Here is a 71,621-nt window from a genome sequence, read left to right on the forward strand (position 1 = left end):
TGATGCAACCAGAAGGTTTTGTCAATCCTAAATGTGCTAACAAAATGTGCAAGCTCCAGCGATCCATCCATGGACTGGTGCAAAGCATCTCAGAGTTGGAATATACGCTTTGGTGAGTTGATCAAAGCATATAGTTTTATACAGACTTGCGATGAAGCCTGTATTTACAAGAAAGTGAGTGGGAGCACTACAACCTTTCTGATAAGTATATGTGAATGACATATTGTTGATCGGAAATGATGTAGAATTTTCTGGAAAGCATAAAAGGAGTGTTTGAAAGGAGTTTTTCAAAGAAAGACCTCAATGAAGATGCTTACATATTGAGCATCAAGATCTATAGAGATAGATCAAGACGCTTGATAAGTTTTTTCAATGAGTACATACCTTGACAAATTTTTGAAGTAGTTCAAAATGGAACAGTCAAAGGAGTTCTTGCCTGTATTGCAAGGTGTGAAATTGAGTAAGACTCAAAGCCCGACCACGGCAGAAGATAGAAAGAGAATGAAAGTCATTCGCTATGCCTCAGCCATAGGTTCTATAAAGTATGCCATGTTGTGTACCAGATCTATTGTATACCCTACACTGAGTTTGGCAAGGGAGTACAATAGTGATCTAGGACTAGATCACTGGACAACGGTCAAAATTATCCTTAGTGGAATAAGGATATGTTTCTCGATTATGGAGGTGACAAAAGGTTCGTCGTCAAGGGTTACGTCGATGCAAGTTTTGACACTGATCCAGATGACCCTAAGTCTCAATCTGGATACATATTGTAAGTGGGAGCAATTAGCTAGAGTAGCTCCGTGCAGAGCATTGTTGACATAGAAATTTGCAAAATACATACGGATCTGAATATGGCAGACCCGTTGACTAAACTTCTCTCACAAGCAACACATGATCACACCTTAGTACTCATTGGGTGTTAATCACATGGCGATCTGAACTAAGATTACTGACTCTAGTAAACCCTTTGAGTGTTGGTCACATGGCGATGTGAACTATGGGTGTTAATCACATGCTGATGTGAACTATTGGTGTTAAATCACATGGCGATGTGAACTAGATTATTGACTCTAGTGCAAGTGGGAGACTGAAGGAAATATGCCCTAGAGGAAATAATAAAGTTATTATTTATTTCCTTATTTCATGATAAATGTTTATTATTCATGCTAGAATTGCATTAACCGGAAACTTAGTACATGTGTGAATACATTGACAAAACAAAGTGTCCCTAGTATGCCTCTACTTGATGATAACCCACAAGTATAGGGGATCAATTGTAGCCTCTTTCCATAATTAAGAGTGTCGAACCCAACGAGGAGCTAAAGGTAGAACAAATATTCCCTCAAGTTCTATCGACCACCGATACAACTCTACGCACGCTTAACGTTCGCTTTACCTAGAACAAGTATGAAACTAGAAGTACTTTGTAGGTGTTGTTGGATAGGTTTGCAAGATAATAAAGAGCGCGTAAATAAAAACTAGGGGCTGTTTAGATAAAGAAATAACTAAGTTAGTTTTAGTAGAGAGCTTTTTGTCACTAGAAAGTTATTTGTCCCTAGGCAATCGATAACTAGACCGGTAATCATTATTGCAATTTTATTTGAGGGAGAGGCATAAGCTAACATACTTTCTCTTCTTGGATCATATGCACTTATGATTGGAACTCTAGCAAGCATCCGCAACTACTAAAGATCATTAAGGTAAAACCCAACCATAGCATTAAAGCATCAAGTCCTCTTTATCCCATACGCAACAACCCCCTTACTCGGGTTTATGCTTCTGTCACTCAAGCAACCCACTATAAGCGAATCATGAACGTATTGCAACACCCTACAGCGGGAATCCCTCATGCTTGCGCGACACGGAGAGCACCATAAGATAGCCATACATCATTGGGAAATAATATATAGCGTTTAGCACCATGTTTAAGTAGAGATTACGGCGGGTAAAAGAGGGGTTACACCGCTACATAGAGGGGGAAGAGTTGGTGATGAGGGCGGTGAAGTTGTTGGTGTAGATTGCGGTGATGATGATGGCCTCGGTGGCGTTCCGGCGCCACCAGAAGAGAGGGGGAGAGGGCCCCCCTTCTTCTTCATCTTCTTCTTTGACCTTCTCCCTAGATGGGAGAAGGGTTTCCCCTCTGGTCCTTGGTCTTCATGGCATGGGAGGGGCGAGAGCCCCTCCGACATTGGATCTGTCTCTCTGTCTCTCTCTGTTTCTACGTTCTCAGATCTGGCCTTTCACTGTTTCTTATATTCCCGGAGATCCGTAACTCCGATTGGTTTGAAATTTGAACACGATTTTTATCCAGGTATTAGCTTTCTTGCGGTGAAAGAAGGGCAGCAACCGCCTTACGGGGTGTCCACGAGGGTCAGGGGGGGCCTGCCCCCCTGGGGCACGCCCCTGCCTCGTGGCCCCCTCGGGCATCGTCTCGCGTTGATTCCACTTCCCAAAATTCACATATATTCCAAAAAAATCTCCGTCAGTTTTTATCTCATTTGGACTCTGTTTGATATGGATTTTCTGTGAAACAAAAAAACATGCAACAAACAGGAACTGGCACGGGGCACTGGATTAATATGTTAGTCCCAAAATAGTATAAAAAGTTGCCAAAAGTATATGAAAGTTGTATAATATTGGCATGGAACAATAAAAAATTATAGATACGACGGAGACGTATCAGCATCCCCAAGCTTAATTCCTGCTCGTCCTCGAGTAGGTAAATGATAAAAAAGATAATTTTTGATGTGGAATGCTACCTAGCATAATCTTGATCATGTAATCTAATCATGGCATGAATATTAAGAAACGAGTGATTCAAAGCAATAGTCTGTCATTTGACATTAAGACAATAATACTTCAAGCATACTAATGAAGCAATCATGTCTTTTTAAAATAACATGGCCAAAGAAAGTTATCCATACAAAATCATATGGTCTGGCTATACTCCATCTTCACCACATAAAATATTCAAATCATGCACAACCCCGATGACAAGCCAAGCAATTGTTTCATACTTTTTACGTTCTCAAACCTTTTCAACTTTTACGCAATACATGAGCGTGAGCCATGGACATAGCACTACGGGTGGAATAGAATATGATGGTGGAGGTTGTGTAGAGAAGACAAAAAGGAGAAAGTCTCACATCGACACGGCTAATCAACGGGCTATGGATATGCCCATCAATTGATGTCAATGTGAGGAGTAGGGATTGCCATGCAACGGATGCACTAAGAGGTATAAGTGTATGAAAGCTCAAACTAAAAACTAAGTGGGTGTGCATCCAACTTGCTTGCTCATGAAGACCTAGGGCATTTGAGGAAGCCCATCGTTGGAATATACAAGCCAAGTTTTATAATGAAAATTCCCACTAGTATATGAAAGTGATAACTCAAGATACTCTCTATATGAAGAACATGGTGCTACTCTGAAGCACAAGTGTGGTAAAAGGATAGTAACATTGTCCCTTCTCTCTTTTCTCTCATTTTTATATTGTTTTTTTTCTCTTTTTTTGGTGGGATCCTTTGGCCTCTTTTTTATTTGGGCTTCTTTGGCCTCTTTCATTTTGATAACCTCACCTGGGACAATTTTCTAATAATGATGATCATCACACTTTTATTTACTTACAACTCAATACTAGAACAAAGATATGACTCTATATGAATGCCTCCGGCGGTGTACCGGTATGTGCAATGATTTAGCGTAGCAAAGATATCAAAAAATGGACAAGCCATGAAAATATCATGCTAGCTATCTTACGATCATGCAAAGCAATATGACAATGAATGCTCAAGTCATGTATATGATGATGATGGAAGTTGCATGGCAATATATCTCGGAATGGCTATGGAAATGTCATGATAGGTAGGTATGGTGGCTGTTTTGAGGAAGATATAAGGAGGCTTATGTGTGACAGAGCGTATCATATCACGGGGTTTGGATGCACCAGCGAAGTTTGCACCAACTCTCGAGGTGAGAAAGGGAAATGCACGGTACCGAAGAGGCTAGCAATGATGGAGGGGTGAGAGTGCGTATAATCCATGGACTCAACATTAGTCATAAAGAACTCACATACTTATTGCAAAAATCTATTAGTCATCGAAACAAAGTACTACGCGCATTCTCCTAGGGGAATAGATTGGTAGGAAAAGACCATCGCTCGTCCCCGACCGCCACTCATAAGGAAGACAATCAATAAATAAATCATGCTCCGACTTCATCATATAACGGTTCACCATACGTGCATGCTACGGGAATCACAAACTTCAACACAAGTATTTCTACAATCCACAACTACCCACTAGCATGACTCTAATATCACCATCTTTATATCGCAAAACTATTGCAAGGAATCAAACATATCATATTCAGTGGTCTACAAGTTTTCTGTAGGATTTTATGACTAACCATGTGAATGACCAGTTCATGTCATCTCTCTAAATAGATATAAGTGAAGAAAGAGAGTTTAATTCTTTCTAAAAAGATATGAACACGCTCTAAAAAATATAAGTGAAGCAAAAGAGCATTCTACAAATGGCAGTTTTGTATGTGAAGAGAAACAGACAATCCAAACTTCAAATGATATAAGTGAAGCACATGAAGCATTCTATAAAGCCATACTCAAAAAATATAAGTGAAGTGCAATGAGCATTCTATAAATCAAGCAAGGACTATATCATACCAGCACAGTGCATCAAAGAAAAAATGAAAACTAAATGCAAAAGACGCTCCAAGATTTGCACATATCGCATGAACGAGACAAATCCGAAAAAATACCGATACTTGTTGAAGAAAGATGGGATGCCTTCCGGGGCATCCCCAAGCTTAGACGCTTGAGTCTCGTTGAATATTTACTTGGGGTGCCTTGGGCATCCCCAAGCTTGAGCTCTTTCCTCTCCTCCTTATCCTCATATCGATACATCCTCGATCTTCGAACACTTCATCCACACAAAACTCAACAGAAAGCTCGGTAAGATCCATTAGTATAATAAAGCAAATCGCTACTCTAAGTACTGTTGCAAACCAATTCATATTTTTTTTTTGAATTATAGCTACTGTAATATAACTTTTCCATGGTTTAATCCACTGATAGAAATCGATAGTTTCATCAAAACAAGCAAACTATGCATCAAAAACAGAATCTGTCTTAAACAGGACAGTCTGTAGTAATCTGAACATTCACCATACTTCTGGTACTCCAAAAATTCTGAAACAATTAGGAAAATTAAAAAATTTGTATAGAAAGACAGTGCAAAAAGTTTCAGAACCGTTTGACGTTCCAGTAAAAAATGTAAAATCGCGCACTTGCACCGCACAAACCAACAAGCAATGTAAACATCCTAAAGGAAAATCTTGGCACATTATTTTTATAATACAATGGAATTGTATAAGGGAATAATTATTTTTGTTGAAAAGTTTCTGTAATCAAGATTCACAAAGTTTCCGTGAGCATGAACAAAGTTCAAGGAGCTCCCCACTTCAACAATGCTTGTCTCTCTTACTTTCACTTTCCTTTTTTGAAAAGTTTTGGGTTCCCCTCTTTATTTTTTTGTTTTTAAACTATATAAAAGCACTCAACAGAAATAAATGACTCTCTAAAACTTCCGGGTTGTCTCCCTGGCAGCGCTTTCTTTAAAGCCATTAAGCTAGGCATATAGTGCTCAAGTAATGAATCCACCTGGATCCCAAGGTATATCAAAGCCAATTTTAATTAACAATGATTTGTGATTTAGTAGTGAGCACAAAGTAACATATATCATGCAACAATGAAGTCTAACTCTCTTCCTATGCATCGGCATGTCATAAAAGAACAATTCATGCACACATAGTAAAGGCCAATGCATAGTATAAGCAGTTTCTTGCAATTTTATCGTGTGGGAGACATAGAAAGGAGGAGATATAGTTCCTCTCTCATAATAATTGCAAGTAGGAGCAGCAAGCACATGCATATTATATCTATCAAAATCATCATGTGCAGTAGTAAAACGCAACCCATCAATATAATCCTTAATAAGGGCAAACTTCTCCGATATAGTGTAGTCGGGAGAATTCAAAAAGATAATAGGACTATCATGAGTGGGTGAAATAACAAAAATTTCATGTTTAACATAAGGAACTATAGCAAGTTCATCTCCTAAGCATAATTCATATTAGCATCTTGGCCACAAGCATAGCAAGCATCATCAAAAAGGGATATTTCAAAAGAATCAACGGGATCATAACAATCATCATAGCATTCGTCCTTCGGTAAGCACGAAGGGAAATTAAACAATGTATGAGTTGAAGAATTACTCTCATTAGAAGGTGGGCACGGGTGATCAATCCGCTCTTCCTCCTTTTGTTCTTCGCTCTCCTCCTCATCTTTTTCATCCAATGAGCTCACAATGTCATTAATTTCTTCTTCCATAGACTCCTGCAAAATATTATTCTCTTCTTGGACAGCGGAGACTCTCTCAATAAAATCATCAATATCGGAATTGAATTCATAATTCTCATAGCAATATTTAAGTATAGCAAAAAATTTAGGTCTGTAAACTGAATCATCAAAATCTTCAAACTCTTTAAACAAAGATTCAATTTCATAAGCACCCATAAAAGCAACGAATTCTTCTATTTGTTCCACATCATAGTAATCATATATACCATTAGCATAAGAAGCCAAGGTTTTTCATCATTAAATTTGCATGAAAAGGGAAGGTGTGGAGCCTTCATCCTAGAGCAACAAGTATAATCATATCTCAAGCATAGTTGCCGAGCATACCAATACAACATATAAATTTGATCCCATAATAGTTCCCCTTTTTGAGTCAAGCGATAATCCCTAAAGTATTCATGTTGATCCAACCTGTCTCCCATAACATAATTGAATGGGGTTTTCTCAGGATTATCAAAGTAGTACATAATATCTTTCACATAATGAGCATCGAGGGATTTAGGAGGTTTCCCATCTCCATGAGTAGCAAGTACCACTAATTTTTTTGGTGTTTCGTGTTCCATATCCATAACTAAAGATAGAGAACAACTTAGAACAGGAAATAAAAACTACCTAGTGATAAAGCAAACAAGCACACACGAGAATATTCACCCCACGCTATGACTACTCGGCAACAGCGCCAGAAAAAGGTCTTGATAACCCACAAGTATAGGGGATCAATTGTAGCCTCTTTCAATAAATAAGTGTGTCGAACCCAACGAGGAGCTAAAGGTAGAAAAAATATTCCCTCAAGCTCTATCGACCACCGATACAACTCTACGCACGCTGTTCGCTTTACCTAGAACAAGTATGAAACTAGAAGTACTTTGTAGGTGTTGTTGGATAGGTTTGCAAGATAATAAAGAGCGCGTAAATAAAAACTAGGGGCTGTTTAGATAAAGAAATAACTAAGTTAGTTTTAGTAGAGAGCTTTTTGTCACGAGAAAGTTATTTGTCCCTAGGCAATCGATAACTAGACCGGTAATCATTATTGCAATTTTATTTGAGGGAGAGGCATAAGCTAACATACTTTCTCTTCTTGGATCATATGCACTTATGATTGGAACTCTAGCAAGCATCCGCAACTACTAAAGATCATTAAGGTAAAACCCAACCATAGCATTAAAGCATCAAGTCCTCTTTATCCCATACGCAACAACCCCCTTACTCGGGTTTATGCTTCTGTCACTCAAGCAACCCACTATAAGCGAATCATGAACGTATTGCAACACCCTACAGCAGGAATCCCTCACGCTTGCGCGACACGGAGAGCACCATAAGATAGCACCAATAATAAAACATGCAACTCAAACCAATCACGATCATCAATTAACCCATAGGACAAAACAGATCTACTCAAACATCATAGGATAGCCATACATCATTGGGAAATAATATATAGCGTTTAGCACCATGTTTAAGTAGAGATTACGGCGGGTAAAAGAGGGGTTACACCGCTGCATAGAGGGGGAAGAGTTGGTGATGAGGGCAGTGAAGTTGTTGGTGTAGATTGCGGTGATGATGATGGCCCCGGCGGCGTTCCGGCGCCACCGGAAGAGAGGGGGAGAGGGCCCCCTTCTTCTTCTTCTTCCTTGACCTTATCCCTAGATGGGAGAAGGGTTTCCCCTCTGGTCCTTGGTCTCCATGGCATGGGAGGGGCGAGAGCCCCTCCGAGATTGGATCTGTCTCTCTGTCTCTCTCTGTTTCTGCGCTCTCAGATCTGGCCTTTCACCGTTTCTTATATTCCCGGAGATCCGTAACTCCGATTGGATTGAAATTTGAACATGATTTTCATCCGGATATTAGATTCCTTGCGGCGAAAGAAGGGCAGCAACCGCCTTACGGGGTGTCCATGAGGGTCAGGGGCGCACCTGCCCCCCTAGGGCGCACCCCCTGCCTCGTGGCCCCCTCGGGCATCGTCTCGCGTTGATTACACTTCCCAAAATTCAAATATATTCCAAAAAAAATCTCCGTCAGTTTTTATCCCGTTTGGACTCCGTTTGATATGGATTTTCTACGAAACAAAAAACATGCAACAAACAGGAACTGGCACTGGGTACTGGATTAATATGTTAGTCCCAAAAATAGTATAAAAAGTTGCCAAAAGTATATGAAAGTTGTATAATATTGGCATGGAACAATCAAAAATTATAGATACGACGGAGACGTGTCACTTAACTAGCTCGTTTATCAAAGATGGTTATGTTTCCTAACCATAGACATGTGTTGTCATTTGATGAATGGGATCACATCATTAGGAGAATGATGTGATGGACAAGACCCATTCGTTAGCTTAGCATTATGATTGTTACTGTTTCATTGCTACTGCTTTCTTCATGACTTATACATGTTCCTCAGACTCTGAGATTATGCAACTCCCGAATACCCGAGGAATACCTTGTGTGCTATCAAACGTCACAACGTAACTGGGTGATTATAAAGATGCTCTACAGGTGTCTCCGATGGTGTTTGATGAATTGGCATAGATCGAGATTAGGATTTGTCACTCCGTGTATTAGAGAGGTATCTCTGGGCCCTCTCGGTAATGCACATCACTATAAGCCTTGCAAGCATTGTGACTAATAAGTTAGTTGCGGGATGATGCATTATAGAATGAGTAAAGAGACTTGCCGGTAACGAGATTGAACTAGGTATGAGGATACCGACGATCGAATCTCAAGCAAGTAACGTACGGATGACAAAGGGAACAACGTATGTGGTTATGCGGTTTGACCGATAAAGATCTTCATAGAATATGTAGGAGCCAATATGAGCATCCAGGTTCCGCTATTGGTTATTGACCGGAGATGTGTCTCGGTCATGTCTACATAGTTCTTGAACCCGTAGGGTCTGCACGCTTCGTTCGATGATGATTTGTATTATGAGCTATGTGATTTGATGACCGAAGTTTGTTCGGAGTCCCGGATGAGATCGGAGACATGACGAGGAGTCTCTAAATGGTCGAGAAGTAAAGATCGATATATTGGAAGGCTATATTCGGACATCAGAAAGGTTCCGAGTGATTCGGGTATTTTTCGGAGTACTGGAGAGTTACGGGAATTCGCCGGGAGAAGTATTGGGCCTTATTGGGCCATACGGGAATAGAGGAGGCATGCCAAAGGGAAGGAGGCGCCCCCCCCCCCCCGTGGGTCCGAATTGGACTAGGGGAAAGGGGGCGGCGCCCCCCCCCCCCTGCCCTTTCCTACTCCCTCTCTCTTTCCCTCTTTCTTCTCTCCTACTCCGAAAAGGAAAAGGGGAATCCTCCTAGGACTCGGGAGTCCTAGTAGGACTCCCCACACTTGGCGTGCACCCTCTAGGGCCGGCCTCCTCCTCCTCCCTCCTTTATATACGTGGGCAGGAGACACCCCAAAGGCACAGCAGACAATCTCTTAGCCGTGTGCGGTGCCCCCCTCCACAGTTACACACCTCGGTCATATCGTCGCAGTGCTTAGGCGAAGCCCTGCGCCGGTAACTTCATCATCACCGTGGCCACACCGTCGTGCTGACAGAACTCTCCCTCGGCTTCAACTGAATCAAGAGTACGAGGGACGTCATCGAGCTGAACGTGTGCTGAACACGGAGGTGCCGTACGTTCGGTGCTAGGATCGGTCGGATCGTGAAGACGTACGACTACATCAACTGTGTTGATAAAACGCTTCCGCTTTCGGTCTACGAGGGTACGTGGACACACTCTCCCGCTCGTTGCTATGCATCACCATGATAGATCTTGCGTGTGCGTAGGAATTTTTTTGAAATTACTGTGTTCCCCAACAACAGCAAGCTTATTGAAAGCCCAAGACCCGGAGGTGACTTGAGGCCCATGGGTATGAACCGCCCTATTGTGTAACTTGTATTGTAAGGCAAGCTTAGTTAGTCATTGAGCCAGACACGTTGTGTATGAGTCAGCCAGGACTCTGTAAGCCACCGGGCATCAACCTGTGTATATAAAGGGGTGACCCGGCGGCGGGTTGGGGCGAGAAAACAAGAGATTGAAAACTAGGTCAAGCGTATTCGATCCCTGGTAATCGAAAACCCAAGAAATACAACCCCAAACTGGAGTAGGCCTTTACCTCGTGGCGAGCGGACGAACCAGTATAAACTCTCTGTGTCCTTTGTCCCGATTAACCCCTTCAAGCTAACTATGTCGCGATGGCTCCACATCTAAGTCCTTTTGCTAGGGCATCTACCGTGTTAAGTCCACGACAGTGAGCGAGGCAGATTGGCGGTTAGACATTTGAGTGAGTTGTTTCCATCCGAGTGGATGAACCATATCCGAGTGGATATCCAGAAGTGGGCATCCGAATGCATTAAGGTTCAGGAACCTTACAATGATGGTGTGGGGATCCTAGGTGGGCCTAGGATGTCATGTCCTTGACCCTACCCTCAGTAGGTGATACATCTCCAACGTATCTATAATTTTTTATTGTTCCATGCTATATTATATTCTGTTTTGGACATTAATGGGCTTTATTATGCACTTTTATATTATTTTTGGGACTAACCTATTAACCGAAGGCCATCCCAGAATTGCTGTTTTTTGCCTATTTCAGAGTTTCGCAGAAAAAGAATATCAAACGGAGTCCAAACGGAATGAAACCTTCGGGAACGTGATTTTCGGAACGAACATGATCTAGAGGACTTGGACCCTACGTCAAGAAATCAACCAGGAAGGCACGAGGTAGGGGGCGCGCCTACCCCCTGGGCGCGCCATCCACCCTCGTGGGCCCCACGTTGCTCCACCAACGTACTTCTTCCTCCTATATATACCTACGTACCCCCAAACTACCAGATACGGAGCCAAAAACTTAATTCCCCGCCGCAACCTTCTGTACCCATGAGATCCCATCTTGGGGCCTTTTCCGGAGCTCCGCCGGAGGGGGCATCGATCACGTAGGGCTTCTACATCAACACCATAGCCTCTCCGATGATGTGTGAGTAGTTTACCTCAGACCTTCGGGTCCATAGTTATTAGCTAGATGGATTCTTCTCTCTTTTTGGATCTCAACACAATGTTCTCCCCCTCTCTTGTGGAGATCTATTCGATGTAATCTTCTTTTGCGGTGTGTTTGTTGAGACCGATGAATTGTGGGTTTATGATCAAGTTTATCTATGAACAATATTTGAATCTTCTCTAAATTCTTTTATGTATGATTGGTTATCTTTGCGAGTCTCTTCGAATTATCAGTTTGATTTGGCCTACTAGATTGATCTTTCTTACAATGGGAGAAGTGCTTAGCTTTGGGTTCAATCTTGCGGTGTCCTTTCCCAGTGACAGTAGGGGCAGCAAGGCACGTATTGTATTGTTGCCATCGAGGATAACAAGATGGGGTTTATATCATATTGCATGAGTTTATCCCTCCACATCATGTCATCTTACTTAAAGCGTTACTCAGTTCTTATGAACTTAATACTCTAGATGCATGCTGGATAGCGGTCGATGTGTGGAGTAATAGTAGTAGATGTTCGAATTATCAGTTTGATTTGGCCTACTAGATTGATCTTTCTTACAATGGGAGAAGTGCTTAGCTTTGGGTTCAATCTTGCGGTGTCCTTTCCCAGTGACAGTAGGGGCAGCAAGGCACGTATTGTATTGTTGCCATCGAGGATAACAAGATGGGGTTTATATCATATTGCATGAGTTTATCCCTCCACATCATGTCATCTTACTTAAAGCGTTACTCAGTTCTTATGAACTTAATACTCTAGATGCATGCTGGATAGCGGTCGATGTGTGGAGTAATAGTAGTAGATGCAGGCAGGAGTCGGTCTACTTGTCTCGGACGTGATGCCTATATACATGATCATACCTAGATATTCTCATAACTATACTCAGTTCTGTCAATTGCTCAACAGTAATTTGTTCACCCACCGTAATACTTATGCTCTTGAGAGAAGCCACTAGTGAAACCTATGGCCCCCGGGTCTATCTTCCATCATATTAATCTTCCAACACTTAGCTATTTTATTGCCTTTTATTTTACTTTGCATCTTTATCATAAAAATACCAAAAATATAATCTTATCATATCTATCAGATCTCACTATCGTAAGTGACCATGAAGGGATTGACAACCCCTTTATTGTGTTGGTTGCGAGGATTTATTTGTTTGTGTAGGTGCGAGGGACTCGTGCGTGGCCTCCTACTGGATTGATACCTTGGTTCTCAAAAACTGAGGGAAATACTTACGCTACTTTGCTGCATCACCCTTTCCTCTTCAAGGGAAAACCAACGCAGTGCTCAAGAGGTAGCAAGAAGAATTTCTGGCGCCGTTGCCAGGGAGGCTCACACCAAGTCAAGTCAAGATTTGATTTCCCGTCAACGAGCCATTTCTGGCGCCGTTGCCGGGAAGCCTACGCAAAAGTCAACATACCAAGTACCCATCACAAACCCTTATATCCCGCATTACATTATTTGCCATTTGCCTCTCGTTTTCCTCTCCCCCACTTCACCCTTGCCGTTTTATTCGCCCTCTCTTTTTCGTTTGCCTCTTTTTTTCGTTTGTTTGTCGTTATGGCTAGTCCCCTTTCTTCTCCGTTGTCTCCCGAGAATGAAGTTCTTAATTTTAAGCAAAGGGAGGGAGAAAATCTAAAAGACGCTTGGTATAGAATTTGCAATGCTCAAAATAGATCTACCAGGAAGCAATCTACTTCCGTTCTTCTCCGCAATTTTTATGTAGGCGCTACTCCTTGGTACAGATATATCCTTGATACCATTACGGGAGGGAATTTCTTGGGAAGCCATACTTTTGATTCTTATAATGCTATGATAGATTTGTTTGGCTCACCACCTCTTTTGGTTAATGGAACTATGTTAACTTTGGAGCATGTAATGCAAAGACTTGAAATTATTGAAAATAAAGTTGCTACCATAGAGTTAATTGAAAATTTGGATAAAAAGATTCACAACCAAATTACCCAATATGGATCTAAAGTAGGAGTCACTTTGAAAAATATTAAGGAGAAGGAACCCATAGTTAATGAAAGAATAAATCAAGATTCCACTAGAATCGATAAACTTGAGGGTATCATTACCAACTTGGGAACCGCTTTTTCTTCCGTAAAGAATACTCCAAGTCCTCCAAATAAAATCGCTAAGCTTATGTATGTTCCTAAAAATAAGGGTGAATCCTCTAGTAAGGAAACTGCGGATCTCAAATCTATAAGTATTCATCCCAAACTTTTTGCTATCATTAAGGAACCATTTGCTACAAATGAATTTTTCGGTTGTGTGCCTAGAAGTTTGATAATTAATAAAAGAAAGAAACTCCTAAGGATGATAGATGTCTCATTGAAGAATTGCCTACCAAAGATGGCAATACCTAGATCTATCCTTGCTATTATGCCTAGCTAGGGGCGTTAAACGATAGCGCTTGTTGGGAGGCAACCCAATTTTATTTTTATTTTTTTTCTTTTTGCTTATGTTTAGGAATAAATATTTGATCTAGCCTCTGGTTATATTTGTTTTTATGTTTTAATTAGTGTTCGTGCCAAGTTAAACCTATAGGATCTTCTTGGATGATAGTTATTTGATCTTGCTGAAAATTCCAGAAACTTTCTGTTCACGAAAATAATTGTTAAAAATCATCAGAACATGATAAGATATTGATTCAAATTGCTGCTGATCAATAAACAAATTGTCTAGGTCGTCCTATTTTGGCTAAATTTTTGGAGTTCCAGAAGTTTGCGTTAGTTACAGATTACTACAGACTGTTCTGTTTTTGACAGATTCTGTTTTTGTGTGTTGTTTGCTTATTTTGATGAATCTATGGCTAGTAAAATAGTTTATAAACCATAGAGAAGTTGGAATACAGTAGGTTTAACACCAATATAAATAAAGAATGAGTTCATTACAGTACCTTGAAGTGGTGTTTTGTTTTCTTTCGCTAACGGAGCTCACGAGATTTTCTGTTAAGTTTTGTGTTGTGAAGTTTTCAAGTTTTGGGTAAAAGATTTGATGGATTATGGAACAAGGAGTGGAAAGAGCCTAAGCTTGGGGATTCCCATGGCACCCCAAGATAATCTAAGGACACCAAAAAGCCAAAGCTTGGGGATGCCCCGGAAGGCATCCCCTCTTTCGTCTACTTCCATCAGTAACTTTACTTGGAGCTATATTTTTATTCACCACATGATATGTGTTTTGCTTGGAGCGTCTTGTATGATTTGAGTCTTTGCTTTCTAGTTTACCACAATCATCTTTTCTGTACACACCTTCTGAGAGAGACACACATGATTCAGAATTTATTAGAATACTCTATGCGCTTCACTTATATTTTTTGAGCTATATAGTTTTTGCTCTAGTGCTTCACTTATATCTTTTAGAGCATGGCAGTGGTTTTGTTTTATAGAAACTATTATTCTCTCATGCTTCACTTATATTATTTTGAGATCTTAAACATCATGGTAATTTGCTTGAATTGGGAAATTAATCCTAATATGTTAGGTATTCAAGATTAGTAAAAAACTTTCTTATGAGTGTGCTGAATGCTAAGAGAAGTTTGATGCTTGATGATTGTTTTGAGATATGGAGGTAGTGATATTAAAGGTGTGCTAGTTGAGTAGTTGTGAATTTGAGAAATACTTGTGTTGAAGTTTGCAAGTCTCGTAGCATGCACGTATGGTAAACGTTATGTAACAAATTTGAAACATGAGGTGTTCTTTAATTGTCCTCCTTATGAGTGGCGGTCGGGGACGAGCGATGGTCTTTTCCTACCAATCTATCCCCCTAGGAGCATGCACGTAGTGCTTGGTTTTTGATGACTTGTAGATTTTTGCAATAAGTATGTGAGTTCTTTATGACTAATGTTGAGTCCATGGATTATACGCACTCTTACCCTTCCATCATTGCTAGCCTCTTCGGTACCGTGCATTGCCCTTTCTCACATTGAGAGTTGGTGCAAACTTCATCGGTGCATCCAAACCCCGTGATATGATACGCTCTTTCACACATAAACCTCCTTATATCTTCCTCAAAACAGCCGCCATACCTACCTATTATGGCATTTCCATAGCCATTCCGAGATATATTGCCATGCAACTTTCCACCGTTCCGTTTATTATGACACGCTCATCATTGTCATATTGCTTTGCATGATCATGTAGTTGTTTGTGGCAAAGCCACCATTCATAATTTTTATACATGTCACTCTTGATTCATTGCTATCCCGGTATACCGCCGGAGGCATTCATATAGAGTCATACTTTGTTCTAGTATCGAGTTGTAATCATTGAGTTCTAAATAAATAGAAGTGTGATGATCATCATTCATAGAGAATTTTCCAAAAAAAAGAGAAAGGCCAAAAAAAAGAAGGCCCAAAAAAAATAAAAAAAAATGGGACAATGCTACTATCCTTTTTTCCACACTTGTGCTTCAAAGTAGCACCATGATCTTCATGATAGAGAGTCTCTTGTTTTGTCACTTTCATATACTAGTGGGAATTTTTCATTATAGAACTTGGCTTGTATATTCCAACAATGGGCTTCCTCAAATGCCCTAGGTCTTCGTGAGCAAGCAAGTTGGATGCACACCCACTTAGTTTCTTTTATTGAGCTTTCATGCATTTATAGCTCTAGTGCATCCGTTGCATGGCAATCCCTACTCCTTGCATTAACATCAATCGATGGGCATCTCCATAGCTCATTGGTTAGCCGCGTTAAGGTGAGACTTTCTCCTTTTTTGTCTTATCCACATAACCCCCATCATTATATTCTATTCCGCCCATAGTGCTATATCCATGGCTCACGCTCATGTATTGCGTGAAGGTTTAAAAAGTTTGAGATTACTAAAGTATGAAACAATTGCTTGGCTTGTCATCGGGGTTGTGCATGATGAGAGCATTCTTGTGTGACGAAAATGGAGCATGACTAAACTATATGATTTTGTAGGGATGAACTTTCTTTGGCCATGTTATTTTGAGAGGACATAATTGCTTAGTTAGTATGCTTGAAATATTATTACTTTTATGTCAATATTAAACCTTTATCTTGAATCTTTTGGATCTCAATATTCATACCAGAATTAAGAGAATTACATTGAAATTATGCCAAGTAGCATTCCACATAAAAAATTCTGTTTTTATCATTTACCTACTTGAGGACGAGCAGGAATTAAGCTTGGGGATGCTTGATATGTCTCCAACGTATCTATAATTTTTGATTGTTCCATGCTATATTATATTCTATTTTGGACATTAATGGGCTTTATTATACACTTTTATATTATTTTTGGGACTAACCTATTAACCGGAGGCCAGCCTAGAATTGCTGTTTTTTTCCCTATTTCAGAGTTTCGCAGAAAAAGAATATCAAACGGAGTCCAAACGGAATGAAACCTTCGGGAACGTGATTTTCGGAACGAACGTGATCCAGAGGACTTGGACCCTACGTCAAGACATCAACCAGGAAGGCACGAGGTAGGGGGCACGCCTACCCCCCTGGGCGCGCCCTCCACCCTCGTGGGCCCCATGTTGCTCCACCGACGTACTTCTTCCTCCTATATATACCTACGTACCCCCAAACTACCAGATACGGAGCCGAAAACCTAAATCCACCGCCGTAACCTTCTGTACCCGTGAGATCCCATCTTGGGGCCTTTTCCGGAGCTCCGCCGGAGGGGGCATCGATCATGGAGGGCTTCTACATCAACACCATAGCCTTCCGATGATGTGTGAGTAGTTTACCTCAGACCTTCGGGTCCATAGTTATTAGCTAGATGGCTTCTTCTCTCTTTTTGGATCTCAATACAATGTTCTCCCCCTCTACTGTGGAGATCTATTCGATGTAATCTTCTTTTGCGGTGTGTTTGTTGAGACCGATGAATTGTGGGTTTATGATCAAGTTTATCTATGAACAATATTTGAATCTTCTCTGAATTCTTTTATGTATGATTGATTATCTTTGCAAGTCTCTTCGAATTATCAGTTTGGTTTGGCCTACTAGATTGATCTTTCTTGCAATGGGAGAAGTGCTTGGCTTTGGGTTCAATCTTGCGGTGTCCTTTCCCAGTGACAGTAGGGGCAGCAAGGCACGTATTGTATTGTTGCCATCGAGGATAACAAGATGGGGTTTATATCATATTGCATGAGTTTATCCCTCCACATCATGTCATCTTACTTAAAGCGTTAATCTGTTCTTATGAACTTAATACTCTAGATGCATGCTGGATAGCGGTCGATGTGTGGAGTAATAGTAGTAGATGCAGGCAGGAGTCGGTCTACTTGTCTCGGACGTGATGCCTATATACATGATCATACCTAGATATTCTCATAACTATGCTCAATTCTGTCAATTGCTCAACAGTAATTTGTTCACCCACCGTAATACTTATGCTCTTGAGAGAAGCCACTAGTGAAACCTATGGCCCCCGGGTCTATCTTCCATCATATTAATCTTCCAACACTTAGCTATTTTTATTGCCTTTTATTTTACTTTGCATCTTTATCATAAAAATACCAAAAATATTATCTTATCATATCTATCAGATCTCACTCTCGTAAGTGACCATGAAGGGATTGACAACCCTTTTATTGCGTTGGTTGCGAGGATTTATTTGTTTGTGTAGGTGCGAGGGACTCGTGCGTGGCCTCCTACTGGATTGATACCTTGGTTCTCAAAAACTGAGGGAAATACTTACGCTACTTCACTGCATCACCCTTTCCTCTTCAAGGGAAAACCAACACAGTGCTCAAGAGGTAGCAGTAGGTGACCCCATCATTAGCCCCCAAATCAATTGCGATTTTGTAGGACGAATTAGCTGAACCGTTGACTCAGACCGAGTGCTACGGAGGCATCCAGAACCCGTCACCAAGTGTTAGCCTATCATGACCTGAGCAAAACCGCAACGGATTCGACTAGAGTTTCCTGACTAATCGGGCTATGTTAACTACTAGGTAAAACTTGGTGGCACTCGTATGTCTCTCGAAAGAGATAGACTAGTGTCCGAGTGTGGATATGCCATGAAACTCGAGTGACGACACCGGCGCATGGGTTGACATTTTGGAGAAATGCCACTCATCATGTCGGCGTTCTAGGATCGGGGGTACCCAGATCTGCCTGCCCGCGGCCCAGCGCATGGGCCCATCGACGGCCTTGTACGGACCAGCTACAACAACTCCAAGGCAAGACCCTCGCGAGGACCCAAGCCTCGTGAGGTGAACGACGCCAAGACCTCCAGAGGAACGACCTCCCTAGGCTGCCTCCCGAGGGGTGGAGACTTCTATGCAGATACCCAGCCTCACGAGGCTGTGATGACGTGAGCCATGACGACCAAGGCCAGGCGAGCGCCAACGGGCGCAGAGGGGACAATTTCCTCTTCGGTGCTAAGGGAGCAAGGGCAGGCACAAGTTCCCGAGGAAGGCCCCAAAGCTTTCCTCTCTAGTGCAACGAGACAAGACCATGAGCTCAGCAGGACGGATGTCATCGCCGGGCCCACTGAGGGAATCCTGGACTAAGGGGTCCTCGGGCGTCCGGCCAGTTAGCCATGGGCCGGACTGATGGGCTGTGAAGATATGAAGACCGAAGACTGCACCCGTGTCCGGATGGGACTCTCCTTGGCGTGGAAGGCAAGCTTGGCGACCGAATATGTAGATTCCTTTCTTTGTAACCGACCTTGTGTAACCCTAGATCCTCCCGGTGTCTATATAAACCGGAGGACTTAGTCCGGAGGAGGATAGACTCATTACCATAGTCATACAGGCTAGGCTTTTAGGGTTTAGCCATCTCAATCTTGTGGTAGATCAACTCTTGTAATACTCATATTCATCAAGATCAATCAAGAAGGAAGTAGGGTATTACCTCATAGAGAGGGCCTGAACCTGGGTAAACATCGTGTCCCCCGTCTCCTATTACCATCGACCTTAGACGCACAGTTCGGGACCCCCTACCCGAGATCCGCCGGTTTTGACACCGACATTGGTGCTTTCATTGAGAGTTCCACTGTGCCGTCCTCAAAAGGTTCGATGGCCCCTTCAATCGTCGACAATGACGCTGTCCAAGGAGAAACCTTCCTCCCCGGACAGATCTTCGTGTCCGGCGGCTTCGCGCTGCGGGCCAACTCGTTTGGCCACCTAGAGCAGATCGATAGCTACGCCCCTGGCCATCAGGTCAGATTTGGGAGTTTGAATTACGTTGCGGACATCCGTGGAGATTTGATCTTCGCCGGATTCGAGATCGCTGCGACCGCTCCTGGTCACCTTGACGAACATGACCTAAATCTGTCGTCAGACCGCATCCAGGAGATAGCTCCTGTAACCACTCTGGCCTTAGATCCAGAGCACACTGCGGCATCCAAGGATTGGAGGCTCAAACCCACCATGGAAGCCACAGATTCCCCGGCGTTGGAGCCACACATGGACTTAACCTCACACAATACTCGTGTCACCGGAACTCTGGACTCTTCTCCGGGTATAAGTTCCGAACCATGTGAGTCCGCGGATGCCCAACTTGATTGCTTATCGATCTTTGAGTTCAGCGCCACAGACATCTTCCAGCACTCACCCTTGGGCGATGCGCTGAACTCATTAAAGAACTTGTCCTTGGCGGGGGCCTCACAGCCGAACTATGTTCGGTACGAACTAGAGGCTGACAAGGGAGAATTTTGCTTCCCACCCGCCACCCACTTCATAGCCACTGTCGAGGACTTAACCGACATGCTTGACTACAGCTCTGAAGACATCGTCAGAACGGACGACGATGCCGACAAGGAGCAAGGCCAAAACCCGCCATTCACTGGACGACGGACGACCACTTCTTCCTACGACGTATACATGGTGGATACGCCTGAAAAAACAAACAACGATGATAAAGAGGATCCAGTTGAGGATAAACCTCCGGAGAGACAGCCCAAGCGCTAGATTCCTCGACGCCGCTCTAAGTCACGTCGTTCCAAAGGCTGCAATACTGGCACCGGAAAAAATAATACTCCGGACGATGCCAAAAATAATGAAGACCCCGTCAAGGTAACCTCCGAACATGAGGAACGGGAAAACGGGCAAGTTAGCCCTGATGAACAGGCCATACACGTAGACTCGGAGGACAGTAATTATCTTCCGCTCTCCGAGGAAGAGGAGAGCCTCGGCAACAAGGATTTCATCGTTCCTGAGGAACCTCTCGAGCAGGAGCGCTTTAAACGCCGGCTAATGGCCACTGCAAGGAGCCTGAAAAAGAAGCAGTTGCAGCTTCGAGCGGACCAAGATGTGCTCAATGATAGATGTACGGAAGTCCTGGCCGCCGAAGAATACGGCCTTAGTGGCCCAGCCAAAAGTTACCCGAAGCATAGATTTCTACCTCAGTTCGATGACGAGGCACTGGAGCCCGTACCATCATCGCACAATGCGGCAGGCCGACCACAACTTGGTCAGGATAAAGCGGCAACTCAAGCCAAACACCAGACCGCCCACCTCGCCGTAAAGGCAAGAATAAAACAGCTCGGGGTTGTACATACGACCTGCGACAGGACTTGGACAGTAGAGCAGGACACACAAGATCGATCTACGGATCGCGAGGACATGCCCCGACACGCGACGACGGCTACCTATTCGGACGTAACAAACCTAGCCACGCCCGGGCCAAAAACTACAAACGGACTCCATTGGAGGTGCGTCGCAGTGTGGCCCAATATAGAGGCGCCGCACACCCTCTCTGCTTCACAGACGAAGTAATGCAGCATGAATTCCCAGACGGGTTCAAACCCATGAATATCGAATCATATGATAGAACAACGGATCCCGCGGTATGGATCGAGGACTTCCTCCTCCATATCCACATGTCCCGCGGAGATGACCTTCACGCCATCAAATACCTACCACTAAAACTCAAAGGACCAGCTCGGTACTGGTTAAACAGTCTGCCGGAAAATTCTATTGGCAGCTGGGAAGATTTGGAAGGCGCCTTTCGCGACAACTTCCAAGGAACATATGTCCGGCCACCGGATGCTGATGACTTAAGTCACATTGTCCAGCAGCCCGGAGAGTCAGCCAGGAAGCTCTGGACCAGGTTCTTAGTTAAAAAGAACCAAATCGTCGACTGTCCGGACGCGGAAGCCCTTGCGGCCTTCAAACACAGCGTTCGGGATGAATGGCTTGCACGCCACCTCGGTCAAGAAGGACCTAAATCCATGACAGCCCTTATCGCTTTAATGACCCGCTTTTGCGTGGGAGAAGACAGCTGGCTCGCTCGTAGAAGCAACAGCGCCAGCGACTCGGGCACTTCCGAAATCTGAGACGGAAATGGCAAGCCACGACGAAGCAAACACAACAGTCGCAATGATAATGAAAGATCACGCGACATAGCGGTCAACGCCGGATTCAGCAATCCAAAACCCGGTCAACGGAAAAAGCCATTCAAGCCGAACAGAGACGAACCATCCAACCTAGACAGGATATTGGACCGACCCTGCCAGATTCACGGCCACCCCGATAAACCAGCCAATCATACCAACAGAAGCTGTTGGATCTTCAAGCAGGCCGGCAAGCTCAACGCCGAACACAAGGGGAGGAGGCCGACAGGCGATAGGGACGACGAAGAAATTCACCAACCAAATACCGGGGGTCAGAAGCAATTTCCCCCCGAGGATCGACCAATCCCGGAGCGAAAATAGCAGTTCGGCTTCCGCCACCCACCTCATATACCCGCGAAATTTGTATCGCGCATACATCATTACGCGCTTAAGATACCATGGGCATCGGCGGAAGCACAATACGGACAAGCCTGCAAGCACCCCCGTAACATTTTTTCTCTACTTTACTCTTTCTTTCTTCATTATCTCTTAAAAACAGGTGACGCAAAGGACAAACATCTAAACTGACTCTATCGGAGTTCGGATCCGTACACTCACCTAAGAGGCTACTTCCGTCAAGGATTCCCCTCGCCGAGGATAGGCGGCGCACACGTGCGACAGGAGGTCCAAAATAACTTTTTGTAGACCGCACTCTTTATTTCGAGCCTGTAATAGCCTTTTTCCTCCGCCTTCGACCCCGGGCATGTCAAATAGCCGGGGTTGTGGTCTTTTTATATATAAAGTAATCATTGGCATATCGCTTAGGTCCCAGTAAACATCAGCCGAATTAATGATTCGTTTCTTTTCGCAAATGAATATGGCTCCTATGGTTGTTTCACAGATATACCTCGGCATAACCCGCCAGGGGCTCGGTATGGGAATAAATGAGTTGCCAACAAAGTCCGAACAGCTTTATAGCGTACTTCGGCGTCACGAGTTTGGCCTTATATGCATCAGCTTCGAATCATGTCTTGGGTCAATGGTTGGGTTGCCCGGCTCCTGTGCTTGCTACCTTACGTTCCGCTTTATCAACTAGGGTAGTAAAGGGAGAACTACTGCGATTGTGCTTCCGGTTCATCTGGTCAAGCACCTCAGTAGAGAAAGCCAAAAACCGACTGTCATGATATTGCGAGAGCTGGTCAACCACTCGATGACTTATCGGAATCTGTCGCGATTCCCTCCGTATCACACAAAGGACCTTTTTCCAGGTCATGTATGTAACGCACCATATTGGAGTAAGCCGTACACATACCAGGGGCTATATCGTAGTCCCCCCTATAAAACTCCTATGGCTAAGTGAAAGTGTTAACGCCCTATAGTCTGATTGCTTGGTTCGCCGCATTATCACCTCCTTCATGGACCAAGACGTTGGGTCAAGAGTGATCAAATGCTTTTCCGAACACCCCCGTACTTCCTACGAGGGGGCTGAAGCCGACGACTGGAAAACTTTCAGATTATATAAAAACGGCCGCACAGGAGGAACACAAGCTTTCGAGCAAAACATAAAAATAGATTAACTATAAAATTGTCTTTTACAATTCCCATACACCTCACTCGAATATTATGTCTTTCGAGCATTGACCCTCTATCAAGCGGGCAGCCTCTAAGACGTCTTCAAAATAATGCTCCAGTGCGTGACGGTCCTTGCCCTTGGGTGGACTCTTCGCCGCAACATCGATGGCCTTCATTTTCCCCCAGAATGTCTTAACACGGGCAAAGGCCACCCGTGCACCCTCAATGCACGTCGACCGCTTCACAATGTCGATACGTGGCACTGCATCAACAAGCCGCTGCACCAAGCCGAAGTAGCTACTCGGAACAGGCTCAGTCGGCCACAGCCGGATTATGACGTTCTTCATGGCAGCGCCGGATATCCTATGAAGCTCGGCCCATTGGGACATCTGTTCATTTAACAACAGAGGGCGCTTTGACGCGCCAAATTGTGACCAGAAAAGCTTCTCCGTTGCATACCCCTCTCGCGCTTGATAAAACCGCACCGCATCGGAAGAACTCTTCGGCAAGTCTAAAAACTCGTCTGGAGAACTCCACACTTGGTTAAGCTAAGCATAGTTTGGATCACCGAACTTAGCCTGTAGCAAAAAGGGCTTACCGGCCGCAATCTTCCTAGCTTGCCGAATCTCCTCACGGGCTGCTCTGGATTCAGACCGCGCTTCTCTCGCCTCTCGTACGGCCTTGTCAAGTTCAGCCGTTTTGGCTTCATTCTGCTTATCAAGAAATTCACAACGGCCAGTGGCATTTTTTAGTTATCTTCTCCTCGTCTTGGCGCCGAGCAGCCTGTTCGGCCTTTAACTCAGCCGATGCCTTTTCGGCAGCCGCATTACTAAATCGGGCCTGCTCCTTGGCCCGGGCCAGCTCTGCCCGAAGAATCTCAACGGCGGCAGCACCATCTGCAGTCATGCATATCCCAGCATATAACTTTCAGCGTCATGCTTATATTCCAAAAATGTATGTGAAAGGACTGCTCCGAATACATACCTTGCGACTCGTCAAGACGCATATTGATTAACGCAATGTCATCCCCTGCCACATCAAGCTTCCGCTGCAGCTCAGCAATATCCGTAGTCCGGGAAGTAGCCAGGGGGAAGCAGCCTGTGTTCCAGTTAATCAGATTAGTCCTTGAGTATTTCTTCTTGATCCTCTGTTCGCCTCCCATGGGAAGCCAACCCGAGTCTCAGGGGCTACTACCTATACACAGGTGAATTTTTGCAAATAAAATATAGTTGAAAACATTACATCACAAACCTCGAAGCCTCTTAGCAAGCTCATGAAGGCTTCATTCAATCCGCTCTTCGCGGACAGAATCTTCTCAACCACCGTACCCATCAAGGTACGTTGTTCCCCCGAGACAGATGCTTTTCGCAGCATATCCCTCAACATATCCGGCGCCGCCGGGTCTCCGGAAGCCGCTGTAGGAGCACGATCATCCTTTGAAGGAACCCGTTCACCCGTCTCCAGAATCATCGTTGGCTGAAAACCGGATAGTTCGGGGCCTTATTGGCCCCCGAATCCCGGACGATCGGAGGTCCACCTTCGGGTACTGCCTCTTTCATCCCCTGCACCGCTTGTTGATCAAGGAAAACCCTCCGAGACGACACTTCGGAGTCGTCCGCCTTATTGGGCGAGGAGGTCGGGGGAGGCGTCTCGCTTTCCATCATCTCTGGGAGGAGATCTCCCGAAGAAGAGGATTGCCCAGAAAAACTCCGTGCCGAACTGTAAAAATATACAGGCACGTTACATGTCTCTTCGGTAACAGGAAAGGAGCGGGGTGCTATCAAAGCACCCCGGATTCACTTACGATTTGGCTGAGAGCTTGTCCTCACGACGGAGCTGTTCAACGGCGTCGCCTTCCAATCCCGAGCCGCTCGACGGTGGCATCTTAGCCCTCTTAGGAGACCGCCCCTCCCAACCTTCGGAGGCGGCCCTTTTCTTCCTGAATGAAGAAGGGACACTTGCTTCTCTTTCGCCTTTGTCTTCGGGCGAGGAAAGGTCGATTTCTCTGGACTCAGTATCTAATTTACCTCCGGAACGAAGGTCACCCCGGGTCTTCTCACTCTCCGCCTTGCCCTCCCCTACCGACGCCTGGTACGTTGCCGGTGCCAGCATCCTTGTTAACACGGGGTCCGCTGAGTCTTCGGGAAGAGGGGCCGGACACCTAATCTGTTCCGCTTTCTTTATCCAGCCCTGGAAAAACATGGTTTGCTCAGTGTCTTACCACGGGATATCTGATTATGAGGTGTTCGGCGGACGAGTACTTACCGTGGTATCCGGATGGTTACAGTCTAGGCCGGTATCTTCGATGGTGTCCGGCCATTGTTTCGTTTCCCAAAAAATAATTTCCACATGCCTTCATGCGTAGTGCCGAAGAAGTGTTGAAGAGTCCGTGGCCCTTCTGGGTTAAACTCCCACATGCGGAGAGGCCGTCGCTGGCACGGCAGGGCCCGGCGGACTAGCATTACCTGAATAACATTGACAAGATCGATATCCTTCTCAATGAGGCTTCGGATGCGACTTTGCAGAGTCTGCACCTCGTCAACTGATCCCCAGTCCAACCCCTTATTAATCCATGATGCAAGCTGAATTGGGGGGCTGGATCGAAACGCAGGCGCAGCTGCCCACTTGGAACCGCGGGGCTCGGTGATATAGAACCACTCCTGCTGCCATAAGTCGGAAGATTCTTTGAAAGATCATTTTAGACAAATAGCGCTGGTAAGCTTGCTCACTGAGGCACCACCGCACTCCGCCTGCTCCCCCTCTATCATTTGCGGTTTCACATTGAAGGTCTTGAGCCACAAGCCGAAGTGTGGAGGAGTTCGGAGGAAGGCTTCGCACGTGACGATAAACGCCGAGATGAGAAGAACAGAGTTTGGGGCGAGATCATGAAAATCTAGTCCATAATAGAACATAAGCCCCCGGACGAAGGGATTAAGGGCGAACCCTAATCCTCAGAGGAAGTGGGAAACGAATACGACCCTCTCTCCAGATCTAGGGATAGGGATAACCTGCCCCTCCGCGGGAAGCCGATGGAGGATTTCCGCGGGCAGATATCTTGCTGCCCAAAGCTTCGCGATATCCTCCTCTGTGACAGAAGAAGCCACCCACCAGCCTTGATGGCTGGATCCGGACATGACTAAGGCTTGCGGAGGGTGAAACCTGGGTGTTGGAACTCGAGGTAGAAAGAGTCGAGGAAGAAGCGAGCGTGGAGAGGAAAGGCGGGTCTGTGCCCCTTTATAAAGGCCGAGAATATCAAACGCCTCCTCCCGGGCCTTAAAATTTGCCTATTCCCAGGGAGTTGTACCCTAAGGACGGTTGGGTTACCCACGTCTGTGCTGATAAAAGAATCCCTTAATAAGGGGACATGATCTCTGCTTGGATAAGACGTGCCAATGACAACCACGTCTTGGAACATGGGGCCGCAGGCGAGACAACGGTTCGAAATAATGACCGGACTGACATGATGTCATGTTGTGAAAAGTTGCCAGAGGATTGGACTTATAAATTATTATGCCCTTTGTGGAAGTATATGCTGCTCGTGCCGCCGAGTTGAACTCGGTCGTCCGAAGACCATTGTGGAGTATCCGGAAAGAAGGGAACCCGCCTTGCAATGTCGAAGACAGACCTACGCGCCGGATACCTTGTCATTGAAGCCAGGTTCAGGGGCTACTGAGGGAGTCCTGGACTAACGGGTCCTCGGGCGTCCGGCCTGTTAGCCATGGGCCGGACTGATGGGCTGTGAAGATATGAAGACCGAAGACTGCACCCGTGTCCGAATGGGACTCTCCTTGGCATGGTAGGCAAGCTTGGCGACCGAATATGTAGATTCCTTTCTTTGTAACCGACCTTGTGTAACCCTAGATCCTCCCGGTGTCTATATAAACCGGAGGACTTAGTCCGGAGGAGGATAGACTCATTACCATAGTCATACAGGCTAGGCTTTTAGGGTTTAGCCATCTCAATCTTGTGGTAGATCAACTCTTGTAATACTCATATTCATCAAGATCAATCAAGCAGGAAGTAGGGTATTACCTCCATAGAGAGGGCCCGAACCTGGGTAAACATCGTGTCCCCCGTCTTCTGTTACCATCGACCTTAGACGCACAGTTTGGGACCCCCTACCCGAGATCCGGTTTTGACACCGACACCCACCTCTGCATCATGACCAGAAGCTTTGTAGGCGAAGACTGCCTTTCGACAGGATTAGATGTACTTCTTGTCCCCTTTCAAATTGGCCGTTGTGGAATCCCTTCCCGCCTAAGTTTTGAGGGAAGAGGACCAAGGCCACTATAAAGATAGGCTAGCCATCACCGTAGAGAAAAATCCCCGGATCGAACCCCAGATAGATCCATTCTACCCACACCACTCGAGCCCTCGCGAGGCTGCTCATCCACTGTACTAGTTCATCCTCAACCCCCCCCCCTCGTGAGGGCAATCCACCATTTTACATTGCAAGGTGGACCAAACCTGGGTAAACTGCTGTGTTCATCTTCTTCCCTGCTCGCGCGAACTCGATGAGGCTAGGCTATGGGGTGGTGAGCTTGAGGCTTGAGCTGGTTGAGATCTTCGCTCACGCCCCAGAGTTTGAACCTTCTTGGGTCTGCGGAGCTCTGAATCCGACATTTGGCACGCCAGGTAGGGGCGTGTCGAAATCCTCCTTCCGATCCCGCTTCGTCTTTGCTTCGTCGCTCCCATGGCCGACACACGCCGAGTCCGCGCCAAGCGCCGGGCTGCTTGCGTCGCCTAGACGGCGCCCGTGGGCCATGGTGTCCCTTGCCGCTCTGCTTCTCCCGCATCTAACGCTGCCACTGACCCTGCTGCTCACGAGCAACAGAATTCATTGCTGCCACCCTCCGTGCGGCGTGATGGCCGCACCGCCACTCCGTCGCCCACTCCTGCCACGGCGTCGTCCTCCCACGTCCGCCACGGGCCGGCGAACACGTAGGCTGCGCCGCTCATGGCGCGCGAGCTACTGCGCTACCGCCCTGCCAACGACCGTTACGACTACTGACTTGGTCGCATCTCCGAGCTTGTCAACACCGACGGCGAGGTCCCTGCGCCGTCTCGCTCACTCCGTCCCCCGCCATCCCAGGCGGGCGTCGTAGCCCATGGCACGCCTCCTCCTCCTCCTCTGCGCGGCGCCGACCACGAGCCTAGGCGCGATGCGCAACCGCGTGACCCGCCGCGTGGGGCCCGGCGCGCGATGAGGCAAGCTGCCAAGTGGTGCAGCGGCCACAAGGTGACGCACGTGCGCTCCCAGCACCACCGTGCCAGCATCAAGACCACGCACTGCCGGAGGCAGCGGCGCGCGGACGTCAAGACCAAGCTCCCCCCGTGCGCGCCGCGCCCGTGAGTGCGGCGGGCTGCCGCGCCTTCACCCCGGAACTGTGCCGCGTCGCCTGGCCCAGCAAGTTCAAGCCAGACCTACCACCACGCTACGACGGCACCCCTAACCCTGCGGAGTTCCTCGAGCTCTACTCGCTGAGCATCGAGGCGGCGAATGGTGACGACAAGGTCATGGCAAGCTGGTTCCCCATGGCCCTCAAGGACGGCGCGCGCTCCTGGCTCATGCACCTCCCGGAGGGATCAATGTCCTCTTGGGATGACCTTCGCGAGCGCTTCATCGCCAACTTCCAGGGCACCCGTGACCGCGTCCCTGCGATGGTGTGACAATTCTATCGTATCTCTTCCCGTTAATAACTGCTGCTCCACATCTAGCGAAAGAGCAATACCACATATAGTCTAAAAAACATCTCTTAAATATATTCCAATAAGAGACATAGTTTTGATGATACATCAACGATGAAAATGATGCATACTTTTAATATCCCTTAAAAATCATAAATCCTTTCATGACAAACAAAAACATTATTGAGATAGTAATTGGGCTGGAGCCCCAGCCCAAGATCCTCCCTTGCAAAAATGGGGTTTATTCTCAATAATTCCCTGGTTTTGTTTCCTGTGAATTCAGCAAGTCATAGCATATTTTTGTTGTATTTCTACACTTTTCCAATTACTGCATTTCAAATCTGGCCTAAATCTTCTGATTTCAGGGTGATTTCATCTCATCACACAAGAAATTAGACACCGGGGATGGATCCTGACCTTCCTTCACAGATCCAACGGTCCCGAAATGGTGCGTGGGCGAAGCTTTGCTGATACAACCTCACGCAAAAGCCCTGCGAGCCATTCCCCGTTCTACTCTACAGCCAACAAGAGGAAAACCCCAAGTTCACAAGAAGAGGAGAAACCCCCAGCAATGTCGGGGCGGCGCGGGCGCGGGCGCGGAGGTGGGGGCGGGAGGCCGACGAAGGCGGACCAGCTGTTGCACGGGGCCATCGACCACTTCGGACGGATGGGCTACGCGGAGGCCGACATCCGCAGCACCGTCGGGCAACTCATCGAGGTTCCCTTCCCTCGCCCTTTTCCGCCTCTCTGTCGCACCCGAATCCCAGTGTTGTCTGCTGGGTTCAATAACCTCGAACACTGTCCCAGAGATCGGCATTCTGCTGGGAGCATCTATGTTGCTTCTTCCCTTTCTCTATTACCGCGGTTTCCTCAACCGATTGAGGAGTTGATCGGTCGACACTAGTTTGTGAGATTCTTCCTTGTGGTTCCAAGGTCATGATTTGGTGGTTTGCTCTGATCAGGTCTATGGGGAGGATGCTTCATCGTTCCTAAAGGAAGATGACTACCGGGTCGTGCAAGACGCGCTATTTGAGAAGCAGGAGCAGGAAGAGCAGCAGCGTGAGGAGCCTAAAGTGAGCTCCCTTTTCAATGCCATTTCTTGTGCCTGTCTCACACGCGTGGATCTTGTTCCTGATTAGTTTTCATGTTTCATCCATCAATTTGGTTTGCCTCTTTCTTTAACAGAAACACAATTAATCTTCATGTTCCCGATCTTACTTTTTGGGTCGATTGATCTGTACTTTTAATGTATTCCAAGTGACAACATGTACACAGTTTGAGTTTCCCAATGCACTGAAAATTCGGAGTTCCTTTTAACGGTTTAAAGAAAATAGGAGGGATGCATTTCATTTCATAACAAAGCTACAAGTTTGTTCTCTACTAGTTAATCATTATAGCTCGTTGATGCAACTTCTTTTTTATCCATACAATTCGTTCATTAATTTCTTTCCGTAAGTAGCAGCACACTAAGTTATGAAGGCTACTCTATTGTATGTTAGGCCATCTCTAGCAGATCCCCTATCCTAAAAGTCCAAAATGTATCTCTTATCTCATTTCCTTATAATTTTTAACGGATTAAACTTTTCTAAATCTAGCAGATCCCCTAAATGATTGATGAAATAGTATGCAATTGTTTGAAATGTATGTGACAAGGCTAAAAGAATTTTTGTAGGGACTTAAATATAGAGGATCGGTTAGAAACGGCCACCCTTTAACTCCTTATAATATACTCCAAATATACTCGGACTTTTCCTCTAAATTATAGGGTCGGTTAGAGGTGCTCTTATCCTGAGAAGTGGCTTCTCTGGACTAAAAATAGGCAATTGGGGAAACTTTTAAGGGATACAAAGTCAAATTTTTGAGGAAGTAAAGGTTCGAGGGATCTGCTAGATAGCACGTAACCCCTCAAAACAGAAATTTCTCTCTCAAATATAACTTTTGAGGGGTCTGCTAGAGATGCCCTTAGGCTTCAGGTTTTGGTCCAAGTGTTTACAAACTAACACGTTCTTTGCCCATTGCTTGCTGTTTTAGTTATCTTAGCTGTAGTTATGTATTATTCACGAAAAAGCTCTCTAGTGTTAGAATAACATGGTATACGGAGGTTGAGTAGGCCAAAATGGAGTTTAGTAGGGTTCACTTATTTCTATGATTGATGCATTTTTTGTTGCAGTTGATTTCTTCGCCCTTGATTGTCCATACGTTCTCTCATAATTTCCTTATTTTCTGGTAATTACCTTTTACATTTCGATGCGTTCTTGACATAAAAGCTTAGTTATACATAAGAAGCCAGATGAAAACAAATTATTTGTTTGATTTCTGCATTTATGCTGATACAGTTGGCTGGTGAACTGGGTCGTGCATTTTAAGTTGCGTTCCATCATGAAGCAGTAGAATTCCCTTTTAAACCCTGTCTGGTTCATGGAATTGAGCCCATAATTAGGCAATTGGAATTGAATCTCTTGAATATAAGTTGTTTGGATGTCTTTGAGTTAGAACTGGAGTCGTGCTTCATTGCCAGAAGAATTGTGGGGTAGCCAAAAATACTTCACCATGGAGTATATTTGTATATGCATTCTGGGTTGACAAAAGTGTGTTCCCTGTTGTACCCAACTTTAGTTCAGCTGTTGTGATATAATTTCATGTTTAGCTCTAAACTGAGGCTTTGGGTGCAATTCTTAACTTGTCTTGGTTGGTGTGTAATGCAGCAAAAGGAAGCAGCAATCTCTGAGGCACCAACAGCAAGTGACATGCCAATTGTGGACATGCACAATGAGATGCCACCTGGGACTGAGTTATCAGTTGAGGGAGTAGACCCTATGCTCATCAACCCGCCTGCTCCTGAGGCTACAATGGCACGTCCTGCAGCTACAAGAACTAGTAGAGCAAGGCGTCCCTGCTATGGATGGATTAGCGAATCTGAAAGTGATTCAGACTACGAAGAATACCTCGCCAGTCGACGACAGGAGACGCATGCTCCAATCCCAGGAAGCGGCTGAGTGGATGGAATGTGAAATGAAGCCCCACTTAACTGGTGATGTTTCTGATCTCCTTTTGTTAACTTTATTTTGATGCTCATAGCCTAATTGCTACGACCTACGAGTAACTTTGTATCTCTTGCCATACTTGCGCGTTTTGGATTCAATGGTAAATGCTTGCTGCAGAGTTTACGATTTCCTTAGTTGAAAATGCAGAAGTATGATATAGTTTGAACGGTGAACGCGAGACTGCACACATTGTAAGCCAGATACATCTACACGTGTACAACAGTACCCTAAAAGAATGGAGGTCGTCAGTCTTGTTTGTACCAAGAACTCATCTATGAATATAAACCTCATGTCTGAAGGATACCAGTTTTGCAGGATGGACCTACTGTCTGCTTATCGCTGCAAGCAGCTTGCTAGATGCTTACTGTAGGACTTAAGGTTTCCTTGGTTGTGAAAACAAAAGTGTGGTCTAGTTTGAACGGTGAACGCGAGACTGCACACATTGTAAGACTAAACACATTGTAAGCCAGATACATCTACACGTGTACGACAGTACCCTAAAAGAATGGAGGTCGTCAGTCTTGTTTGCACCAAGCCTATAAAACTCATCTATGAACATAAACCTTATGACTGGATGATATGATTTTTTTAAGAGTTGACAGACTTTCCATTAGTCTATACAAGTTTTTTATCCAGTTTATGAAATTTTGTTTTTGGTGCTATAGCTGTTCTTTTTATCTAAATAAATGCTTACCATACGCTGCTCTTGTTATGACAGGCAGGCACATAGCTGACTTTGCTGGGTGGGTGTTGAGGTCGTCTGAAGTATTGGCAATGCGGTATTAGTAGTTTAAGTACTATGTAAAGTAAGCACTAAGTTAACACAACACAGATAGTTTGACCAGCGGTATTTGCATTTAAGAACAGCATCGATGCTGCCAGTCAAGTACTAAAATGTCCTAAGCTTCGATTGTCTTGGCTATTACTCAACCGTATGAACTACTATGAATACTTTTGATACGAAAAAGATGTTTGAATATTATTTGTCTTGGCTATTACTCAACCGTATGAACTACTATGAATACTTTTGATACGAAAAAGATGTTTGAATATTATTGATTGATCTCTTACTTGGAGTGAGTTTATAGTAGTATTCACCAAAAATGATTTTCCGTCGCCGGGACTTGAACCCGGGTCTCTCGGGTGAGAACCGAGTATCCTAACCACCTAGACTACGACGGATTAGCCTTGCAATTGCTGCAAATCCTCAAGTTGAGAATGCTATTGCAAATTGCTCTCCGTCAAGAATTTCTCCCATCCTTCTTTGATATTTAACCACTGCCTTAATTCCTTGATGGGATCATATAAATCCCAGTATTCCACCGTAAAGTTCTGTAAACTCGCCTTGTGTCACTGACACACGCGTTGACATAACGAGTTACAATTGAGGGTTTCAGTTTCCCTTTTGCAGTGGCATACAAGGGTTTGACGCACGCAGCCATTTTACTTTTAGAAGTTTAGAGCAATCTCTGTTTTTCTTGTTCCCTTTCTGCAACTAGTTTTTCTTCTGTCTGTGTTCTCTGAACATCAGTGTACGTTGACTGAACAATAAGCGAAGTTGCAGTATATTATCGCTTATTCCTATCATTTTTAGTAATGGTTTGGTCGAATGTAACCTGTAATAACTCGCAACATCACTGATGCACAGCAAACGCAAGAGTTGACAAATACAGGGGCGCAAGTTGCTGTGTCAGATCAATATAATTCCTAACAAACCAAACCAGAGTCATTCAACTTGCCACTTTCAGTACAAACATACAGAAAATAATACTATAAAGGAAACAAGCACAAGGCATCCAACTTCCACCATCCTTGCAAATCTTTATGTAGAAAGAGCACACCAACTGTTGGCATCTCTCCAGTGAGACCAAGGATGGCTGAAAACATGAAACCTCGCGCTCACTTCTTCCAGGAAGAATGGTGGCCACTCACTCACTCACTAACTCCACCACCTCTACATTCACATCTCACTTTATAGGCACAGGAAATTTACACCCAAAGACAGGTCACCCTATGAAGAACATATACTTGTCGATCCCGTGGCTAGGTAAAAACGAAGCACGAAGGAGATCCCATCAAGCCTTTAGCTGCATTGTTAGCTGTGTAGGTCCGCGAACCAACCGTGTCAGTCAATGTGAAGCCGGAAAAAAAGAGAAGCCTGTTTCACATCACTTTCTGAGGTTTATGAGTGATAAGTAACTGGGGTCTGGGCCTGGCCCTCGTGATCGTTTCGTCGCTGTGGCGGATCATTTCCGACAGTTTCCAGGGCTTCTGCCACTTCCACTTGAACTGCAGTAGCCACTGGTGGTGGCTCCTTTTCCATCTCCAGAGTTTCCCTGATTGCCCTGATATCGAAACCTTCTTGCCGACAGGCAACTGCGCAATAGGAACCATCTGCATTGAAGATCATCAACCAGGAATGTATATGAGACAGAGAGACATGGCAAGGCAAAAGGAGCTATCAGACTGTGAGATGTAAAACCTTGAGTTGTTTGTTCAATGCAGCTACGCCTTTGCTGGGGCTATTTACAATTCCAGCAGAGTACTTCAGCTGCTTCTGTGCGGGAACTGCAACCGGCGATAGTGGCGTGTTGGAGTCATCTGCAGTGTGCTTGGCGGAGCCATTTATGCTTCCCTACAAGGTTTATGGAAATTCATTAATGCATGCTATATGTCGAATGTCCATGATCAAAATCAGGTCCCATGTCTTATAGCAATTGTTTTTTTTTTCCTGAAAACTCTAAGCTGTGTTATAGTCAGTCTGACCCTAAATGTAGATCGTCTTGGACACATTACCAACGAATTATTTGAAAACATGCTTCTTTTAAAATAGATGATTGTATATTATTAAATTATATTTCATTATGGTCCTACTAGTATCAATTTGTTGTTGTTGTTAATGTCGACAATTCTCTCTGTATTGGTGGTAAAATCTGAAAATGTTGGACTGCTATAGAAATAGAATCTAAAATTTATTTATATTTGGGACAAAAGGGAGTAGATGTTTATCCATGCTGTTCATTGATCAAATGTATGGTTTGAAGGATTCATATGGTTGCAAGCTGTGAGAAATCGCACCGGAGGTGTAGTAGCCATGGGAGCTGTCTGCTCTTTCTGCTTGCTCTGCTTTTCAAGTTCCTTCCTGCGTGATTCACTGTGTCGAAGGATGCCCACAAGCTCTGTCCTTTGCTCCTTCATTTCCTTGATCTCAATTTGTTTTTCCCTTACTTCACATCTGTTTTCAGCAACAAAGAGAATATCACTCTTTGTTTCAAGATAATATATTAATGAAGTTGGCTCCGAAAGAATCGAACTTTCAGAAGGAAAAAAATCACAAAAAGGCTAAGTGTCTCTGTTTCATTCATCCATGACGTATTGTAACTCTTGAAAGAAAATGATAAACCAAAATTTTAAGTTTGGGTTTACTATCAGCTATCTCTTACTCCCTCCGTAAACTAATATAAGAGTGTTTAGATCACTATTTTAGTGATCTAAACGCTCTTATATTAGTTTACAGAGGGAATAGAAAAGAAGGGTATCTTTAGTTTCAGGGTGTACAAATGATGAAGTCTAATATGGATGATGGATGATATTTTGTTTCCTTCACAGAAGTTGATGCCATAGTATGAGACCATGAAGATGCCATAATAACCTTGCATCCGCAGCCACACTAAAGATGTACTGCAGCAAACTCTTTGCTTCTCCCATTGACCGCAACTGATTCCAACGACCACGCCCCGAGAAAGCACGCTCTCTTTCCTCAGCCTCTGAAAGTTGAGAAGCCATCGCGACAAGAGTATTTGAAGAGATTGTGACCATGCTCTCAAGTGATGCTATCCTAGCTTGTCGGGCATTTGGTGACAAGGTATTTGTCCTGCGAAAAAGAGTAGCAGTCAAGACATGCATGGCCATTTAGAAGTCCTGAATACAGTATGGGAAATTGCGAACTAAATATGTTCAATCGTATTTACAAGAAATTGGATTGTAGATCTGGACACAGTAACAGGAAACTTATTTTGCATGGGCTTAACTACTGTGATAATAAATAGATTATGTGATGGAAAGATACCTTGAGTACATAAGAAAACAAGGAGAGAACAATTACCTTGAGTTTCCATTCTTCCCTCTTGGCGGACTAGCATCTTCTTTCTTCAAAATGGCAAGCTCCTCGCCAAGTAAAGCACGCCTTTAAAACCATATTATTTTGAAATAGTCATAATTTATGCAAAAAATGTAAACTGTATCTGCAATAAACAATTGCGTAGCAAAAATGAACCACACAACACATACAATTGAGACTGTTTCTCGTATTCGTTTCGGACTTCGTGGACATGAACCATGACTTCTAACTCTTGATCTAGCCACTTTTGCAACGATTTCTCACTCATCTGTTTTACAAAAGAATATGTTGAGGGGTATGTGCGAAATAAACATCGGAATTTGTAGGGAAAGTATGAATAAATCTTACATGAGAGCCAGGAGAAGTGCCATTCATGCCAGCTATTTTTGGAGGAAAGAAGAACATTGGAGTGTTGTTAGATAGGAAGTATTAATTATGCTGCAAATAATAATGTCATGATGCAGAGAGACTGAGAGAGGTACCTGAATTATCACGCCCTGAAGATTTCCGAGCTTCAAGTATCTCTTTCAGCCTTTTGGTAGCCATGGCAGCTTCTTCAGTCTTCCTTTGAAGAACCTATAATACAAAAAGTGCTGTATTGTTATTCAACTGATGTATAATACTCTCTCCAATCCAAAATAAGTGTCGCAGCTTTGAACTAAGGTTCAACCTCAGTTCAAAACTCCAACACTTATTATGGATCAGAGGCAGTATATAAAGAGCCTTTTGCTAGTTATGTCCTTCATCGTATTTCTTGGTTTTGACATTTATCAGTCTTGAAGGGACATCACTACTCAATAAGCACCGGATCAACAAAAACAAGCATGCCAAACTTACCAATTTTTGCCTCTGAGTAAGTGCTTGAAGTTTGTGGCGTTCATACTCATTTCTTCGTCCCTCCTTCCGCAACTGCATATAGGAAACAGAATGAAAACCATGCTTCTCAAAATGATCTCTGGAATACCCGACTCAATCTATAAAAATATTACAACAGAAGCATCATAAACACTGCACGCATACCAACTCTAAATATCTAACTTAATCTTATTCAACGTTTAAAGGCCATATTATAAGATTAGAAGTAGATCATTTCTGAAAATACGTTTGTTCATGTGCTAGGGTGCCCCTGCAAACAAAGAGAAGCATGCATATCTAAGTAAGCTATGATAAAAATGCCCATCATGTTACATGGCCCACATTTGGATTGAACTACAATCTGCCACACAGTAATTCTGCAGTATTTGCACTAACTATGCAACGAACTATCCATACCTGCAAAAGTTCTTTTTCACGGGAAGCCTTCCATTGCCGGAACTGTTCTGCTTCTTGTTTGATCTTGTGTTGTAGTTGAACCTGAAACCATAAAAGATTGCATTAATATGAATGAAGTATTATTAACAATACATAGAAATGATGTAGAAAATGATGCAGTTATCACAGACAAGCTGACAAAGGAAAGGCAACCTTCTGTGACTTTATAAAATGGATTTCTTCTTGCAGTTTCTTAGCAGCTTCATCACTCTTCTGCTTTTCTTTCAGAAGTTGAACTTGGCTCTCCTGCTTTTTCTTGAGTTCTAGAATCTGCAGGTCCGGTATTTTATGACTAACATGTACTAGATTGTGAAATTTACTAGAACACATTAAGAAGAACCATTTACCTGTGCTTCAAAGGTTTTAAGTTTTTGCAGTTGGGCATCTCGCACCTTATGTGTCTGCCCATCTGCATTTAGGCTTTCAACTTCAGCCAACAACCTGTCCCTCTCTTTCTGAAACGTGTTCAAATTTCCTTGTAAGATTAGCATTTTTCGTGGATATGCAACTGTTTTTGACTGAGTATAGTAGTTTGAAGATTTTATGACAAACCTGTACAGCTCTTTTCTCTTCTTCAAGTTCCATAAGTTTCTTTCCAAAGTGTTGCTTAAGTGCAACAGTATCATGTCCATACCCTTTCATCTCAGACTGCAAAGTGTCCGGGACAAATTTGTGGTAAGGTTATTGGCAAGCATAATCAGAATGCAAGAGTAAAGTTAACTCAGGAAACAGATCAGAATAATGTATGTATAATGTGTTGCTCTTTCAAGTTAATATAGTAATCATTGGCACACAATTAATGACCTTCACAACCTCATGAATCATGCATTTTGAAATCAACTTTACCAAGGACAGGGTTGGCTTTGCCGCTGATCCTAGTATAGAACAGAAGGCCACAAAACAAAGGGTTGGGGAGTGAATGCATATTCATATGTGCGTGCACATTAACTCGTATACATTTTATTGATTTTAAATGGTTTTTTTATTTACATGGTGAAATAGTTTTCAGTGTCCACGTTGCATACCTCCTTTTTCTCCAGTTGTTTGTTTAATTCATTCAACTCTTTGCCTAAGCTATCCTGCAGCATTGTGTGTTCCCATTCTTTGGCTACTTCATCGTCAATATCTTTAGGGTTGCCTTCTGCAGGTAGGGACAATTAGTGCCATACAAGCATAGCAAGAAAACAAAGATAAATTTCAGATTTAGTCATGGTTTGAGAAGCAACCAAAGAACTACAAGATTCTAAGATTACCTCGTACAGAATCAGTCATAAGGACATCAAATGGCTCCGTACTTTGCAAGCTTCGTTTGAGCCCTTCACCTTTGGTGTAGCCACTTACAGTTTTCTGAAACAAAGAGCAAAACAAGTGAGATACATATGGTCTAGCTATAACATTTCAAGTGCAACTACATGGAAAACAAAGTAGTAGACAATATGTTATGTTGTTTCTTGTTTTCCCTTTGTGAGAACATACATATAGTGTGAAAGGAGCAGTGGAAGTGCAAGTATATCATTGTTCACAAATGTAAAATTTCCAAAAACACACTTAAGAAGTAATTGACATACATGTAGTTCAGGTTCGCATGGATCACTGTGAACATGGTTGCGAAGGCCATAAAGCTCCCGGCAAAGGTCTTCATTTGTGTGTTCAAGCCATGAGATCCTTTCCCTGAGACCCTGAAAATTGATATCTTGTTATTCCAATTCTTAGTGTGAGTGATTGCATTCTACAGTCTAAATTTTGCCGATGACATTGCAAACAGATTGTAAAACATTTACCTGAACATCATCTGATCCTACTCCTCCTCCGCGAGCTAAAACTAGCTCTGCTTGCAAGTACTCGAGTTGCTGGCGCATCCTTTTCATCTCATCAGCAATAGGATTCCTGTTGACCTGGAAATCAGGGAAGCAAATAGCAAAAAGTCAAGTAACCATCACGGAGAAAAGCTTATCAATTTAATAAAGAAAGTGTAGGTAGTTTGATATGTTTCTAGGGAGGTTAAAGATGACAAACTCACAATTGGCTTGTTCTGAATATTACGTGCCCGGTTGGCGTATTTCAATGTGTTCAGTGTTTCTTCAGCATTAATATCTGCTGGACTAATACAGGCTGCAGGAGAGAATATAGATATAAGTCAGTTCAATGTAAGTTCAGTAGGGCCAGTTAGTAAAATATAAGCTTAACGACCATATATAAGAACATGTCTTTTCTTTCAAATAAATTAAATGAAATGACTAAATCATATCATGGGATTCATACATCCGAGTAAAGGAACTGAAGATGATACATTTTGAACCTTGGTATGCCAATTCTGGAACTTTTACAGAACTTTAGATATTGTGGGAGATCGGCACTTATTGTTGTAAACATTAAGAATAAGAAATTAAGTGGTATCCAGTAAAATGAATTACCTATCATTACAGTCTTGCTGTTTCCACCGAGTGAGTCCTGTTCGCAAAACAGAAGTGGATAAGAAGTAGTTAGTATTAGGACAAAAAAAAAAGTAAACCACATCTGATGCTGAAGCAGCAGTTGACCTGATCCTATTTAACAGAACATAGCTATGAAATCAATGGCACTTAAAGCCACATCTGTTCAGTTGCGTGTGAAGAATATAACCTGCAGAAGGCGAGTGAGTTTGCTGTCCCGGTAAGGTACATGTGCACCTTCTTTCCTCTTTTTCTCATCTCCAAGAGCACTTATGACGTTGCCAAGGGCCAGAAGTCCTCTGTTGATGTGAACACCTGGTGACATGAGGCGTAAATTACCTTTAGTTTGGGGACGAGATCATGCATCAATGATCGTCTAAAACAGGAAAACATGCAAAGTACGCACCTTCCTTGAACCGAAGGCCATCTGAACCAGTTCGCTTGGCCCGTTCCGACCCCGCAAGATCTACCAAATGGAGCTTGGCACATAGATAATCATCATTCATCTCTTCGATAGGCATTCCATCTGATGCCATGATGGGGTCTGCTTTGCGCATCTGCTCCAATGTGATTGTGAAGATGGCATGGGAACGACTATTACATGCCGAAACAAAAAAAAGCAAAAGGTTGATTAAAACAACATGAATAATTCTCTAATCTGAAACTGTATCCAGCACTGATTGCGTGTGTCTAATCTGAATGATGTTTACTTGTTTTCCTTCATCACATCAAATGAAATCAGTTATGAGTGAGAGTGATTAAAAGGCTTCATCTTTTAAAAGATGGTGATGATTGTGCCAATGTTGCTAACCTTGATTGGTTGTTCATGTTGGTGCTCCCAGTGGCGCGACTCAGCGAACCTTGTTCAAGGCATGTGGTCATTTCCTTCTGAGTTGTGACATGCACTTCGGTCGACCCCGACAGGGTAATGACCCCGTTTGACCCCTCCCGAATCTGCACCGGAGGTTTCCCCGGCACCGACAACTTCCCGGCGTGCCCATTGCCATTCTCAACTTTGCCAGCAGCAACAGTAGCAGGGTCAAGCAAATCCCGCACCTCTTCTTTCAGGATCTGTCCAAGACAAGTGTTTAGCATACTCAAATAAATTCTCCAGGGGACTGTCTGTCAGTTCAGACAGGCAACTGCATTTGATCAGGTTCGAGCATTGCTTCCCATGTGTTTACCTCGATGAAGGAAACACGTAGCTGGAAGTCCACTTGATTTTTCAGCTTCTCGATCTTGTCGAACAATGCCGCCATGGCTCGCGGAATGATCCCGACGTGCGTCCCCTCCTTGCATGCCGTCCCCATGGTGTACGTCTTCCCCGAACCCGTCTGTCGAAAAGAAAAAGAAAAAAAAAAGAAAACAGTTCAGACCTGAAATGAAATGACCAGCATTTCGCGGGATTTTATCATTTCAACTCCACCGTAAATAAATTGCCAAAGGAACAATCGACATTTGCTTGAGGTTTTGCTTGTGGGGGCAAGCAAGAGAGCCCCATAATGCATAATGGCAGAAGCAGGTGAGCTGGACTGGGAGAAAAGGGTTTGCAGCTCCGGCAGCGCCACATGATGTGCTGCTGGCTTTTTGCCACCCCCCAACGTGGTGGTCCAGGTATCATATCATATGGGTCTTTGCTCTGAATGAATGGCACATGGGGCTGGGGGTGCAAAAATGAATGATTGACTGACCTGGCCGTAGGCGAGCACGGTGGCGTTGTAGCCCTGGAAGAGGCCCTCCACCAGCGGCGCCACGCACTCGTCGAACATGGCCGTCGACGGCGTGCCGGAGCTGCCGTAGACATGGTCGAAGGTGAAGGAGTGGGTGCCGATCTGGACCTGCATTCATTCATTCAGCAACAGAAAAGGTTCCAAGTTACTACTACCACAACAGCATCTCATCATTGCCTTGCTAACGCTAGTAATAAAGAGTTGGGCGGAAAGAAAGTCACTTTCCATCTAACTATCCTTGATTCTTGACCCGAAAAACGCCTCACCAAAAAAGAAATCATCACACACACACAAAGAGAGAGAGAGAGAGAGAGAGAGAGAGAGAGAGAGAGAGAGAGATCAAGGTGAGATTGGTGGGAAAGCCAAGGAAGATCAGGAAGAATGTGCCACTGACAGCTGGAGATGCATGCAGATGAATCACAAGAGAAAATAAAATATTACCACTACATCGGTGAAAGTAAGATAAGCCAGATCTCACTCACCCAGGCTCAGGGTGGAACCGAGAACCCAATCCATCAGAATTTGGGGAGATTAACAAATGATAAAAATCATTCTCAAAGAAGAAATGGAAACAAGCTTGAATTTAATTGGTAGAGCTGAAAGGGACCGGATCAACAAACAGCCGGGAGTGCAAGTGCGTGATGCTGACAGGATTCCTGCCCAGATAAAGAAGAGCACCAACGCCATCAGGATCGGACGCAACTCCGCACCAGAAATGTAATATGAACAACTCTGGCACTGCCGACAGGGGAAATTTCTTTTCTCCAGGGGGTGGCGAAAAAAGGAGGAGAGAAAAAGGGGGGCCGCCCATCTCTGTCACGGGGGGCTAAATCGGGGAAGCAAGCAAGCAACCTAGATTCTCGTCGCTGAATTTGATATGTTCTTGATGGCCGAAATTGAGGTGGATCGGTTGGTTTCGCGTGAGCTCCGCTGTTCTTGAGCCGGACAGAGAGAAACAGAGGAGATGGAAGGTCTTTTTCTTTTATTTATTTCTTGGCGAAATCTGGTGCTGAAATCCTCAAACATCGGCAGAAAATGTCAATCCGGTCTCTGAATTTTATGGAACAAAATGAATAAAAAACGCAGCCGTGTGGTTTCTTTTTTCTTTCTTTTTTTGCAAGATATATAAGAAAACACGAGAGAATTTATCGTACTGGCAGAGTTGGATTGAACAACAGTTAATCTAGTCTCTGAACTGAGACATGCACTGCCACCTTCTGAACCAAAAGCAAGAAAGAGAAGGAAAAAACAACACAAACACAAGCACAAACACAAACATTCCATCATACTGAGCAAAACAGAAGGAAAAGCCTAGTAAATTGAGTGAAGAAAGCTCGTTCATACCTGTGGCTTGCCGGGGACGACGGTGACGCAGTCCTTACAGCCCTGCAGCTTCTCGTCGCCGATGAGCGGGCGGGCATGGACCGCCACCTTGACGCAGCAATCCTCGCCGTGCTCCATTGTCATCTCGGCTGCTGCCACCGATCATACAACAACCACCACCACCACAACCGCGACGACGCACCAACCGCGGCTGCCGAGAAGAAGATGGGTTGTTGTTGGGAATGCGGCCGGGTTTCTTTTCTTGTCTTGCAACAAGGCAATAAGACAAGGCAGGAGGGAGGGAGGGAGGGAGGGGAGGAGTGAAGCAAGGATTAAAGGGAAGAGGGGATGGCGACCGGTGAGTAACAGCAGCGGCCACTACTACTCCTGCTAGCACCGCCGATCAATCCTCCTCCTGCTCCTGCCCCTGCCACACCACCATCATGGTTTCTTGGGTTGTACTGCAATCCCTCTCTGTGTCTCTCTACCCGTGGATGGAAGATGGATGGACGGAGTCGGGGGATTCAGATGGGGATGGGTTTCAGGTGGATGGTGTGTGGTGAAAAGGAAAAAGGAGAAAAAGCTCCGAGGGAACTTGACCCTCACTCCTGCGCAAGCGAGCGCAACCACTTCCACTTCCACCACCGGCACGCCGCTCCCTCCCTCGCCGATCCAACCGCCGCAGCTCGACCGATCTCTACAAATGCTGCTCTTGCTCCGAGAAAGCCAGGCCAATCTTGGGGCTTGGATCTTGCTTGGTGGTGGTGTTCTTGGGATGGAGGGAGGGAGGGATGGAACGGGGGGCGTTTGGTGGTGGGTGGAAATGCAAATGGAGGAGGACGATCGATGCGGTGCTGTGCTGGGCTGGGTGTGTAGGTGGGGGTGTGTGCCTCTGCTTTAACCAATTATTAATCTTTCCTTTCTTTTTCTGCTTTTGGCGAGCGTGAGTGAGAGGAGAGTGCTGCCTGCGAACGAACTGTGAATTCTGTGATTGTTACCACTGTCTATGTCCATCTGCCTGTCCCTGCAACAAGGACGCCCCATCTCTATGGTTGTTAGCCAGCCACCGCACTACACTGGCTGAAGAAAATATGCTCCGGGTACTCGCTGCCCTGCCCGATGCGTATGATTCGCAGGCGCCATGTCTCCCTGCCTGCCTCTTAAGGGGAAGGGTAGTCATTTTTACGTGCAAAAATCATGCTAGCAATTTCAGGAGCTTTGAGATCTGAATTTAATTGGGACGTCATTGCTCCTAAAATCCCTCCGTACCCCCTCCTTTCATGCAAGTCATTTACCATTTTTTTTCATGCAAGCCCTTTACTATTACGTCCCTCCGTTCACTATTATGACAAGATGTTTTGGATATTTCAATTTGCACTACTTATTCATAATTCCTGCCGTGGTTTTAGTTCAAAATTCGAGCTAAACTCATGAGAAGATTTATGAAATGGAGGGAATACATACGGACTGAAATGAGTGAGCAAACACACTAAAATATGTCTACATATATTTGATTTATAAACAAAGTTAAAACATCATAATAGTGAACGGAGGGGGTACATGTTTAAGTATTCCATGTGTCTTCTTGCTCTGGATTGCTCTTTTGTTAGCTTTACATTCTTTGTTTTGATTCAATTTACGTCTCTGGAATTTCTAGAAATCCTTCACAATACATGTTTTCTTCTCTTTTTTCGTTTTGACAGGATGCCAGTTTCCTTTTTGATTGACCGGTTTTTACCCGCTTCACTCCGGTTTTCACCCTAATCAGTTGTGTCAACCATGCCATCTCTTTAAGCTAAAAAAATACCGTGTTTCTCTCAAATTGTACAACAATTGGTCACCGAATTATTCAAGATTTACTGTAATTTTTTCAGTTATGTACCCTAAATTTGAATTTGAAACTAAAACATAAAGACTCTCAAAATAGTATGTTTTTAGCTGGAGTTTTACGAGATTCTCCATTGAAATATGTGCGTTTTACTGGGCGTTTTATATTATATTATTCATTTGTACAAATTGAGTTTTCCAAAGGTTTTCTAGCTACAAAGGAAGGAAATAAATGACCTGCACAGACAAAAATGACATGGCATTGTTGTCTAGCGTAAAACCGGAGTCAAACACGTAGAAAGGTCAAATAAGAAAGAATTCCCAGAGTTCATAGAGTCAATCGAACCAAATCTAATTCACAACTGTGACGTAAACTCTAATACTAGACAAAATGTGCTTTTCAACCAAGGAAACCATTGTAGGATCGAAAGTATGTCTAAAGGGGGGGGTGATTAGACTACTTGACCAAATAAAAATCTAGTTTTTTCCCAATTTTAGTTCTTGGCAGATTTTAGCAACTTTGCACAAGTCAAGCAATCAACCTGCACATGCAATTCTAAGAGTATAGCAGCGGAATGTAAAACAATTGCATATGAAGGTAAAGGGAGGAGTTTAAGGGAGCAAACGCAATGTTGACACAGAGATTTTTTATCCGTGGTTCCGATAGGTGGCGTTATCGTACATCCACGTTGATGGAGACTTCAACCCACGAAGGGTAACGGTTGCGCGAGTCCACGAAGGGCTCCACCCACGAAGGGTCCACGAAGAAGCAACCTTGTCTATCCCACCATGGCCGTCGCCCACGAAGGACTTGCCTCACTCGGGTAGATCTTCACGAAATAGGCGATCTCCTTGCCTTTACAAACTCCTTGGTTCAACTCCACAATCTTGACGGAGGCTCCCAAGTGACACCTAGCCAATCTAGGAGACACCACTCTCCAAGAAGTAACAAATGGTGTGTTGATGATGAACTCCTTGCTCTTGTGCTTCAAATGATAGTCTCCCCAACACTCAACTCTCTCTCACAGGATTTGGATTTGGTGGAAAGAAGATTTGAGTGGAAAGCAACTTGGGGAAGGCTAGAGATCAAGATTTATGTGGTTGGAATGGGATATCTTGATCTCAACACAAGTGTAGGTGGTGTTCTCTCAGAAAATATGTGTTGGAAGTGTAGGCATGTTCTGATGGCTCTCTCAACGAATGAAGAGTGGGTGGAGGGGTATATATAGCCTCCACACAAAATCTAACCGTTACACACAAATCACCAAACTCGGTGGGACTGATTCAGAGAACTCGGTCAGACCGATTTGGTTCATAATGTGACCGTTAGGCATTTCGGTGGGACCGATTTCGTTAGGGTTAGGGCATAACGTAATCTCGGTGAGACAGATTACACAAACTCGGTGAGACCGATTTTGGTAATAGACTAACAGAGAGTTGGTCAGGCAAACTCGGTGGGACCGATTCCTCATCTCGGTTGGACCAAAACGTTACGAAAGGGAAACAGAGAGTTTGCATTGCAATCTCGGTGGGACCGATCGCTCATCTCGATTTGACTAAAATGTTACGAAGGGAAACAGAGAGATTACAATCCCATCTCGGTGAGACCGAGATCCCTATCGGTGAGACCGAAAAGACTAGGGTTTTTGGCAGTGGCTATGTCAACTGAACTCGATGGCTCCGGATATGAAATTTTGGTGGGGCCGAGTTGGACTTTTTGGTTCGGGGCATATGTGGATATGAGAAAGTAGTGGAGGGTTTATGGAGCATATCACTAAGCATTTTGAGTAAGAACCTCATTAAGCAACACCTCATCCCCTCTTAATAGTATTGGCTTTTCCTATAGACTCAATGTGATCTTGGATCACTAAAATAGAAAATGTAGAGTCTTGTGCTTTGAGCTTGAGCCAATCTTTTGTCCTTAGCATTTTGAAGGGCCCACTTTCTAATCCATGCCATGCCAATCATTGAGCTTTCCTGAAATATTTATCTTGAAATAGCATTAGCTCAATGAGCTATATGTTGTTAGGAATTACCAAAACCACCCAGGGATAGTTGCACTTTCAATCTCCCCCTTTTTGGTAATTGATGGCAACATATAGATCAAAGCTTCGACAAATGATAATTAAGATTGAAAAACATCGTCGCTTTCAGAAGTATGTGATAAGCAAGAGCTCCCCCTAAATTTGTGCATTATTTAAAATTTGCTTTTGAATTCAAATGCACAATCGATTAGGATCATGGGTTACTCTTCCATGTCACATACATCTTGGTGGAGCGCTCAAAATGATAGGAATTAAAAACATGCACTCATCACCAAGCAAAGTGAATGATCATAAGAGGATATAAGAGATAATATCATCCAACAAGCATTAAGGGTAGCATATGATCAAACACATGATCAACTAGTATCACACAAGCACATAAAGTATATCACACAAGCACACAATAAAAAAGTTTCAACCAAAGAAGCAAGAGAGATAAAAAGCAACACTCTCTCTCGAAGCCTATGATCTATACATTTTTCTCCCCCTTTGGCAACAAGTTACCAAAAAGTTCAAAAATGCATAGTGCTAAACGACTCTCGGGCTTGGTCTTCATGAGGCGGTGTAGAGAGAACTCTAAGAACGAAGGCTTCAGATGAAGTAGCTGGAGCTGATGGAGAGGCTGCTGGAGGTGGCACTGGAGCTGTAGCTACTGGTGCTGAGGCTGTAGCTCGAGGATCTGTCACAGGCACTGCAGCAGATCTTTGTTCTCTGGGCACTCTAGCAAAAGCATCTGTAGTAGACTTGCCCGTCTTCTCCTCTGCTTCCTCCTGGAGCTGCTCAACTGCAGTTTGGATCTCAGTGACCTTCAGATCAAGATCATAGTGTTGGAAATATGCCCCAGAGGCAATAATAAAATGGTTATTATTATATTTCCTTGTTCATGATAATTGTCTATTGTTCATGCTATAATTGTGTTATCCGGAAACCGTAATACATGTGTGAATACATAGACCACAACATGTCCCTAGTGAGCCTCTAGTTGACTAGCTCGTTGATCAATAAATGGTTACGGTTTCCTGACTATGGACATCGGATGTCATTGATAACGGGATCACATCATTAGGAGAATGATGTGATGGACAAGACCCAATCCTAAGCATAGCACAAGATCGTGTAGTTCGTCTGCTAGAGCTTTTCCAAATGTCAAGTATCATTTCCTTAGACCATGAGATTGTGCAACTCCCGGATACCATAGGAGTGCTTTGGGTGTGCCAAACGTCACAACGTAACTGGGTGGCTATAAAGGTGCACTACAGGTATCTCCGAAAGTGTCTGTTGGGTTGGCACGAATCGAGACTGGGATTTGTCACTCCGTATGACGGAGAGGTATCTCTGGGCCCACTCGGTAATGCATCATCATAATGAGCTCAATGTGACCAAGTGTTTGGTCACGGGATCATGCATTACGGTACGAGTAAAGTGACTTGCCGGTAACGGGATTGAACAAGGTATTGGGATACCGACGATCGAATCTCGGGCAAGTAACGTACCGATTGACAAAGGGAATTGTATACGGGATTGATTGAATCCTCGACATCGTGGTTCATCCGATGAGATCATCGTGGAACATGTGGGAGCCAACATGGGTATCCAGATCCCGCTGTTGGTTATTGACCGGAGAGTCGTCTCGGTCATGTCTGCATGTCTCCCGAACCCGTAGGGTCTACACACTTAAGGTTCGGTGACGCTAGAGTTGTAGAGATATTAGTATGCGGTTAACCGAAAGTTGTTCGGAGTCCCGGATGAGATCCTGGACGTCACAAGGAGTTCCGGAATGGTCCGGAGGTAAAGATTTATATATGGGAAGTCCTATTTTGGCCACCGGAATATGTTCGGGATTTTTCGGTATTGTACCGGGAAGGTTCTAGAAGGTTCTGAAATGGGGCCCACCTGCATGGGGGGACCCACATGAACGTGGGTAGTGGGGGCAAGGCCCACACCCCTGGTCAAGGCGCACCAAGATCCCACCTTAGAAGGAATAAGATCATATCCCGAAGGGATAAGATCAAGATCCCTAAAAAGGGGGGATAACAATCGGTGGGGAAGGGAAATGATGGGATTTCTTTCCCCCACCTTTGCCAACGCCCCAATGGACTTGGAGGGCAAGAAACCAGCCCCCTCCACCCCTATATATAGTGGGGAGGCGCATGGGAGCAGCACCCCAAGCCCTGGCGCCTCCCTCCCTCCCATGACACCTCTTCCTCCCCGCTTGCGCTTGGCGAAGCCCTGCCGGGATCCCGCTACTTCCACCACCACGCCGTCGTGCTGCTGGATCTCCATCAACTTCTCCTCCCCCCTTGCTGGATCAAGAAGGAGGAGACGTCCCCGCTCCGTACGTGTGTTGAACACGGAGGTGCCGTCCGTTCGGCGCTAGGATCATCGGTGATTTGGATCACGACGAGTACGACTCCATCAACCCCGTTCTCTTGAACGCTTCCGCGCGCGATCTACAAGGGTATGTAGATGCACTCTTTTCCCTCTCGTTGCTAGAAGACTCCATAGATTGTTCTTGGTGACACGTAAGAATTTTTTTTAATTTCTGCAACGATCTCCAACAGTGGCATCAGAGCCAGGTTTATGCGTAGATTCTATGCATGAGTAGAACACAAAGTAGTTGTGGGCGACGATTTGTTCAATTTGCTTACCGTTACTAGTCTTATCTTGATTCGGCGGCATTGTGGGATGAAGCGGCCCAGACCGACCTTACACGTACTCTTACGTGAGATAGGTTCCACCGACTGACATGCACTTGATGCATAAGGTGGCTAGCGGGTGTCTGTCTCTCCCACTTTAGTCGGATCGGATTCGATGAAAAGGGTCCTTATGAAGGGTAAATAGCAATTGGCATATCACCGTTGTGGCTTTTGCGTAGGTAAGAAACATTCTTGCTAGAAACCCATAGCAGCCACGTAAAACATGCAACAACAATTAGAGGACGTCTAACTTGTTTTTGCAGGGTATGCTATGTGATGTGATATGGCCAAAAGGATGTGATGAATGATATATGTGATGTATGAGATTGATCATGTTCTTGTAATAGGAATCACGACTTGCATGTCGATGAGTATGACAACCGGCAGGAGCCATAGGAGTTGTCTTAATTTATTGTGTGACCTGCGTGTCAATGAAAACGCCATGTAATTACTTTACTTTATTGCTAACCGTTAGCCATAGTAGTATAAGTAATAGTTGGCGAGACAACTTCATGAAGACACGATGATGGAGATCATGATGATGGAGATCATGGTGTCATGCCGGTGACGAAGGTGATCATGCCGTGCCTCGAAGATGGAGATCAAAAGGTGCAAGATGATATTGGCCATATCATGTCACTTTATGATTTGCATGTGATGTCTGTCATGTTTACATCTTATTTGCTCGACAGTAGCATAAATAAGATGATCCCTCACTAAAATTTCAAGAAATGTGTTCCCCCTAAATGTGCACCGTTGCGAAGGTTCGTTGTTTCGAAGCACCACGTGATGATCGGGTGTGATAGATTCTAACGTTCGCATACAACGGGTGTTGACGAGCCTAGCATGTACAGACATGGCCTCAGAACACATGCGAAACACTTAGGTTGACTTGACGAGCCTAGCATGTACAGACATGGCCTCGAAACACAAGAGATCGGAAGGTCGAACATGAGTCGTACAGTAGATGCGATCAACATGGAGATGTTCACCGTTGATGACTAGTCCGTCTCAAGTGATGATCGGACATGGCCTAGTCGATTCGGATCATGTATCACTTAGATGACTAGAGAGATGTCTATCTAAGTGGGAGTTCTTTAAATAATTTGATTAATTGAACTCATTGTCATGAACATAGTCTAAATTGTCTTTGCAAATTAAGTTGCAGATCAATAGCTCGTGCTTAAGCTCCCTATTTTAATACGTTCCTAGAGAAAGACTAAGTTGAAAGTCATTGTGAGCAATTGTGCGGACTAGGGCCGTAGTCTGAGGATTGTCCTCACTGCTACACAGAAGGCTTTTGTCCTTGATGCACCGCTCGCTGTGCCAACCCCTCTAGCGTCGTCTGTGGATGTTGTGAACATCTGGCAGACACGTCCTGATGACTACTTGATAGTTTAGTGCGCCATCCTTTACGGCTTAGAGTCGGGGCTCCAAAAGCGTTTTGAACACCATGGAACATATGAGATATTCCAAGAGCTGAAATTGGTATTTCAGGCTCATGCCCATGTTGAGAGGTTTGAGACCTCTGACTAGATCTTTGCCTACAAGATGGAGGAGAATAGCTCAGCCAGTGAGCATGTGCTCAGAATGTCTGCGTACTTCAATCGCTTGAATCAAGTGGGAGTTAATCTTCCAGATAAGAGATTGATTGACAAAGTTCTCCAGTCGCTATCACCAAGCTACTAGAACTTTGTGATGAACTATAACATGCAGGGGATGGAGATGATCCCGGAGCAGTTCGCGGTAGGCCGCGGAAGTAGAAATGAAGAAGGAGCATCAAGTGTTGATGGTTAACAAGACCACTAGTTTCAAAGAAGGGAAAGGGAAAGTAGGGAAACTTCATGAATGGCAAGCCAGTTGCCGCTCCAATGAAGAAACCCAAGAACCCAAACCCGAGACGAAGTGCTTCTATTAGGGGAACTGTCACTGGTAGCGGAACTGCCTCAAATACTTGGTAGATAAGAAGGCTGGCAACTTCAACAAAAGTATATTTGATATATGTGTTATTGATGTGTACCTTACTAGTACTCCTAGTAGCACATGGGTATTAGGTACCGGTTCAGTTGCTAAGATTGGTAACTCGAAACAAAAGCTACGGAATAAACGGAGACTAGCTAGGGGCGAGGTGACGATGCGTGTTGGAAGTGTTTCCAAGGTTGATGTGATCACCATCGCACGCTCCCTCTACCTTCGAGATTAGTGTTGAACCTAGATAAATGTTGTTTGCATTGGTGTCTGCGTTGAGCATGAACATGATTAGATCATGTTTATTGCAACGCGGTTATCCATTTAAGTCAGAGAATAATGGTTATTCTGTTTACATGAATAACACCTTCTATGGTCATGCACCCCATGTGAATGGTTTATTGAATCTCGATCGTGGTGATACACATGTTCATAACATTGATGCCAAAAGATGTAGAGTTGATAATGATAGTACCACTTTTGTGGCACTGCCGCTTAAGGTCATATTGGTGTAAAGCGCATGAAGAACTTCCATGCCGATGGAGTTTTGGAGTCACTTGATTTTGAATCACTTGACACATGCGAGCCATGCCTCATTGGCAAGATGACTAAAACCCCGTTTTCTGGAACAATGGAACGGGCAAGTGACTTGTTGGAAATCATACATGCTGATGTGTGCGATCCGATGAGTGTTGACGCGTGCGGTGAATATCATTATTTTCTCACCTTCACCAATGAATTGAGTAGATATGGGTATATTTACTTAATGAAGCATAAGTCTGAAACATTTGAAAAGTTCAAGCAATTTCAGAGTGAAGTTGAGAATCATCATAACAAGAAGATCAAGTTCCTGCGATCTGATCAAGGGAAAAGTATCTGAGTTGTGAGTTTGGCAATCACTAAAGACAAGGTGGAATCGTTTCACAGTTGACGCCACCTGGAACACCATAGCGTAATGGTGTGTCCGAGCGTCGTAGTCGCACCCTATTGGTTATGGTGCGATCTATGATATCTCTTACCGATCTACCGCTATCGTTTTGGGGTTATGCATTAGAGACAGCTACATTCACTTTAAATAGGGCACCATCTAAGTCCGTGGAGACGACACCGTATGAACTATGGTTTGGCAAGAAACCTAAGTTGTTGTTTCTTAAGGTTTGGGGCTACGATGCTTATGTCAATAGGCTTCGGCCAGAAAAGCTCGAACCCAAAGCGGAAAATTGTGTCTTCATAGAATACCCAAACAAGACGATTGGGTATACCTTCTATCTCAGATCTGAGGGCAAATTGTTTGTCGCTATGAACAGGTCCTTTGTCGAGAAAGAGTTTCTCTCGAAAGAATTGAGTGGGAGGAAGATAGAACTTGATGAAGTTGTTGAACCTTCACTTCAATCAAAGAGTAGCGCAGCACAGAAAGATGTTTCTGTAGCACTTGCCTCAGTTGAAGAGAAAGCTAATGATGATGATCATGGAGCTTCAGATCAAGTTACTATCAAACCTCGTAGGTCGACAAGGGTGTATACAACTTCTGAGTGGTCACCCTATCTTAAAGGTCATGTTGTTGGATAATGATGAACCTATGAGCTATGGAGAAGCGATGGTGGGCCCAGATTCCAACAAATGGCTAGGAGCCATGAAATCCGAGATAGGATCCATGTATGAGAACAAAGTATGGACTTTGGTGGACTTGCCCAATGATCGGCAAGCCATTAAGAATAAATGGATCTTTAAGAAGAAGACAGACGCTGATGGTAATGTCACCATTTATGAAGCTCGACTTGTCTCAAAGAAGTTTCCGACAAGTTTAAGGAGTTGACTGTGATGAGACTCTCTCAATCATAGCGATGCTAAAGTCTGTTAGAATTATGTTAGCAGTTGCTGAATTTTCATTTACGAAATCTGGCAGATGGATGTCAAAACAAAAGTTTCCTTGACGGTTTCCGTGAGGAAAGGCTGTATGTGATACAACAAGAAAGTTTTTGTCGATCCTAAGGATGCTAAAAGGTATGCAAGCTCCAGCTATCCCTCTATGGACTGGAGCAAGCATCTCAGAGTTGGAACATACGCTTTGATGAGGTGATCAAAGTTTTTGGGTTTATACAAAGTTTGCAAGAAACTTGTATTTACAAGAAAGTGAGTGGGAGCACTACAACATTTCTGATAAGTATATGTGGATGACATATTGTTGATCGGAAATGATGTAGAATTTCTGGAAAACAAAAAGGGTTGTTTGAATGGAGTTTTTCAAAGGAAGACCTTGGTAAAACTGCTTACATATTGGGTATCAAGATCTATAGAGATAGATCAAGACGCCTGATAAGACTTTCACAGAGCACATACCTTGACATGATCTTGAAGGAGTTCAAGATGGATCAGTCAAAGAAGGAGTTCTTGCCAGAGTTGTAAGGTGTGAAGTTAAGACTTAAAGCTCGACCACGGCAGAAGAAAGAGAAAGGACGAAGGTCGTCCCCTATGCCTTAGCCATAGGCTCTATACGATATGCCATGCTGTGTACCGCAATGTGCCTTGCCACGTGTCTGGCAAGGGGGTATAAGAATGATCCAGGAGTGGATCATTGGACAGCGGTCAAAATTGTCCTTGGGAATAAGGAAATGTTTTCTCGATTGTGGAGGTGATGAAGAATTCGGCGTAAAGGGTTACGTCGATGCAAGCTTTAACACCAAGACGGATGACTCTGAGTAGCAAACCGGATACGTATAATGGAGCAACCATTTGGAATAGCTCCAAGTGGAGCATAGTAGCAACATCTACAATATGAAATAGAGATTTGCGAAGTACACACGGATCTGAATGTTGCAGACCCGTTGACTAAAACCTCTCTCACAAGCAGAACATGATCAAACCCTAGAACTCATTGAGTCTTAATCACATGATGATGTGAACTAGATTATTGACTCTAGTAAACTCTTTGGGTGTAGTCACATGGCGATGTGGACTATGAGTGTTAATCACATGGCGATATGAACTAGATTATTGACTCTAGTGCAAGTGGGAGACTGTTGGAAATATGCCCTAGAGGCAATAATAAAATGGTTATTATTATATTTCCTTGTTCATGATAATTGTCTATTGTTCATGCTATAATTGTGTTATCCGGAAACCGTAATACATGTGTGAATACATAGACCACAACATGTCCCTAGTGAGCCTCTAGTTGACTAGCTCGTTGATCAATAGATGGTTACGGTTTCCTCACTATGGACATTGGATGTCATTGATAACGGGATCACATCATTAGGAGAATGATGTGATGGACAAGACCCAATCCTAAGCATAGCGCAAGATCGTGTAGTTCGTCTGCTAGAGCTTTTCCAAATGTCAAGTATCATTTCCTTAGACCATGAGATTGTGCAACTCCCGGATACCATAAGAGTGCTTTGGGTGTGCCAAACGTCACAACGTAACTGGGTGGCTATAAAGGTGCACTACGGGTATCTCCGAAAGTGTCTGTTGGGTTGGCACAAATCGAGACTGGGATTTGTCACTCCGTATGACGGAGAGGTATCTCTGGGCCCACTCGGTAATGCATCATCATAATGAGCTCAATGTGACCAAGTGTTTGGTCACGAGATCATGCATTACGGTATGAGTAAAGTGACTTGCCGGTAACGAGATTGAACAAGGTATTGGGATACCGACGATCGAATCTCGGGCAAGTAACGTACCGATTGACAAAGGGAATTGTATACGGGATTGATTTAATCCTCGACATCGTGGTTCATCCGATGAGATCATCATGGAACATGTGGGAGCCAACATGGGTATCCAGATCCCGCTGTTGGTTATTGACCAGAGAGTCGTCTCGATCATGTCTGCATGTCTCCGAACCCATAGGGTCTACACACTTAAGGTTCGGTGACGCTAGAGTTGTAGAGATATTAGTATGCGGTTAACCGAAAGTTGTTCGGAGTCCCGGATGAGATCTCGGACGTCACGAGGAGTTCCGGAATGGTCCGGAGGTAAAGATTTATATATGGGAAGTCCTATTTTGGCCACCGGAATATGTTCGGGATTTTTCGGTATTGTACCGGGAAGGTTCTAGAAGGTTCCGAAGTGGGGCCCACCTGCATGGGGGACCCACATGAACGTGGGTAGTGGGGGCAAGGCCCCACACCCCTGGTCAAGGCGCACCAAGATCCCACCTTAGAAGGAATAAGATCATATCCCGAAGGGATAAGATCAAGATCCCTAAAAAGGGGGGATAACAATCGGTGGGGAAGGGAAATGATGGGATTTCTTCCCCCACCTTTGCCAACGCCCCAATGGACTTGGAGGGCAAGAAACCAGCCCCCTCCACCCCTATATATAGTGGGGAGGCGCATGGGAGCAGCACCCCAAGCCCTGGCGCCTCCCTCCCTCCCGTGACACCTCTTCCTCCCCGCTTGCGCTTGGCGAAGCCCTGCCGGGATCCCGCTACTTCCACCACCACGCCGTCGTGCTGCTGGATCTCCATCAACTTCTCCTCCCCCCTTTCTGGATCAAGAAGGAGGAGACGTCCCCGCTCCGTACGTGTGTTGAACACGGAGGTGCCGTCCGTTCGGCGCTAGGATCATCGGTGATTTGGATCACGACGAGTACGACTCCATCAACCCCATTCTCTTGAACGCTTCCGCGCGCGATCTACAAGGGTATGTAGATGCACTCTTTTCCCTCTCGTTGCTAGAAGACTCCATAGATTGTTCTTGGTGACACGTAAGAATTTTTTTTAATTTTAGCAACGATCTCCAACACATAGAACTTTGTCTCAATAATCCTTTCCAAGCTCTCCTGGTTCTGAGTCAGGATGGCCAAGCCCTTCTCAATTCTCAGTGTGGACTGGATCAGATAAGCAAGTTGATCTTGCTTGCTTTTCAGGAACACTTGAGATGCCTCTTCTGTGCTTGGCATCTTGGCAGCTTTCTCAGCTTTAGCTTTCTCTCTCTTCTCATGTGCTTGCACTGATGTGGGGTCTTCCTCATTCATTACCACAGTGTTGTTTTCAAATTCAGGGTATATGGCCAGGTGTTCCTTATCCAATAGATAAGTCCCGGTGCCCATTTTAGAATTGATGAGCTCCTGAATTTGTGGGGCATACCCACCGCTTCTCTTCTGGTTAGCAGCAGTCCTCTTGATTGTCTCAACAATCAAACTCATGACCTTGAACTTCTGTGGGACATCAAATATATGCAGCAAGTTTATAGCATGTCCTCTGATCATCTTGTGATCACCTGACTTGGGTAGCAGTGTATGCCTTAGAATCCAGTTTATGGTAGGCAGACCAGACAACAAGAAGTGGACAAATCCAAACTTATGAGTCTTCAAAGCATCATCTGGGATCTCTCTGTACATGTGTGCCATGGTGTTGTGGTCTTTCTTCTTCTCAGCATAAATATCCAAGTCATCCTCATGTTCCTCAGGGGCATTGATAAGCTTGGCCCACTCATCAACTGTAGACTGGTACCTAGCACCCTCAGACATCAATACTATCCTTCCATCTGGATAGAAGTGGGCAGTGGAGTAAAACTGCATGATCAACTCATCATTCCATTTAGCGAGCTTCTGGGCAACAAATGTGTCAACTCCACATGCCTTGAAGCTATCATACACACCAGGGAAGTGATCCTCATTCTCCTTGATGAACTCCCAGTCAACCCATCTCATGTCACACACTATGGGCTTCTTATCAAGCAGAATTGTCTCATAGAAGTCCTGCTGTTCCTTAGTGTGAAACATGTAGTCCACAGTAGTTCTTCTCCTGATAGCATATGGATCAGACTGTCTCCATAGTCTCAATCCTGCATCCTTCCTGATTTTCATGTTTTCTGCAACTGGATGTGCATCATTGTGATCAGGGATCTTGGGCTTCAGCTTCCTTAGCACTTGAGCTTCATCTTCTTCAGCGGCTTCAAGCACTGGGGCCTTATTCTTCTCTGCAGCTAGAATGTTTCTAGTGCTTCTCTTGGGCTTCTGAGCTGGAGCAGCTGCCCTGGGAGCAGCTTTGGGCTTAGATGGAGCAGCCCCTGTTCTGATTGCATCCCCCATAAGCTTCTATGCTTTGGGTGCTGGTGCAGCATCCTCTTGCTCTTCTTCTTCTGAATCTCTCCTCATTGAGGGCTTGCCAAGAACTTTGGCAGTTGTGGTTCTTGCCCTTTTCTTCTTCTTATCCTCACCAGCTGCTTCTTCTTCAGATTCAATGGTGAACTTCATGGTTTCACCTGTGGCAACTTTTCTTGGCTTTGACATGGGCTGTCTTCTTGCTGGAGCCTTTGTTTCAGTCCAGGCTTTGTTGCAGCAGCTGTGCCATATTCCTTTTTCGGTACCTTTTTCTTTGAAGTGGCTTCATCACATAATCCTCATCTTCTGAATCAGAAGTTCTCTTCTTCCTTGTCCTGGTAGCAGCCTTTGGCAGGTTGCTGGGAGTGCTCCTGTTGCCTTCATCATAGCTGCTAGAGGGATCAGAACCCTCACTCATCTACACCTGTTGCTCAGACCTATTCTGACTATCACTTTGAACAGACATCTCTGCAAATACTCTGACAGTAGACCCTGTGAATAGGTTATAGATGAGGTAGAGTAGATGAGCATCACAAAGTACATGAGTTTTGCAAAACAGATGACTTAAAAACTTAGTTTTAGTTCTTCACAGAAAGCATTTCAGAGCTACCGATTTGTAAACTCGGTGATACCGAAGCAGCTTTTGGAACCTAAACTAGTGAACTCGGTCAGGCCGAGTCACAGTTCGGTGGTACCGAGACTGCTAGGGTTTCACAGAGAAATTGAACTCGGTCACACTGATTTGCAATTTTCGGTCAGACCGAAAACGCATGTGCTCTGGCCTAAGCCAAATCGGTGAGACCGATTTCTACAACTCGGTCGGTCCAAGATGAATTCGGCGGAGACCTAACCCTAAATTTTCAAATCAAAAGTAATCTACGGGATGTTTTCGCTGGACAGGATGATTTCAATTGTGGCAAGAATCATGGCAAAGCAATGTGCTAAGAATCAGAGTTATGGATTAGCACAAAGATCAAGTTCGTACCCTAGTTCGGCGGCGAACTTGCTACGGCGGCAACGGCGGGGTAGATTGCCGTTGACGGCGGCGGAGACCAGCGGCGGGGGGTTGCTGGCGACAAGAGGACGATCCGAAGACCCGAGGAGGCAGAGCAGGTTACGCGCGGGCGAAGAGGTTCGAATTTTTTTCCAAAATTTGGCCCGTCAGTATATATAACCTGACCCTGTCGGTGTGACCGAGTGGAATGACTCGGTGGCACCGAGATGCAAAACTGCAAGCAGTTACTACAACTCGGTGTGACCGAAAGGTTCTAATCGGTTGCACCGAGATTGAAAACCTAGATCAACTAAGTGATCTCGGTAGGACCGAAAGGGATGAACCGGTCAGACCGAAATGCACAAAGAGGTTTTGGAAGTTTAAGTCTATGACGAATCGGGGACTCCGAGTGCTTCTCACACAGAGTGGTTCGAATCTGACTTGATCAAACTTTGTGATGTAGCATGAATAGAGTTTGAGACAAGAAACGCATAGATAGCTAGAGGGAGTTCTTAGGCATTCTTGTCCATCCATTTGGAAAAAGAGAAAGAGCCAAACAATCAAAGCAACAAATGGATGTCCTCGAATGAGTAAAATATGCAACCAACATGCTCACACAATAAAATGGCAAATAAAATATGTGACAAAGAATGCACAATCACTCTAGCATCTATCAAGCAATTTGGCGATGACTAGGTCATCTATATATGAGTATATTGACTTAGGAGTCAAATGAGAACATTTGATCATAGGTCATACTCATCGTTTAAGCATAAGTGGGGTTACCACTTTAACATAAAGCATTGTTGTGTTCACACCATTAGAGTTGCTTTAGCTCAATTGATTAGAGTAAAGCTCCCCCTAGATGTGATATCCCCCCTAAGAGGGATGAACTAACCTTGGGTTTTGTCGATGATGACTTCATGTAGGTGTTGAAGATGTGGATGCTCAATGTTGATGTAGATCATTCGGAGCAGTCCATTGGAGTGAGTTGCACTTTCAATACCTACATGGGTTAGTCTCACAAGGAACAAACAAGGATATCCATAGACATAGAGTGATGTGTACACAAGATGTTGTCCATAAAAGCACTAGGTTACCTTGTCCCTTGTATTACCAACAAGAGGGTTTGTGACTCCTTGAACTAGTGCAAGATATGGAAGTTGTTTGCACTTGTCCTAGCCAAAATGATAAGAGTGAAGTATGTTCGCGGAGTCACCCTCAAGAACTCTCTAGTTCTTCTTCTTCGGGATCCACACCATCTTGATGGGAATCCTTGGAGTTGTAGTAGTACTTGATGAAGTAGAACTTGATGTAGTCTTGGTAACCCACTTGACCAAGGCCTTAGGTGCTTCTTCAAATGCATCAATTTCCTCTTGAAGCTTGTCCTTGCCTTTTTGCTTGTGGTCTTGTGGTGGAAGATCATCTTGAGCTTGTGTCCCTTTGAAAGAAGTAGGATCATACTTCTCTTGTTGAGGAACAAACTTCGTCTTGGGGTATTGATCTTCTTCCCACTCAACTCCATTGGCATTAAACTTTCGTTCAAAACCAACACCTTGATTCTTCCGGTGCCTTCCTTGCTTGCGTACAATTTCCTCAAATTGCTTACTTCCGGCAAGGCTCTTGTAAACACCTTTCTCTATAATTCCCTTCAATAAGCTATTTTCTTGCTCAAGTGTAACTTGGCTAAGAGAATCATTAGTGGAATCAAGAGAACTACTAGAAGCAACAACATTGGATTTAGCATGATTGTTGTTACTACTAGATGAAGAATCTTTCTTGCTCTTGTTGCTAGATTTAACTTGTGGCATGTAAGTAGACAAGAGTAAACGCTTGGTGTTGAGGATATAAACCTTAGAGTCACCCGCCCGGTGGGGCCGGGTTACTCATAAGGGTCATCACCTGAAGCCCGGCGACAAGCTTGAAGACGGTGGGCCAAAGATGGGCTTAAGACCCGGAGATGGCTTAGGGCCCGTAGTTACAACCGTCATTATGGTAGAATTTGTGGTGTAAGGCAAGAATAGTTGAGAGTCCGAGCCGAACACTCTTATGAGCCGGCCGGGACTCTGAGAGCTGCTGGGCGTCAACCTCTCTATATAAGGGGACGACCCGGCAGCGGTTTAGGGGAAGAAAGATCTGGTCGAGAGCCAGGCATAGCAGTTAAGCTCCCTGGTCATCGAAACCCTAATCAATACCACCTCAACTGGACGTAGGCTTTTACCTTCACCGTAAGGGGCCGAACCAGTATAAACCCTCGTGTTCCTTATCCCGTTTAACCCCTTCAAGCTTCCTAGCGGCGATGGCTCCACGACTAAGTCCTAGCTTGAGGACATCTGCCGTGACAATTCCACGACAGTTGGCGCCCACCGTGGGGCCAGCGCACGGTGGATTTGAGTTCTTGAGGGGCAGCTTCGAAGGGCTCAAAGGATACGTTGTGGGCCGGATGACCAAGAGTCGTCGCGGCAAGCTCTACATCGACGATGCAAACTGGGGCCCCGACGCCGGCTCAATTGAGTACGGATACCGGGTCCCCTTCGGCGGAATTCATGTTTTCATTGGCAAGATTGGTGAGCCGGGCCCTGAGCCGGATCTCTGCGCCGATCTCATCGAGACGGCTCAGCACGCACGACCTGCCCGGGCCCTGCCTGCCTTGAAGCATGCTTTTGTGGGATGTATCCATGGAGGGCTCTCGGATGGATCTGGATCTGGTGATGAGACGGCCGCCGGCTCTGACGGCGAGTCGTCCACAGATGAGTCAAACTCGTTGTATCAACTTCAAGATGGCAGGCTTATGGGTTGTTCCGATGGTGACAGTATTCCGGACCCGTTTGAGCCGCCGAGCCGGGTTGGAATCTTCATGGCCGGTGCGCAGCCTGTTCAGAACCCTGCTGCTGGGGCGGGAAACCCGGTGCCCTCGCCGGCTCAGGTGCTGATGGATCTCACGGACAAGATGACGGCCCTGTTGACCGCCGCGGTTAACCCGGCGGATCAAGCTCAGCATGACGCGGAGGTGGCACAGTTAAAGTTAGATCTAGTGAAAGCCAAAGAGGATCTGGCAGCGGAAGGGATCAGGATGGCTGCGGAGAGGGCGGCTCTCGACGCCCAAACTCAGTTGATTCAGGCGCAGTCCTTCCGGCTCACGATGGATCAGAACGCGTCCAATGAGGTCATGAGAAGGAGGCATCAAAAGGCCCAATCTCGACTCCCTCCGGTCTACGATCCTCGAAACCTCTTCAACACGCCAGGTGCAGGGTCTAGTAACCCGCCAGGGATCATAGTGCCCGGGTCTGGGACCCCTGTTCAGCCACAAGTGATGGGGCCTCCCCGGGTGAACCCTGCCCTGCCTCATTATGTGCCAATACCACCGGGTCATTATGCTAACCCGCTGGAGAACATGGTCGCCGCAGCAGCACGGCTGGCGGCCCTCCCAATTGACGGCGACTCTCCAACGGCTATTGAGACCCGCCGGATCAGGGAACTCCTTCAGACAGTGCTGGCGCAGCAAGAGGCGTACTCTTACAGCAGGGACAGGATCCACTCGACCCCTCGTCCAGGCCGGAGCCCGAGTTATAGCAGACACATGGTCTCAGCGACCGGTTCAAGTAATGTCCGACGCCATGACCCGCCCCCTAGCCATGGCCCGGCTCATAACGGAGCCTTCCACGCAGCAGACCAAGACAGAGCGCGGCAAGAGGCGGAGCAGGTGCCTCAGTTGACGGCTTACCAGACTTCCCCGGCTTATCCGACGACTTCCGTCGACGTGGGAATCCCTACAAGGACTGGAGGTGTCCCTTGTTTAGTGCCAGCTCTCCGCAATGAACGTCTACCCAAGGACTTCAAAGGCCCTAGGAAGGTGCCTAATTACACGGCTGACTTGCAACCCGGAGCCTGGATCGAAAGTTACGAGATGGCCATGGAACTGCTGGAGGTCAGTGAAGCGGCGATGGCCAAATACTTCACCATGATGCTAGATGGGACTGCCCGCACTTGGTTGAAAGGGCTACCGCCGAATTCCATCGGATCTGGGGCTGAGCTGAAGGCCCGGTTCATACAAAACTTCAAAGACACCTGTAGGCAGTCTATGTCAATAGTGGATTTGACTAACTGTAAACAGCAGGAGGGTGAGTCTACGACACATTGGGTTCGCCGGGTCAAAGAGATTATACATTCATCGGATAAGATGGATGCCGGCTCTGCAGTCTTAATGTTGGAGCAAAATTGTCGCTTTCTGCCCCTGAAGATGAAACTCGGGCGGCTTAAGCGCGACTGCAATGATATGGGTACGCTGATGGCGGCTCTCGTCAAGTACGCCGATTCTGATAGTACCAAGGACCCCGCTTCAGATGATGAAAGGACAGGAAAGGGAAAGAAGAACGGCAATGGCAAGGGTCCTCAGCATAACCCGGGGAACCAAGGAGGTGGCAAGCGTAAGGCCGACGGCAGCCTAGAGTTCGTGGCCAACGCCAGCTCACAGGGTAATAGCCAGAGACGCAAGGGGAGGCCCCCTCCCCGAGCCGGCGGGTCAGGCCCGACGCTGGAGCAGCTGTTGAATGAGCCCTGTCCAAGGCATGGCTCTAGAGAGAAGCCAGCTACTCATCTATGGAAGGATTGTGCAATCATGAAGGCCTTTAAGAATTCCAACACCTTCAACGGCAACAATGGCCCGGGCGGTGGCTCAGGCGCCGGCGGCTTTCATGGCCCGGGCGGCGGCTCAAATTCTAATCCTCAGAACGGTCAAGGGGGCTTTAATCAGCAGTCTGGCCAGGGTCATCAACAGCAGCAGGGGGGTTATCAGACCAATCCTAAGGGTGACAAGTTCCATTATGTGCTACAGTTGATGTTTCCTTGCACTAACAATGCGGCTGAGTACGAGGCCTTGCTCCACGGTCTTCGGATGGCTAAGGAGATGAGCTTGAGCCGGGTAAGGTGCTTCGGCGACTCAGACTTGGTGGCTCAACAAGTATCAGGAAAGTGGGACTCCAAGGACCCTCTCATGGCGGCTTATCGCCGTGAAGTTGATGCCATTGCTGGGCACTTTTAGGGTTACCAGGTAGAGCACATCGATCGCAGGAAGAACGAGGCGGCTGATGCTTTAAGCCGGCTGGGCTCTCAGCGAAAACCGGTGCCGCCTAATATTTTCCTGGACGTCCTGCATAACCCTTCTGTTAAGTTGCCTACAGAGGAAGACTTGGCTGTCCCTGACCCGGAGGCACGACTGGTGGCGGCTCTCCACATCATCCCGGACTGGACAGTGCCCTATCTGGCTTACATGACCCGGGAAGATTTGCCTGAGGATGAAACTTTGGCCAGACAAATAACCCGGCGGTCTAAGTCAATGGTTGTTATCAATGGTGAGCTGCATCGCCGCAGTGTTACGGGGGCATTCCAGCGTTGTGTCTCCCCTGAGGAAGGTCAAGAGATCTTGCGTGAGATTCATGAAGGGGATTGTGGCCATCATGCCGGCTCAAAATCCCTTGTGGCCAAGGCTTTTCGTCATGGTTTTTATTGGCTGACGGCTCATGCTGATGCAGAGGACTTGGTCAGTAAATGTGATGGTTGCCAAAGGTTCTCGCGACGGGCTCATGTGCCGGCTCAGGAGCTGAGGATGATCCCAATTACTTGGCCCTTTGCGGTCTGGGGGCTTGATATGGTTGGGCCTTTTAAAAGGTCCAAGGATAAGAAGACCCACCTCTTGGTGGCGGTTGACAAATTCACAAAGTGGGTTGAAGCAGAGCCAGTTAGCAAGTGTGACGCAGCCACGGCGGTTCAGTTCATGAAAAGGGTGATCTTTCGCTTTGGCTTTCCACACAGCATTATAACTGACAATGGTACCAATCTATCCAAAGGCGCCATGGAGGAGTTTTGTCAACGAGAGCATATTCGACTTGATGTTTCATCAGTGGCTCACCCTCAATCCAATGGTCAAGCTGAGAGGGCTAATCAGGAGATTCTGAAAGGCATCAAGCCCCGGCTTTTGGTCCCTTTACAACGGACGCCGGGTTGTTGGGTGGAGGAGTTACCCTCCGTGTTGTGGAGCATCAACACTACTCCTAATAGGTCTACAGGTTTTACGCCTTTTTTCATGGTTTATGGAGCGGAAGCAGTCCTCCCCAGTGACATCCGTCATGACTCGCCTCGAGTGGCGGCTTATGTTGAGGCGGATAATGAACAGGCGCGCCAAGATGCTCTTGACTTGTTAGACGAACAGCGTGATATGGCAGCAGCTCGCTCAACAATTTACCAACAAGACCTGCGCCGTTATCACAGTCGCCGGGTTAAGTCCCGGGTCTTCCAGGAAGGTGATCTGGTGCTCCGGCTCATCCAAGATCAAACAGATGCGCACAAGCTATCCCCGCCTTGGGAAGGGTCCTTTGTGGTCAGCAAGAATTTGCATAACGGGTCATATTACCTCATTGACATTCGGGAGCACAAAGATTCACGTAAGTCGGAGGAAGAGACCCGTCGGCCGTGGAACATAGCTCAGCTTCGGCCTTATTACACTTAAGCCACCAGCTCTCATAATGTACATATTTCTCTAAGCCATGTATATGTTATGATAAGCAATAAAGCAGGACCTCTGTCCTTTTTTCTCCTCCAAAGGTGAACGTGTTGTTTTTATTGCAAGATCACATGATAACTTGAAGGAGGATCCGGCTTATGATTGTATTCGAATCTAGCCGTACACAATATAATCACTTGGGGGCTTCCTGTTCAAACATAGGTCGTATTCGAACCAAAGAGAACATAGCTGTCGATACCCATTTGATTGGCAAAGTGCCGAGCTAATTGGGGAGTTTTCTTAGATCATATTTGAATCATAGTTTAACCCCTTTAGGAACCGACGTGGATTGTATTCGAATCAGCGTCGTTAAACAACTCCTAAAGTCATTTGGGGGCTTCCTGTTCAAACATGGGTCGTATTCGAACCAAAGAGAACATAGCTGTCGGTACCCTCTTGATCGGCATCGCCAAACCCGCTGGGGGCTATATGATCGCATTCGAATCTTAGCTTAACCCCTTTGGGACGGGTCTCTGGTCGTATTCGAACCGGAAGCCCCTGAGTTTTGATTTTCTGATTTACAACGAGTTCTTCTATATCAACAGTGAACAGGGCGGTTCTTATTCCGCCGGCTTAACTTTGATTCATAGTGCTCGTCAAACACAATCGGCGTTATCAAGACTGGTAAACCGGAATTGAGGTACCAACCTTGCTATTCCGGGTTATATAAACCGGAAGTGTACTTGAAGGCCGGTAAGTGTGTTATTACGGTTATGTCAAGGATATAATTGAGGATTAGTCTTTCGTGACTTAGATCTTTATTCCGGGTTATATGTACGAGACTACGATTCTCAGTGCGGTAAGCCGCCTAGAGACTTGTGATTTGTTTTTCTATGCAGGATAGTTAAAGGCAACTATTTGAGCTTAAGGAAAAGGAATGATCAATTATGACCCGGAGGAATATAAGGAAGCAACTTCAATGGAATTCAGCAGTCAACATGTGCACGATGGCACGGCAAAGTTAAAGTGTTGATCCTATTCTATTACAAGACTCCCCGAGTCCAAAAGGGTGAAGCATTGTTTGAAATAAGTCGCCTATAGAGTTAAGATGCTTGCTGGGTCGAAGCTTCCGGCTCATCCCTCTCCGCTCCTCCGGTCGTTCCCAAGACCTGGAAGGTTGACGATTTCCATTCAATGCCGCTCAGAGCTTCAAATTGAGCTTCCTCGTCAATTAACCCGGCCGGGTCAATTTCCGGGCCAAAGGTGTGCTTACGAGTCGGCGGGACTAGGCTGATGGCTTCATAACGCGGAGTGGGGATCCTCTGATTCTCTGCATCGTAGCCCGGCTGGTACTTGGTCAGATCAGTGTCATTCCCAATCAGGCTGGCCACCGGGCGTACGATCTTCACACAGGCAGCAAAGTCTTTTTGGTCGAAAGGGGTGCCGTCTTCCTTCAAGCTGGGATAACCAAGTGCAATGTCCGCCAGGTCTAGCTCTGGAAGGAAAGCCTTGGCCCGGCTCAGAGCAGCTATGGCTCCGGCTCTTGCAGACGCCCGTCGCAGCTCTTGAACACGCTGAGGGAGAACGGCCAGCCGGCGAAGTACTTCCGCCAGGTGAGTCGACACCTCATTGGATAGGGCCACCACGGCCAAGGCGCGCTGTGACCCGGTGTAGAGTTGTTCCACCAGACTGTACACGGCCTTCAACTTGGTCAGCACACTTTGGTTGAGGTTGGCGCTTCTTGGACCTGTTTAACAGAGTAAGATAAGCCGCTGGCAATGATGGGAGTTACGAGACATAAAGATTGGAAACTTGATGAAAGCCGGTGGAATAACTTACCGAAGATTGCGGCGACCATCTGTGACACGTGGCGCTTTAAGCCGGAGAGTTCGGCGGTTCTCTCCGTCAGAGCCTTCTTCGCCTGTTCGGCCCGGCTCACCAGAGTAGCCTTCTCTTCCGCCCAAGTTTTCCGTTCAGCTTCAAAGTTCTTCTTCAGCTTCTCTTGAGCAGCAATATTGGACACAAATTTGGCGTTGGCCTTCCGGGTCTCAGTTTCCTGCGTCCTCAGGCGGGTCTTCAGATCAGAGATGTCAGCCTCAAGCTTCTTACAAGCAGCCTACACAATTTCCGGGTTATAATATAAACAGTTATTATGCAAATTTAAAGTCCCAAGCGCTTTCCAAGCAAAGACACTTGGCACTTGGGGGCTAATGCATGTTGAAAGTTTCTATCTACAAATTACCGGTTCATGGAAGTAAGCCGGAACTTAAGTCTACAACATATTCAATCATAAGTCGTCGACTTGGGGGCTAGTATGGTAAAGGTAACTATGCAGTAAGCAGTAGAGTGGTACCTCAGACTTCTGCTGTATCTGATTCACCATGTTGATCTCCAAATCCCGGCTCTTGTGCACCTGACTCACATAGCCGGAGACGATCTCTCTGACGCTCAAGTTCGTATAGTTGGTGAGGTCCAGATTGGCCCGGCTGCGCTCTAGCAACTCTTCCTTGGCGGAGCACTTGGCCAGCGCAGTGGGTCTCCCCGGCTCAACAAACTCTGTCCGGGTGATTACCACGTCCGGGTCATCGGCCGGTTGAGCCGGGCTGGAGATATCCGGGTTGGTGGAAGTCTCCATGGCTGGCTCGTCGGTGGGAGCGGTGGCTTCAGGAGCAGAGGCGGCTGGCGGCTCTTGAGCGGAAACTTCCGGTTCCGTCATGACCGACTCCTCCGCCGGCTTATTCTTCTTTGCTCTTTTACTGAGCTTTGCTTGAGCACTGAAAGGACAAGAGGTTAGTACAAAAATATGAGTAAAGATAAAGCACAGCAAGAGATGATCATCATTACCCGGGGACGGTCTTGAAAGCCGGCAGATTTGACTGCATTGAGTCACCAGAGGAAGGAGACGTTTCCTGATAATTTGAATTAGAAGAATTGAGAGGTTGACGTATAACACCCGCCAGAGGATGAAAAGGATATAAGTTGGAGATAACCTCGGACCGGCGCTTCCTTGATGCCTCAGGTAAGCCGGAGGAGAGGTCAGCATCCTTGTTGGTCCGGGTGTGCCGCCGGCTCTCATGAATCTGTTGCTTCAAAAGAAATTGAGGATCTTGATAAGCTAAAGGATGTGAAAATCTTACTTTTCGGGTTACCCTTCGGACTTTCAGCCTTGGCAAGGGCTCCGAGTCGGAGGAAAGTGTCATTACCTCTTCAACCACCGGGTTACTTGCTCTGGTGTCATCCTGTTGATGAACAGTATTGATAAGGTGGACAGAAATACAACAAGAGCTTACAGGTTCAGGGGTTACCTCTGACTCGGAGCTGTCACTCAGTTGAAGCAGCTCTGAGGCAGTGGGCCTGCTTCCCTTCTTGTGGGGAGCGGCTCTCTTGGCGGCTTTCTTAGCCTTCCTGGCCTTCTTGGCCGCCTCATGGTCATATTTGACCTTCCAGAATTTGTCATCAGCCTGAAAAATACAATGACGATTTCTTAAGGTTCAGATGAAAGCTATCTACAGAAGAAAATAAGATGTTCAGATCAGCGGCTTACCGCTGGGGCCGGGTTGGTCTTGCAGAAGGGGCTTAAGCCGGTCCTCCCGCAGTCTGCCAAGCTCTCGTTCAAGAGAGCCTTGGTCATGTCTTCAGCAACGTCTTCAGGAAGATCGTTGCGGCTGTGTCTCAGGGGGTCATCTTTCCGGCCCGTGTACTCACACATTAAGCCGGGGCGGCGGCTTAAGGGGATCACCCGCCATGAGATCCAGACTCGGACCAGATCAATGCCATTAAGGCCATTTCCCAGGAGAGCCTTGATTTTGTTGATGGTGGGGATCAGAGGTTGGCGCTCCGCCTGAGATAACTTGTCTGACAGAGGGTGAGTTGGTTCCAGACGCGAAGGACGAAACCCGGGCAGCGGGCTCTCGTCAGCCGGCGAAGTGTCTTGGCAATAGAACCACGTCTGGTTCCAGTCCTTTGGGTGGCTTGGCGGCTCGGCGTAAGGAAAAAGGCAGTCTCTCCGTCGCTGAATGGAGATTCCACCAAGTTCTAAGCTCGGCCCGTTGGCACACTCGTTCTGGCGGTTCAAATAGAACAGCTCTCTAAAGAGCAGAAGGCTGGGCTCTTCTCCAAGGTAGACCTCGCAGAATACTTGGAAGTTGCATATGTTCGACACCGAATTGGGTCCTATATCTTGTGGCCGCAGGTCAAAGAAATTCAGTACATCTCTAAAGAACTTTGAGCCGGGCGGTGCGAAGCCCCGGCTCATGTGATCCGCAAATATTACCACCTCCCCGTCCTTTGGCTGTGGTCTCTCCTCTGACGGGTCAGGGGCGCGGTAAGACATGACGTCCTTCTTGGGCAGGTAACCAGTCTTCACAAAATCCGCTAAGGTTTCGTCGGTGACGTTGGACCTCATCCAGTTGCAAGTGATGGGTGCTTTGGGAGCTTTGGGAGGCATGGTGAAAGTCGGAAGCCTATGATAAAAGGAAATGTCCGGTTTAATTATAAGCCGGAGGGAATTTATAGTTCAATGTTTAAAGTGGCGGCTTATGAAGGGGCCTAATGATATATGGCTAAATGCATCGGGTTATCTAAGCCGCCGAAGGTAGCGAGAGTGATTCAAATTGTCTACAACTTTATCATAAATGAGCCAGCAAAAATTTTACGGCGCGTGGCTTCTTTGAGCCGGAAATGTAAGTCGCCATAGCTCAGCAGATGCAGTTTTTTACTAAGTGTGGTGAAAACAAGTTTCACAGATCGTGGTGAAAATTTTGGATCAAAATGGTTGAATAAAAGGAAAGGTTTCTAGACCTAAAACAGACGCAGAGGAAGTTTGTAAACTTGAACGGAGCCTGTACGCAGTAAGAAGGGATCTATGAACATTGGAATGGGCGTGAAACAACTACCGCAGCAGTCCTATGCAGTTAGAGATCAAGAAAGGTGGTAAAAATAAAAACTACTGAGAGCTTGTGAGGAACGGCGAAGAACACGGGAAGAACAGCAGGAGCCTAATGTGGATCTACTCTACGGAGTGGCGAAAACTTACGGGTGCTGGTGAGTCGCGGGGGTCGCCGCCGTTTTCTCTGGATGCAACAGGTTGATGCAGCGGCCGGAGTCGGTGAGGACGAGAAGACCCGCGGTGACGACGGCAACGGAGCTCGAGCGGAAGAACAGTGGCGCGAGGAGGAAGACGGGTGGCTGGAGGCTCATCGGGCCGGACTACTTATAAGGGCAAGCTCATAAGTGGGCGCGAGAAACGAGGAGGCCACGGCGCGGTTATCTCACCATAAAAACGCCTCGATTTTCGGGATGGCAGTAAAGATAAGATCCGTTGCGGATATGGTGGACTGAAAAATGGACTTAATGGAAGATGACGTCACGGCGGATTACCCGGAATCCAGAGGATGACGTCACGTCGGGTAATGGCCTTCACACAATTGTAAGCCGGAGATTTTCTGTCGAAAGGATTGAAGATTGACATGAGCCGGCTCAAATCAATCTGGGGCCTAATGTTGAGGATATAAACCTTAGAGTCACCCGCCCGGTGGGGCCGGGTTACTCATAAGGGTCATCACCTGAAGCCCGGCGACAAGCTTGAAGACGGTGGGCCAAAGATGGGCTTAAGACCCGGAGATGGCTTAGGGCCCGTGGTTACAACCGTCATTATGGTAGAACTTGTGGTGTAAGGCAAGAATAGTTGAGAGTCCGAGCCGGACACTCTTATGAGCCGGCCGGGACTCTGAGAGCTGCTGGGCGTCAACCTCTCTATATAAGGGGACGACCCGGCAGCGGTTTAGGGGAAGAAAGATCTGGTCGAGAGCCAGGCATAGCAGTTAAGCTCCCTGGTCATCGAAACCCTAATCAATACCACCTCAACTGGACGTAGGCTTTTACCTTCACCGTAAGGGGCCGAACCAGTATAAACCCTCGTGTTCCTTGTCCCGTTTAACCCCTTCAAGCTTCCTAGCGGCGATGGCTCCACGACTAAGTCCTAGCTTGAGGACATCTGCCGTGACAATTCCACGACACTTGGTAATGTAAGAAGAACTTTTCTTGCGAAGATCATCATTGATTGCGTTTAAAAACTCATGTTCTTGCTCAAGGTTGAGCTTTTCAAAGCGTAGCTTATCATGAGTCTTTAAAAGTTCTCGATGATCTTCCAAGGTAGTTTCATGAGCTAACTTAAGAGTGTTTAGTTCTTTAGTTAGACGCTCAATCTCCTTCTTATCATCGTCATTCGTTTTATCTTGATTAGCATGATTAATTGACGTTTCATCATAGTTTTCATCACTAGAGTTGTCAACAAGTAACTCATCATCACCTAGGAAATCATCTTCATCACTATTGAAATCAACATACTCGGGGTGTGTTACCTTTGGACCTTTAGCCATGAAGCATCTTCCAATTCCTTCATTTGGTGATTCAAATATGTCGTAGGAGTTGGTTGTCACAAGTGCTAGGCTGGCAACACCTTCATCTTGAGTATATTCGGAGTCGGAGTGATAACTTCTTTCGGAGTGATTGTCAGAGTCGGAACCGGATACCCATACACCAACATGAGCTTGATGTCTTCTTTTTGTGTAGATCCTTGATGACTTGTCCTTCCTTTCCGAATCCTTGCTTCTCCGAGAGGATCTTCGTTC

General features: G+C 45.5%; 2 protein-coding genes and 1 non-coding gene across 5 annotated transcripts; 1 reads left to right on the plus strand and 2 right to left on the minus strand.

The window, feature by feature from the left end:
* Positions 1–29,462: 29,462 nt before the first annotated feature.
* LOC109734110 (uncharacterized) lies at positions 29,463–32,988 on the plus strand. Of its 2 annotated transcripts, none has more exons than XM_020293333.3 (4): positions 29,463–29,664; positions 29,909–30,019; positions 31,652–31,977; positions 32,709–32,988. In XM_020293333.3, the coding sequence occupies exons 1-3, from the start codon at positions 29,518–29,520 to the stop codon at positions 31,940–31,942; spliced, it is 549 nt and encodes a 182-aa protein (XP_020148922.1). In that variant the 5' UTR covers positions 29,463–29,517; the 3' UTR covers positions 31,943–31,977; positions 32,709–32,988. The 2 variants fall into 2 exon arrangements, with proteins under 2 accessions (XP_020148922.1, XP_040245768.1); XM_040389834.2 differs by having other exon boundaries at positions 32,713–32,988.
* A 111-nt stretch (positions 32,989–33,099) lies between these two features.
* Positions 33,100–33,172, minus strand: TRNAE-CUC (transfer RNA glutamic acid (anticodon CUC)). Its single transcript has one exon. It is a non-coding gene; the product is annotated as a tRNA-Glu (tRNA).
* A 478-nt stretch (positions 33,173–33,650) lies between these two features.
* Positions 33,651–43,809, minus strand: LOC109734023 (kinesin-like protein KIN-4A). Of its 2 annotated transcripts, none has more exons than XM_020293247.4 (25): positions 42,928–43,809; positions 41,545–41,691; positions 41,038–41,187; positions 40,665–40,924; positions 40,260–40,447; positions 40,044–40,168; positions 39,836–39,872; positions 39,442–39,533; positions 39,203–39,316; positions 38,990–39,100; positions 38,675–38,768; positions 38,447–38,559; positions 37,974–38,069; positions 37,769–37,876; positions 37,575–37,691; positions 37,383–37,463; positions 36,948–37,019; positions 36,593–36,686; positions 36,459–36,490; positions 36,281–36,378; positions 36,096–36,176; positions 35,643–35,864; positions 35,069–35,225; positions 34,473–34,625; positions 33,651–34,384 (listed from the first exon to the last, which is right to left on the minus strand). In XM_020293247.4, exons 1-25 carry the CDS (start codon positions 43,048–43,050, stop codon positions 34,154–34,156), a joined length of 3,096 nt encoding a protein of 1,031 aa, XP_020148836.1. In that variant the 5' UTR covers positions 43,051–43,809; the 3' UTR covers positions 33,651–34,153. The 2 variants fall into 2 exon arrangements, with proteins under 2 accessions (XP_020148836.1, XP_020148827.1); XM_020293238.4 differs by having other exon boundaries at positions 38,447–38,562.
* Positions 43,810–71,621: the final 27,812 nt, after the last annotated feature.

The sequence above is a fragment of the Aegilops tauschii genome, chromosome 5 (assembly GCF_002575655.3).
Source record: "Aegilops tauschii subsp. strangulata cultivar AL8/78 chromosome 5, Aet v6.0, whole genome shotgun sequence".
Taxonomy (NCBI): domain Eukaryota; kingdom Viridiplantae; phylum Streptophyta; class Magnoliopsida; order Poales; family Poaceae; genus Aegilops; species Aegilops tauschii.

Excerpts from the sequence above, each read along its gene's own strand:
- LOC109734110 (XM_020293333.3), top strand. The coding sequence starts at position 29,518 with ATGTCGGGGCGGCGCGGGCGCGGGCGCGGAGGTGGGGGCGGGAGGCCG. Across the intron at positions 29,665-29,908 it reads CCGTCGGGCAACTCATCGAG|GTCTATGGGGAGGATGCTTC; the intron begins GTTCCCTTCCCT and ends TGCTCTGATCAG. Across the intron at positions 30,020-31,651 it reads AGCAGCGTGAGGAGCCTAAA|CAAAAGGAAGCAGCAATCTC; the intron begins GTGAGCTCCCTT and ends TGTGTAATGCAG.
- LOC109734023 (XM_020293238.4), bottom strand. The coding sequence starts at position 43,050 with ATGACAATGGAGCACGGCGAGGATTGCTGCGTCAAGGTGGCGGTCCAT. Across the intron at positions 36,379-36,458 it reads GCACTTCTCCTGGCTCTCAT|ATGAGTGAGAAATCGTTGCA; the intron begins GTAAGATTTATT and ends TTTGTAAAACAG. Across the intron at positions 34,385-34,472 it reads CATTGAACAAACAACTCAAG|ATGGTTCCTATTGCGCAGTT; the intron begins GTTTTACATCTC and ends TCTTCAATGCAG.